Source organism: Amphiura filiformis, chromosome 14 (genome assembly GCF_039555335.1).
Source record: "Amphiura filiformis chromosome 14, Afil_fr2py, whole genome shotgun sequence".
NCBI classification, from domain to species: domain Eukaryota; kingdom Metazoa; phylum Echinodermata; class Ophiuroidea; order Amphilepidida; family Amphiuridae; genus Amphiura; species Amphiura filiformis.
Genome location: NC_092641.1, coordinates 6,063,695 through 6,135,783, shown reverse-complemented (window position 1 = coordinate 6,135,783; position 72,089 = coordinate 6,063,695). Strand labels below are relative to the sequence as shown.

General features: G+C 36.6%; 2 protein-coding genes across 2 annotated transcripts; one reads left to right on the top strand and one right to left on the bottom strand.

Annotated features, from left to right (window-relative positions):
- Nucleotides 1-22,959: 22,959 nt before the first annotated feature.
- LOC140169142 (tetratricopeptide repeat protein 12-like) lies at nucleotides 22,960-71,466 on the bottom strand. The gene is made up of 18 exons (XM_072192400.1): nucleotides 71,126-71,466; nucleotides 65,958-66,109; nucleotides 65,180-65,207; nucleotides 64,070-64,269; nucleotides 62,263-62,455; nucleotides 43,976-44,164; nucleotides 42,994-43,063; nucleotides 41,200-41,297; nucleotides 39,565-39,733; nucleotides 34,356-34,448; nucleotides 33,614-33,677; nucleotides 32,142-32,276; nucleotides 31,990-32,109; nucleotides 30,703-30,876; nucleotides 29,469-29,573; nucleotides 28,483-28,585; nucleotides 27,536-27,755; nucleotides 22,960-26,329 (listed from the first exon to the last, which is right to left on the bottom strand). Exons 1-18 carry the CDS (start codon nucleotides 71,184-71,186, stop codon nucleotides 26,260-26,262), a joined length of 2,244 nt encoding a protein of 747 aa, XP_072048501.1. The 5' UTR covers nucleotides 71,187-71,466; the 3' UTR covers nucleotides 22,960-26,259.
- LOC140170463 (uncharacterized) lies at nucleotides 49,581-55,786 on the top strand. Its single transcript, XM_072193825.1, has 2 exons — nucleotides 49,581-49,865; nucleotides 53,663-55,786. Exons 1-2 carry the CDS (start codon nucleotides 49,581-49,583, stop codon nucleotides 55,355-55,357), a joined length of 1,980 nt encoding a protein of 659 aa, XP_072049926.1. The 3' UTR covers nucleotides 55,358-55,786.
- Nucleotides 71,467-72,089: the final 623 nt, after the last annotated feature.

The window sequence follows — 72,089 nt, the reverse complement described above, 5'->3', positions numbered from 1 at the left end:
CCACTTGAAGATTTAGCCAAAGCAAACAAAGACCAGCGCTATTAAGAATTCTATAGACATCTAAGGTAGAAGCTTCTTATCATCTTCAACAATACGATTATTGATTGGTTTAAAAGGTGTTTGACTACCAAATGAGATACTTGTCGAACCAACTTGAGGTACCGATGAATACGACCTTCATACACAATTTACTCTGTAACTCAGAAGTCAGAATACAATTTAGGATATTTACGGCTCATTCGTGCTGTACGGTCATATATATTATTCAGGTTCGGTTGTTTGTTTGTTTGTTTGTTTAAACGTTCGCTCCGTTTGGAGACACACTTGGGTCCTGATGGGACCATGCTCAAACACAAATGCTCAATTCGGTGAATGACCTTCATGCACATGTGGTTTTCACATTAGACAGAATATGTGTTAAGTCACACACACTGCATAATGTGATATCATCTGGGATTTAGTTTCCTGCAATGTGATATCCATGGTGATAGGTATTATATACTTTAACCACCAATCAAATAGCCCTTTGCGGATTCGTCAATATTACTATATCCATATAATTATTACCTTATATATCTATGAACATTAAAAACAATTAATGTCTGGCGTACATATGTACTTCATTCTAAAGATCTAATCTTTTGTGGTTTCTATTTTTGCGGAATTAACCTGAAATTGTTTTTGCTATTTCAGTTTTTAAATTTGATGTATAGATTCTGAGTTTTATATCGTAATAAGGGGGGGGGGGAGTAATTACTATTTGGTTGGCATTTATAATCTAAAGCCGCATAGTAGTGCACGCAATGTTTATCTAAATATTTAAAAATGTTTCAAAACTTACCAGATGTGACAAAGTTGACAAATGCTTTCCTCTATATCTTTTCACCATTTTCAAATATGGTCTCATCTCGTAGGAAGATTACTTTTGTTCTCGGGAAGGAAATGCGAGACCATGGTTCCAGTAAATTGGTTAATTTTCGTTAAATGACAAGTGTAAATTTCGTAAACATTTATGTGTTTTGGTTTATAAGATACGCTGACAACATTTTAAAATTGACTGTCAGGTACACACGGCTTACCTATCGAAGCACAAAAATATTTCAGAGGATTTTTGGAAAATCCATACTTTAGTGATATGTAGTTGGACAAATTCATTTACTTGGATAATACACTGACGGACACATTAACATGACTAAAGAGCTATCGGCAAATTATTTATGGATACTAAATTTCTCAGACTGATAATAAATGATCGTTTTGTGGGTTGGGTGATGCTTGTGCCCATAAAAAAAACCCGCAGTGATTTATAGTGCGATACGCACAGACATAACGCCTAGACGTTGATCCATAAGCTTCAGCACACTTTACAGGTTGTCGCTGACCACTATACGGCCCCATATGATTCCATAAACCCCTAATCAACAACACAGGGACTTGCAGCTAAAACGTGCCTACCCTAGCTTCCACAATTGACCGTCGCTGCCTGGATCAGCTCCCCAAGTTTCGTACGGATTACAACGAGACATGAGCAGTATGTTCCTTGTCCAGGGGATTTTCAAACTGACCCAATTTTTAACACGAGAGCGTACTAACCAACGCCAGGGTTCGAACCCACAACCTCTCGCACTATAGTCGAACGCCTTATAGATTGAGCTAACTTGACTGACAATAGTTCTAATTAACTAGATTAGTAATTGATGTTAGGATTTACTAACCAGGTTTTTTTTCTTGACGATTGAAACGACTTTCCTAAATGGAAACAATTTTTAAAAAGGCGAAAAGAAGAAAGCTTCTGTGGCGCCTCTATTACGTTTTGAAACGTTAGATATTGATGTTTTTGTGAATATGAAAACTATTAAAAATAAATGAAACAAACACTCAAAAGGGTTCAATAAAAGCCAGAAATGGTTCTACAAAGGGTTAAAGACATAATGAATAGATTTTTAAAATGAATTTGGTCAGCTATTGTCAAACCTGGATTGTCAAATTGGATTCAATCAATTACCAGTATGTCATAATTATGACTTTAAATCCCCCATAGAACACCAAAGTAAAGCAGCGGCTAAGATATGAATTGCATTTTCTGTCATTTTACCTCATTAGTTTGGTTTAAAATGAAAATAAAAATTTTTTACTAACAATGTTTTATAATATTTGGCAAAAATAACCAAATAAAAATTTGACAGAAATCGTATATCAAGGGTTTAAAGAACCCTTCAACTATACTAGAGGGCTTCTTTCATTAAGGGTTCCATAATATGACAAAAATGGTTATTTGGGGGCCTTTTAGAACATCCTTTATTTCTGAAAGCGTGTGTGATGTGATGATAAAAGGACCGATCATATGCTTATCCATTACTGACGGCATAATTAAACCATTTTGTATTTTAATACGACAATGGCTGTTTGTATCATCAATATAAGAGATAATATCACATGAAAAAAGGAAACATGTTATTTATCAATATGTTGTGAATCATTCAATGACTGTAGCAAGTCATTAAACCATTTATCAGTCTGTACATGAGATGCTGTGCGATTACCTTACAATACACATGGATATCAGAGCATGGATATAGAATGTCATATTTAATAGAAGTGTATTTAAACTGAGCCCCTCCTCAGACTCACCCACCCCAATATTTCAGTCCCGTTGTATCTGAAATATCAAAGTGTGTATCGTGTTGGAAAACGTTTCCAACACCTAACCTGCTCAGAGAGTGCTCAGAGAGCATTGCGATATGTAGCTTTAGTGGACAAACAACTGAGGAAGAAAAAACTCCACCGAGGAAAAAGACACATTCAGAAAGAAAAATAATCTCCACCGAGGATAAAAAAAAACATTGAGAAAAAAAAAACTCCACCGAAAAAAAGACACATTGAGAAAGAGAAAAACACCACCGAGAAATGTCGATTATTTTCTCAATGTTTTTTAAGGTTTTGTCCACTATGGCACGCCAAAGAGGACAATATCCTATTTGTTCTGGATGAGTTTTTTTTTTTTTTTTTTTGCGATAATATTTTTTATTACTTGAAGAGCCTTTTTTTTTTTGTCAGTGCTTATTTTTTTTCTCGGTGGAGTTTTTTTTTCTTTCTCAATGTCTTTTTTTTTCTCGGTGGAATTTTTTCTTTCTCAAATTTTTTTTTCTCGATGGAGTTTTACTTTCTCAATGAGCTTTTCTTCTCGGTGGAGTTTTTATCTTTCTCAATGTGGTGTTTTTTTTCTCAATTGGTTTTTTCGAGGTTTTGTCCACACTTGCGTGTCATAATCAAAACATGGCGTCATATGCAACCATTTGAGCGCTTAATGATGTTTGTTTGCTGAGAAAACTTTGTTTTAGAGAACAACTTTATTCTGTCGGTCGGACATCCGGGCTATCTGTAGTCTCGGGCCCAATCTGCATGTGGCTCACGGTTTGTTGTGAACAACAGAAACCGGCTGTGAAGGAGGCTACATAGCGATGTTGATGGAGTGGCATTCAATTTCGGGAAAAACGACACTCGACCATGGAATTTAATTTTAAGTTTGTCAGTATATAAACGGTAAATCAAGTAAGTTTCTTTCACTCTGAAGACTTAGAAACAGTTGTTTGATTCCAATGACTATTTGCGATCGAAATTTACATAACACCAATGACAGAAATCATCAACAAAAATCGAATCAGGGACTTGTTTTCACTCGAACATCATCAACCGGAAGTGACGTGTCACGGACCGACAGAATACATTTTATACGTATCCTTATTGTTTGTTTATCCAGACAGGTTATAAATAATCTTCATTTGTCTGTATTATAGAAAGCAAAAGATGTCGGCTGTACAATAATCATGATATGCAGAGGAGACTAATTAATTTATTTATTTAGGTATTATAAGTGTTAATTGTATTGTGCTAGTTTTGAAAATCAATAATACATCTTTGGCTAAAAATATCAATAAACGTTTTTATGTCGGGTTGTATTTTTAAAAGGATATGATGATTTATCTAAAACATTTAATTAATCCCCTTCGTACATGTTGTGTACTTTGTACACATGAACTTCTATTGCACCCTGTGTTACTGCAAACAGACACCAAGCGTACGATTGTGTATTCATATGCTATCATCCTCCTATGCAAAGCGCCCTCGCCTAGCTGATTGTCACTTTTCACAATCTAAGAGGGCACCACCCTCTACAGCACGTTACCTGAAGACAGGTATTTTCCCTTTTTAATTTAATATGAAATAACATTGTGGACAAGCTACATTCTAGTCAGGGGTTAGTGTAAGACCTGTAGAGCACATGAAACCCTATTCTTGATCTAATGCTTCAAAAATGTTTGGTGTAGATATATTGTGTTCAGTTTTATATTTATATTAAAGTAATTTTTAACTCTTTTGTTAATATATACCGTGTGCAATAGGTTCGTTCCACCCCTACCCCAAGCATTTATAATGTATTCAAAATTAAACTTACATAATACATTTTAGGATATATTTTTTTATTTTGATATTTGTTATTTTGCTACATTAGTAGAGATGTTTAACCAATTTATTTGAAGTCATGGTATCCTTGGTGGTCAATCACATGATCACCTTCAAATCACGCTTTCCCAAGATACTGTTCACTAATGGCACAAGAAGTTCCATATTCTTGTCTAGGCTTGGTCATACATTCTGGACTCTTTCTGCAATTTGTGTTATGATTTTGCAACAAGAAGTTCCACAAAAACCTTTCTTTTAGAATAGACCACAATTTCCCTATAAGGTTAAGACATTTCGTCCTCCATTCTCTATCAATTTCTCTTTCCTGGACAAGCCACTGTCGGGTTTTCTTGAACGCCATCTTTAAATTCTCTGAGGTTTGTGGTCCTTTAAATTCCTCAAAACAGACATTTGTTCACACTACAAGAAATGCAAAATGCCTGGAGAATTTTTACACCATGTTTGCCTTAAGAACATTCATAGCAAGTAATCCTGAGGGCAAAAGCTGATGGGCGTTTATAATTTGCTTTGGATATATTTTTTGACAATACCACTCTGTAGGCCTAATATTGCAGATAATTATAATCAGGAGTAACTGGTCGGTGGTGGGCCCGAAAATGGATCGTATAGGGTAGAGTAACCTAATTGTTCTCAGAAATCAAGTGTATCAAGTGTTATGTCTTTTTCTGTCTCTTCAAAGACAACAGCTGTTTTTTAGCATTTCATACCAAATTAATGACAGTTAAGAGCCTACAGATACGGACGTATGAAGACAAAGGTTTAAAGTTTGTTGCTTTACACATGTCACCACATGTTTTACTGTCATTACTTAGTCATAATGCGTACTGTATCCAAAAAAACATTAAAAATTTTATCACTTAGTCACAATGTGTACAATTGTACACAGGCTCTAATTTGCATTATTGATAATGATTTGTTTTAGGTTTTCGCAAATCACTATCCAAAATAGTTATGATAAGCATAAAAGTGTTTTTTTTGATTGAGCCATCTTCCTTGTGTCCGAAGGGGTTCTCATAACGTTAATTTTAAAGTGTTGACAAAATATTTTGCAAAGTGTTTCCCCACAAATATTTTATTAGGAAATAAATATTGACAACATTTATAAAAATTGTTTTTTTGTAGTGTTTTTTTCATACAAACGTTTTTAAAATCGTTTTTATGACCTTTATTTAACCAGTTATTTACAAAGTTATAAAACAAATCCAATAAATAGGTGATAACATACCTGACGTTTCGTGCTGTAACACAGCACTTCCTCAAATTGAATGACCAGCTTTGTCCTTTCTCGTCAAAGTGATGCTTCCTATTGGTAGCTGACGTGGATGGCGGTGTTCGTAACTGGCCATATACGACGGGCGGTCAAAAATTTCGTAGAACAAGGTATTGTAGAACACGGTATTGAATTTGGTCTCATTTGAAAGCTTGTTCCTTTAAAACGTTAACGCCAAAATATTAGATTTTTGCATCACTGTTTATGTGGGCTGGACACTCTTCAGAGGTCATCATGGACATTTCTCCCGATGGTGATAAAAACTCAAATGAAATTTAACAATGTACAGTGGCAGTAATGTGTTGAAGTCCTTGATATTCAACAGCAACGAAACGGTCCCAAGAGTTCAAGGAAGGAATGAGCGTCCTTGAAGATCATAAGGTCCAAAAGACTTGCTGACGTCACCACAAATGATATACGTGCTGCTATTGTGGCATCGACAATAAATAAAGAACCAAACAAGAAAGATGAGATAAAAAATATGACTTCTCTGATTAAAGTGTTTTCAACATTAATCTATTAACATAAGGGTATTCCTGGGCGTCTTCTATATGGAGTCCAAGAATCTTCATGCACAAATTTGATACCAGTTGACATAATCAGGTCCACACCTGGACGTACATATACTTAGAATGAGGACCGAGACAAGTTTAATCTATATTTGTCTTAAGGTGATCAGATATATATACATTAATCACTGGAATTATTAGTCCATTTAGTGGAAGCACCTGGATTTCCTACCCATAAGATATCTTAAGGTGATCAGATATATATACATTAATCACTGGAATTATTAGTCCATTTAGTGGAAGCACCTGGATTTCCTACCCATAAGATACATCACTCGGTCACCATAGTGGAAGGTCTTCATCGCTGTTTTCTGAGATTCAGGGAGTTTTGATAACAGTTCATTTGCCAAATGAAAGTACGATCATAGGTATACAATATTGATAGCAAAATTGAGGCAAGTCATCAAGTGAAGAAGGTTGGTGGTAGGAATGGGGTTGTTCTCGAATTGTGTCCTGTACCCTTTTCACGACAGAGGGGTCAGTTAACTAACTCAGCCATATTGTGGTCCAGCCATGGCCTCTAGTTAGTGGAATCAATTTTGGAATTTTAAGTCCTACCTTCATATAGGTTTGGTGGTGATCAATGCTAGTGAGCCTTCACTGAAGAGTGGCTCATAGAGCAGTCGGACGACCTCCATTTTGTTCCATCAGAAGGTTTCAAGAAAAATTGCGACGGGGGTATTAAGGTATGCAGTGACCATGTCCAAGAGTGAGATAGAAAGAATTTAGCTAGTCCTCTTTCAAGTACCTTGTTCTACTAACTTATTGACCGCATCAGGGGCGGATTTAGAGGGGGCGCACCCGGCGCGCGCCCCTCTATTTTTTGCAGAGCGGCGCCTGACTATGTGTATTTTTGCAGAGCGGCGCCTGACTTTGTCGGCGCCCCCTCTATTGAAAATTCCTGGATCCGCCCCTGGGTTTTAATGTCTCTTATTTTGGCTTCGATCCATCCAACCACGTAGTTGTCCTCAGCGATATGGTCCGTATAGAGCAGCGTGGCGGGACGGCCAGACGAGGACCATGAGGACGAGAACCTAATGTGTTTAAATATCGAGGGTTGTAGAACCAGAAAGCCGTAACTCACTACGACAAGCTCTCTCAAAATGAGCATAAAGTTGGGTCCTTGGTCTCAAATCAATATTTCCTCCACAATATGTGACGTGTCATGTCAAAAGGAGACACTTTTGGGCAGGTTATCAATTTTGAGCTTTTTACATAACTTAAATATAGAGATATTTTGCTCCACAGCGCCTTTTTCCCCAATAAAATCGGACATTCCTAAGCAAAGATATTGAGTTCGTAAGTTGTGGTATTATAAAATTGGAAATTGAGATATCGGCCTGTAAAAATATTATTGACAATGTTGAGAGTAGGAATTACCTTGAAAATGTCTCAAAAATACAAGATGCCAGTTATATTCCGGTCTGAAACTATCAGACAATATTTTTAATATTAATAACATCACAAATTCGCAATAAACCCAAATTGTGAAAAAATCACCCACAGGCAAATTTTTGGCTATTTCTCCATTTACGATCCTGCCCAAAAGTGTCTCCTTTTGACATGACACGTCACATATGTTTTGTTTACTATTGAATTTTGTCATGATTAATGGACTGTATCTTCTATAGTGCCTTGTGGACATACATGCTCATTTTGTGGGAACAGGTGATTGTGAGTTGAGGCTTTCTGGCTCTCAACTGTAGCTCTCAACCCTCGATATATACCTGATTAACTGTAATTTTGAATATAAAGGTCAAATGACCGGGGTGACACCATGCTGTTCCAAAATTAAAGCACGAAAAGGTTTTGAGGTGAGACCGTGGATAAGTTGTGGGTACAGAGCCCCACCTTTAGAACATCTTTTAAAACCAGATGTACATATATTAAAATTCTTCAGTTCTTTCAACAATGTTCGTTTATTTAGTTCCAGACTACCACATACATCCAGTCACATCCCTATCCTATACTCTAGCACCCTGTTACTTCTCCCGTCAATCAAGATACTGCGGCAAACAGAACGCCCTCCCCTGATAACGTCCATGAAAGAAATGTATAAGAATGTTAAAAAGTGTAAAGGATTGTATAAAGGGCGGGAACCTGGTTTGGATTCCAGAGGAAGTGTGCCTGTACGACACACAGTAATCAGACAAGGAATAGCTCAGATGGCGCGCCAAATAAGTTTGCAGTTCTCGGTTTGAGAGTTTGATAGTAGTCCTTGATATTGCTGAATAGAATAGATTAATACTGATATTTTTCTAATGTACGATGTTATTCAAATAGACGTTCCACGTAAACTAGAGGAATAATTATGTGAAATGGCTATCAATTGATCAATCAAGTTTTCAGTTTTCAATCATCAATCAATAATAAACCGATGAATCATGGACTAATTACTTACTAATCTAGCAAACAGATAAATAAGTCAGTAAATAAACAAATAAATAAATAAATAAATAGGCATAAATAAATACATAACGCAGAATGCAGTTAGAATTTCAGTTACAAAATTCCAAACATTTATTTTATAATTTATGATTTTCTGCTGTACACACAAAGGAGCTGTGCTTTTAATATCCGCGCCTAATCAATAATGGATATTTCACTCCATTGTCAAACTACTGTGTGCCCTGTCGGATTATGTATTGACCAGCTGCTAAACCAATCAGTCTTTTATCTGTATGCTTTATAACAGATTAAGAGTTTCCAATCAAGTCTATACCAAGGTCAGACATTGGGCGGCTTGCTGATAGGTACAAAGAGATTTCTCAAGCAGGTGCCAATCACAGCACATGTTTGATAATGGCCAACCAACGTATCCATATTAGTATAGTATATATAGGCGTAGATATGAAGACACTCTCGCTAGTCGTGCCCTTTTTGAGATATTGATACGGCGCCAAAGACTACAGCTTTTCCAAACGCAGCTACGAACCGTGTAAACAGAGGTAAATTATAATCTTGTTACAATGTTTCTACTTGTTTCATAACTTTCATATCTGTTATTTCTGTATCATTTCTGGTCACAATGGTCACCTTGATATTCGAAATCGACCCTCACTTTGGCTAAAATGGGCTATTCCAGAAAATAGGTATAGAGGAGTCAATTTTCAATCAATCTCGATTTGCAGGTTTGCTTCCTGAAAACTACTGGAATTCCAGTTACTAATGTTACTGGAAAAAGCTTTAAAATTAAATAAAATGTATTAAAAAAAATCACGGAATCGTCCGAAATGGGCTCTCAAATTGAGGACTTCTGTTTAACTATCTTTCTGCTGGATATTCTTGGGCACTTTAAAAGTCTGGATCCTCCAACAATCACGACTGGACAAAAAGTCCAGTAATTCGAATGCACACCAGTGACACTATCTCTCCACATTTCATGCATTTGCAGGATCTGTGCTCTCCATAACCTCTTGTTCTGCATCGCAGTTCCCGGGTCAGATGCTTCCAGTGTAGTGTCCTGCTTGAGGACATCTACATAAAATAAAAAATACATACATACCTCGTAAATTAGTACATTGCATATGCACTTGCTCAATTAGTATTTTGTGCAAATTTTATTTTTAATTTGAAGGGTTCCTTTTAGTGGACCTTTTCATTTTACATGTAAACTCTTTGGAGATGAAGAATGGATTTGAAAAGGCTGAAAAGAGCGCTATAAGGTCAATTTAGACCAGTTAAGGCACTCAAAAGATCATAAAACCCCATAAAATAATAGTGCATTAGCGTTAATCCGGCTTGAAATGTGTGGGGTACACCCGCCAAAAATGTTAAAAAGTGGCTGAAAAGAAAAAAAAGTGGGTCATTTTGCCGAAAGGTGGGGGGACACGTCCATGATTGACGCCCATGTAATAGTGAAACAAAATTTGCATCAAATTAATAAGTATGAATATAATTAAATATTTCTTGAAAAGTGGGATATAACCAAAACAAACAAGTATTCCTGAAAAAAATTGGTGTCAGTTCCAATTTACAATGTAACTATTATTTTAATGTAATGTTAAAGAGAAGTTTTGCACTGCAGCACTGACAAGAACATTTAGTGGTAGTTCATTTTATCATTAAATAGGCCTAATTATACACTTAGATAGGCGTGCGTGTTTTGGCGCAACGTCAGCCTTCTATTCTTCAAATTTTTTCACAGGAGGAAGATGGCGAATTTCATCATTCGATATCAGCAAAGTATCAGGCCCTTGCAACTCCTATACCAGCGCAATACAAAAAGATTTTTGTTTAATTAACACTGGACATGCTGGATGTTTTTATAAAAATATTGTATGTGATGAAGAAGGGGCTGGTGGTTTATTTGTGTAAAGGTCAAAATAGGATTCGGATAGGGTCAGGACTCTGTTTTGTCATCTTCCTTCTGTGGGTCTTTGAACCTGCTCATTGTCTGGTGTTTTTTTTTTTTTTTTTTTTTTGTAATTTTGATTTTGAAATGGAGCCTTCATCTTTGGTTCGAGTTGTATTTTTTCCTGAATGTATTTTAATGCTTTCTCTCCCCCACCAGCTCCAAGTACTGATAAAATACACAAAAACTGAAAAAGAAAGAAGAAAAAAAAAGATGTGGACACCATCAGTTCCCCCCGTGTATTATCCGCCGGCGCCATTATCACATGACTGTAGCAAAAATGCTGCTGCCACCAGATATAGGCTAAGTAAAACAGCGTATTACTATCAAGACTTATGTCGATATTATCAAGACAGAGATAAGTGTCTGACGTCATCTGTTGATGATGACTTGCAAAACTCGGCGGTAAACCGGGCCATGATTTTAAGCTTATTGTTAATTTTGCACCTTCAAACATACAAACCATCTCAAAAGTTAGGTCTTTATAGTAGGAAACCTTTTTGGGCGAAAGCACCATGTCAACAATGCCTAGAAAAGTTGCTTTTTGCCTTGTAAAAGTACGTAATTTTTCGGCACTTCCTGGTCAGCATGGAAGCAGGTGGATTCGGCCAAATCAATTCGTCCACAGTTGACTTGGCCATATGCCAATTCATGCATTTGGCCCCAAGCTAAGTCAGCCACAAACCAATTCGATATTGACCAAAAGGGATAAACGATTTAATATGTTAATGAATATATGTGACCGTCCATCTCCATACAGCTGTAAAGTCGGCTCGCGGTCAATTTTGTTTTATTTCGTGTTTAGAAAATATATCATAAGCTTTAAAATGAAAAATCATTTGACTCCAAACGATATCCAGAAGTAAAAAAAAAGAGGGTTAAGTGCACAACGTACAAAAAAGTGACTATATCTCATTAACCGATGGTCCTACAGATATGCGACCACTGACTTTTTTTCCCTTATGACCAGAGGAAAAATTCGACATATGGCACGACTCGAGGATATTTGGTTAAAAAGATAGAGGGTTAAGTGCACAAAATTTTTAAAAAAAGTGACTATATCTCATTAACCAATGATCCTACAGATATGCGACCACTGACTTTTCTGTTCCTATGACCAAAAATTTGACATATGGCACGATTCTCTAGGATATTTGGTTAAAAATTTTAAAAAAAAGTGAATATATCTTATTAACCAATGATCCTACAGATATGCGACCACTGACTTTTTTGTTCCTTATGACCAAGGGAAAAGTTTGACATATCTCACGACTCTGTAGGAAATGATGTACATCATCATCATCATACATCATCATTTTATTTTCATTCAAATCAACATACAAAATATAAAAGACACAACATTTGAATGAGGAGATGCTCAAAAGGCCCAAAGGCCTGAAGCGAGCACCCCCTTACACTGCCTTAAGTTACAACATACAATTACACAAAGTTAACAAATAAAAGAAAAAAGAAAGAGGAGAAGAACATGCAAAGAAAGACTCCAATATAAATATTTATAACATTTCATATAGATATTCCACAGTCCACACAAGAAATTGATAGTTGGAGTGGAGATGGGGTGGGGGGGATGGATGAGGTCATTAAATAATCCCTAAATATTAGATGTAATTTTTTATTAGACTTTTCTTTATTTGTAACTTAAAGTGTTTTACTGATTTTGCCATCTCTATATATTTATCGGTAATATTCCATTTCCTAGGACCGGAAGCCCGTGTTGTGAGGGCCACAAACTGCGGCTACGTACAGATACGCGAACGCTGACTTGTTTTGTTCTTTATGACCAGAGGAAAAGTTCGACATCGCACGACTCTTTAGGATATTTGGTTTAAAAGATAGATGGTTATTGCACAAAGTACAACGAATTGGTTTGTGACCGAATGCAAGACATCAATTCATCTAAATATACAGATTTGGTAAAACAACGGTTATGGAGAAAATCACGAAAAAGTTAAATTTGGCCAACTTTTTTTGTACATCAATATACAGGGTTCGAATTGGCATGTGGGCGATTTGGTTTGGGGCTGAATTGACGAATAGTATCGATATCGATATTGATATTTTTACAGAGCACGTGATATTTCGATATGATGATTAGAATTGTCACGTGATCGTCAAACCTGTACCAGGGGGATGACACTCACCTCATTTGCATGGCAAAATTACCCGTCTCCTCTGCAGCCAATTTGTTTTCGCTCCATCGAAATCAAGCTGGTCACGGAGGAGACTACCTTCCTTTGTGTTTGTTCATTTGTGTATGGAGAGCCCTTCTTGGAGTCCGTTTGGACTTAGGCTACGCTCTCAGCTAGAGTCCGACGCTGTATTGTACTAGAAACACCTTCTCTGTGAATTCGCTAGAGCAAGGAAAATAAAAACTGGTTTCATTACTATCTGTTTTTGAGCTTTTTTGCATGTCTGCGACCATGGTGTTACCACAACTGTCTTTGCGTCATTAAGCCGTTTCTCATCAAAATGTCCGTTTTCTCATCCAAAACTTCCTTTAGTGTATTAAGTTAGCTTAGGCCTATTGATCCTAAATTTGCTGGTAGGGTAAAAACTCGTTTTAGGGGTGTTTAAAAAGTCATGCGTTTAGGCCTACACTATCATACTTGAGTGCCCCCCCACCCCCGGTGAAATTTGGGACTCATTTGGTCACCGTCCTAAGCGTCCTTGCCCACACGAGTCGCCCAGGAGTAGGCCCTACTCGGCATTATTAATTATTAGTGCTTAGCCCCTAAATACAGTCGCGTATCGTGTTGTCAATTATCGTTACTTGTGTCCATGGATGTGACCCTATGTATAAGTAGTCTTCATAGAATTCACACAGTCTATGCCATGTCATTTAACGGAAACAAAGAGGATAATAATGTTGAGGGCGCCCACAAAATCTTACACCGTCTTACACAATGTTCCAAGGCAAAGTTCAGTTTAATATTTACTCATCGTACAAATACAGACGTTTTATTATGTTATGATGTTGTCTGGATGGGTGGACAGTTGTCACACTGTGGAAAAACAACAACCGGGAATCCGCATTCATTTACAAATAACTTATTATTATTCTGTGCAGCAAGCTCCAATCCCATATCTTCACAATCTGGGCCCTAATACAATCCTCCAAGATGACAACACCCCCCCCCGAGCCATGGTAGTCAACGACTACCTACAGATTATGGGTGTAGAGAGAATGGAATGGCCTGCCATCAGCCCAGACCAGATGGCAATAAATCTTAAATATTATGTCTAAAACGGACTAATTTATTTGTGTTATCGTATGCGACCCGCACCCGCTAGAGTGCCGCGGTACAAACACACTCTTCTAGTGCTAGTGTAGTAGGCTATAATCTTCCGGACGCTTTTCCGGTTCTCCGCAGCAAATTTCGGTTATCCGCTGTGATTTTTAGCTTTGGGAATATTTACGTTATACCCTACACAGCGTATCCCGTTCGTACCCTTTATAATTATCTTAGTTACGACGAGGCATATGGTTCTCAGTTTGGAGAGTATAATTTCGTTAGTTGTACCCAGCTTTGTTAAAGGCGTTCTTCTTCTTCTCGTCGTTTTCTGCAACGGTTGACGCGGCGGAAAATTGTAACCGCTGAGAAAAATCTTTTCCGGAAGACATCAGACTTAATACTCTTTTTACACGTTATGAGTTTCGGTTGAGGTGCAGAGCACAATTACAAGTGTCAGTTAAGAAACGAAGTGGTTGAAGATGACGTCCCGCTTGTAGTGGACTTTGAACTCTTAGTCCACATCACTGAATAGGGCCAGGTACTCATCTGCATAGTACATTAAATGCTCGTTTTAATTAAAAATCGTAAACGAGTGGTTGCTGAGTGGATGCACTGTGTACGGTCTTGCATGCGCAGAGGGAAGTTGTCATACGCGGAGCGCATATCAGTTATGGTACGACATCTGTTCTCTGCGCATGACATACACATACAGTGCATCCACTCCGCACCTTCCGCACGTAAATGTCCGGGCACGCAACGTCCCCCAACTCAGCTTGCTTGAAATTTCTTCACCAAATTATTACTACGATCTACGACGAAGAGATCTCTTTCATCTGCAGACAACGTAACCCCGTACGGAATTCCGTTATTGTCTAGCTTCAGCAGACAATCTGTCACCCTAAACTGTCCATCTCTTAATATATACATAAACACTGCTTTAGGATTGCCTTGATTAGAGATGATCACCTGATTGCGTTTGCTGCAGCAGATATACCACGGTATCCATTCCACACCAGGAGGAGGCTCGATTGTCTTCACCGTTTGCCCTAATTGACTTAACACATGTACAGTGTTATTGTCGAATGTTACTGCGAGTTCGTCATTTGGCATCACTGCTAACCGACGTGGGGAATGTGGTGTTTCGAACATAGACAAGGCACCACCGTCAGGTTGATGGATCGATATGGTCTTTCCATCATGCATTCCGACTATGACCCTTCCACAAGAATCTACATCTACTGTAGTTGGACGGGATGGTTTATTTTGGAAATCGAATGTTGGGAAGGAGAACAGTCGCCTTGTACCAAACCATTTGCTGGAGTAGACCTTAATCTCATTGTTACCAGTGACGATGTACTGATTTTCAGCGTTTGTAGTGATATCATTCGCGTTGCAATAAGAACCTTTCTGAATGCATTTCACATCGCCGCTTTTAGAGAACACAGTCATTGGTGATTTACGGCTTGTCACTGCAATGTCGCCATTCGCATTGATCGTGATCGCTTTTGGCCGTTCCGCCGATGACGACGTTTTGAAATGCCCGGATGCCTTCCAGCGTCGTAGCCCCGTCATTTCTTTGAATGATCTTTGTTTAGTGGCTCCAGAATCCGGTTGGAATGCTAGATTATAGGCACCAAAGTTGTTACTATCTAGCTCTCCAGCGGCAGGGATTGGATCAGGAGACTTATCGAAACTTCCTACACTTTCATACGTGTGCGTATTATCGGCTTCATCAGCAGCAGGGGATGGTGAAGGTGGACACGTTGACGTAATATCCTCTTCTGATTCCAAATCAATTAAATCTTCTGTGTCCTTTTGTCCACACGTTAGACGACCTACTGAGGTGATCTCACACATATCTGCTTCAAAACCGATGTGACCCAGAATTGGATCAGCGGCAACGGGCTTTACTGCCTCTTGTGACGCAGCTGTCATCAGACTGTACGCTGAAATGATATCATAGTCCGAACCGTAATCAATTACACTCCTACCATGTTCATACGCTACTTGAAGACTTGCTAATGATCTTTCCAATTCGCGAGTGGTTTCTGCAACTTCTTCTGATCTTTTTTCCAACACATTGTTTACTTCAGCTTTGTGCTTTTCGAATGCTGCTTCTAGCTGAATAATGTAGTGATCCTTAAGCTGATCCAAATCTTCATATACAGCTTGAATCGATTGGTGCAACTCATTTTTAATCCCTTCGGTTTTCCAGATAGCAGTGTTATACTTCCCTTGGAGATCGTCAAAGTTTTCGATGAAAGTTTTGAGACCGATAGATTGTTTATTCTTGGCATCTTCCAGTCTGATGAATTTGTGTCCGTGATGGGTTGGATCCAATGCGCAACAATCAGGGCAGATGGCTACATCACATGTTTCGCAGTAGAATCTCTTGACTTCGCCGTTGTGTTGAGCGCAATATTTCTCCGTGTTTGTACTTTTAGCCTGGAGATAAACAAGAAAGACAAAAACGTTTAAAATATTTGGAGCGACTGTCCCCGCGACTGTCAACTTCAAAATGCCTCTCATCTTTTCAGTATCTTTGAGTGTATTGTTGAGAAATAGAAATTGGTTAATATGAACAAATGTAAACACCTTGAGAATGCGTCTAATGTGTTCAAAATATTGTACATTATTTTGAAGACATCCGACGCGTTCTGACTTTTTATCGTCTTCTTTGTAAGCATTTATTTAGACATAATTATGTAATGTTTTCTTGTAGAAACAGAATCTCTTTAACCCAAAAAGACTCAGATAAAGTCAAAATATTATAAATAACTTGCTTTGATTGCTAGGTTTAATCATAGAAGTCACCATTAGGAGATTGTCCCATTGAATATGTCAAACGAACCCATGCAGAACGCGTCCGAGGTGTTCTGGGAAATTTGCAGGGGTAAATGCATTTTATGAGTTCGAGTTCGAGTTGCAGTTACAGTTACAATTTAGAGTTCGATTTAGAGTTAGAGGTGCATTTTAGAGTTAGAGTTACATTTTAAAGTTCGATTTTGAGTTCGAGTTATAAGTTGGAGCTGGAGTTGCATATCTAAATCAAACTCTAAAATGTAACTCTAACTTTATCTCTAACTCCAACTCTAACTCCATTTTACAGATACGTACTTGTTTATCCGTATCCACAACGTCGCGTAGATTAGTCACAATAAAATGAACAGGAAAACCTTGTATTCCATCTTCTGGAATTGGAAACACCTTCTTACACATAGGACATATAACTATACTCATATCTTCGCTGCAAGTCGTGGCCCAGTTTAACAAACACTGGCAACAGAAGGCGTGAAGGCATGGTAATCCACGCGGATCTCTGAATTTGTTGAAGCAGATGCCACATTCAAGGAAGTTCTTGTGTATATTTCGTGCCAGAGTACTCGCTTCAGCCATTGTAATATTATCTTTTTCTAAACAATGTCGATTTGGTCAAAGGTTAACACATTTGCTTCGCAGCTCCACATGAGGAGTTTATGACGCAGTTGTAAATAAAATTAATGTTCTTTGTAACACTAAACACCATTTCCGAATTTAGCTTGTTCCATTATGTGCTGATGGTGAACTCAAGATGAATCTGGAAAATTCTAACGTTTAAAGTTCAAATCAATTCAATAGTTTCGCTTTTTACATCATAACTCAAAAGATATAGTGTCAATGCAAAGTCAAATCGCATAATAATGATATCACACAATAAAACACTAATGCAAAGCACCGGTTCAGAGTTCTCGTCGCTAGGGAGTTTGAAACCTTTACGCATGCGTTTAAAGCTGGTTTATACGGGGGTTCTTCGAATCGAAAAAATGTGCGCGGGGATGTGCCATGCAGACTTTCGAATGCCGACTTTCTATATACCCTACTTTTTGCCTAGACTAATTCTGTACTTTCAACCGTCGGCACTTTTGCCCAAATGCGCACAATTGTACGCATTGGTCTTGACTGAAAACCCACCCATCTACATGTATATACCAAAATCGCTGAAAAGGTACCCCAAAACTGTGGAACATCCCGTACATCTTCAACCAGGGAGAACCCCCTCCGGACGGTATCGCTTGCTTATTGGGCAATGTCCAAATATTCGTCGCTGGCGACTTATAGATGTAAACTCAGCTTTGTAATGATAATTGTTTGATTAGTCGTGCGCGAAGGCGGTTTCGAAATTCTAGTGGTCTGATCAAAGGTCGTTTTCGGAATTATACTCATAAGCAAATAATTTCACACGATTGTCCTTATCAAATTGTTGCTTAAATTATTTTATCTGGTCCACTGTTCACTAATTCTTGCAAAATTAGGCATGAGTATCCTCCTATCAGAATCACAGCGTGTTACTACACGGATTGGTTCAAATGAACATCAATTGAATAACCTTTCTCGTCTTAAATTTAGTCATCAAAGCCTGGACATACAGAGGAAATATCATCAAGCCAACGCCAAGGGATGGTACATTTTATTCCTATGAGTATGATTTGATCCCCGAATGCAATTTCGCTATATATTACATTTTGTGGTCTGAATAGTATTGTTTTGTTAATGAATCATGCATGCTTATTATCCGCATTTGTATAATAATGGCGCAAGTATCATTTCCCAGAAACCAATTGTCTATTTGTTTGTCTCTGAAATAAGTGCATTTTACCACAAAGTATTGTCGGGGAGTATTGTACATCAAGTTTTAGGCTAATTGAAGTGGAATTTACAGGGTTAATTAAAGAAGCCCAAATATATTCTGAGCATTTGGATACCTCTAATGTGTCAATAACCCCAAATTGTTGTCGCTGTGATCCTTTGAACGAAAAAGAAAAACAATGTATATATTCCAAAGCTGCAATCAAATGCCCACGCAACATGTCGTCTCTTCAAAGGGTCACCATAGCATCCATATTAGGGCCTTAGGGCTATTGACACAAATGAGGTATCAAAATACGCAGAACAAAATTTGGCTTCTTTTTGCTATACTTCATTCTGAAAATCATAATTTAGAATTAATTCAGTAATCATGCTTAATACCCCTTAGTTCTAATTTATTATTTAAGTTTTAGGTATCTGCGTCGATCTCTTTCCATTTCTCTTTTCTATGTCCCAGGTGCTGTATTTGATAGTTCTTGCCATCCACTTCTCAGATGACAATGATTCAAACAGCTCTCATTTGTAAACATCAAGTTTAGACAGAGAGATCCATGCAGAGCTGGCATATTCCATCTTGGATCGGATCATAGTCTTCTATATCATTGCTTTCATGACGAAGGAGACCGAGACGTTGGGTGGCTGTTCTTGTCATCTCGTTCACTACAGGAGTCCATGACAAGTCTTTGTTTACAGTAAGAACAAGCATGTCATCAACACTGTCTGCCTCTTCCAAAGTTGTTCCGAAAAATGGAGGCTAGAGTGACTATATGATGCATCTTTGCGGTTGGAAATAGTGATGGCCTTGCACTTCGCGGCTCCAAACAGAACATTCCATGTGTTTGCCCATGTCTCTATTGCCTTGAGGTCTACATCAAATGATATTGCAGCGCCAATTCTATTTGATGGATGACATCAGGGTTATATCATCTGCATATAGGATGGATGGATTTGAAAGTCCGGAAGTGATGTCGTCAATAAAGATAATAAACAGAAGTGGTCCAAGGATGGAGCCTTGTGGGACACCAGCATTTATAGGTTTGTCAGTTGATGAAATTCCGTTCAGTGAGACTCCCACTGAAACCCAGAGCAAATAACTTAGGACAATAGGACATGATGCCATACACTGACAAAAGCCTTATTGATATCCAGGAAGGCAACTCTGCTTTCTTCTCTGTCATTGATGGAGTTTGATAGCCGCTGGGAGACATTATGTTAGGGCATCGGAAGTGGAATGGTCAGCCCTGAAGCCAAATTGTTGCTTGGATATTAGCTGATGTGAGTCTAGCTGGCGCCACATAGCTTCATATATCAGTCTCTCCATGACTTTGGACAGTGTTGAGAGTAAGGATATAGGGCGATAGTTGCTGGGAGAATGTATGTCCCCTTTCTTCTGGCATGAGATGACATTAGCAATCGTCCACTCATGCTCCATGCTGTATCCTCTCGCTATTGGCAAGCCATTCTTATTTTCTTATAGTACACTATGCAGCCACCCCATCCACTTTTGTTAATCCTGTCTCTTCCCATGCTAGAATACTCAATAGCCAGCTGGGGAAATGTATGGACTATCTTCAGGGATTGAAGATTTCAGCTTAGATTCAGTAATGAGGAAGAGATCAGGCTTGGACTTCGTCGGAGCAGAGCAGATCGTCCTTTAGCTGTCCTTTGTTAGTTGATGAAATATAAAAATTCAGTATGGTATTGTACATCATGACTCAAAATCGTGAACTTTAGAAAAAGGGCACCAATATATCTGGATCCTATTAACTCTAATGCTTAAAACCATCATCCCGCCAATTAGAATCCTAAAGCCTTTTTCTTATAAGATTTTGGGTATCTGCACCTCTTTCCTTTCACCAATTCGCCAGAACCAACAATTTTAGGGGTATTGACACGTAATAACGGGATTCTTTTGGCTATTTGGGGACACAAATAAAAGTATTCTTTTGGCTATTTGGGGACACAAATAAAGGTATTCTTTTGGATATTTGGGGACACAAATAAAGCGATTCTTTGCTATTATAATTTGGGTACACAAATAAAAGAATTCTTTTGGCTATTTGGGGACACAAATTACGGGATTCTTTTGGCTATTTGGGGACACAAATAGAGGGATTCTTTTGGCTATTTGGGACACAAATAAGGGGGTTCTTTTGGCTATTTGGAGACACAATTATACAAATAAGGGGGTTCTTTTGGCTATTTGGGGACACGAATAAGGGGATTCTTTTGGCTATTTCAGTTCGCAAATTTTATAATCAGTAACGTGGTCTTCAATCAAAGGTATGCCCAGAAAATTGAAATTGAAGTTTCATAAAATAAAAATCCATCATAAATCTATTAGTTTCAAGTAGTGTATATCTTATGACTCAAAATCGTATATGCCCCAATCTGGATCCCAACTGTAACGCTTAAAACTCAACAAGAAACTTTCACAATTCAGACCATAATCCCGCCAAAAATATAATACAATAGTCTGGTTCTATTTTGGAAATTATGTGCTTATTTAAGCATCAAGCGGCAAGTTCGCGCAAAAGCTGGCAACCAAATTATTTTGTTTAATTCGGGTATGCTGAATTCAAAATATAATGTTGTCTGCCAAGCGATAGTGGAACTCCGAGACCCTACAAAAGACCCCCAAACCCCCCTACATGCTCATCTAGGGGCCAAAAATTGAAAATGCTCCAAATTCACTAAAAAGTATGTCAAATTCGTTTGGGTCTAAGGATCACAAAAATGTAAGAAATATAGTTACCATGGTTACCAAGTTATGAGGCTCAAAAGGTCCAGGTCAGTTTGCTTGTTATACAGGGATGAAAAATTAAAGTTGCTCCGATTTTCGTAAAAATGGATGCAAAGTTTTCCTAAAGTTCAAGGGTAGTATTAGTATATAGTATATCTTATTCACACACAAATTCAGGAAAAGGGATTCAGGAAAAGAATAGTTTTACTATCTGCGATGTCAAGTTTAGAAGATAGATTATAAATGAATACAAATTTCATTGAATCCCATGGAATCCTACATATCTTTTGACTCTTTGCTGTGTAACATGCTAACTAGACATCGCAGATAGTGCAAACTATTCTTTTTCTGAAACCTCTTAGCTAGATTGATTTGCCTCAACTTTTATGAAAATTTGAGCAACTTTGACTTTTGACCCATACACAACAAGCAAACCGACCTGTGACCTTTGTGCCCCATAACTTCTTAACGATAGGTCTTATACATACAAATATTACATTTTTGGAATCCGTGGGGCCAGACGCATAATTGACATGTTTGAAAGTGTTAATTAATTTTTGCCCCTATGCGATCCTATGGGGTCATTTGGGGATCTTTTTGAGGGTCACGGTCTCAAAATATTGCTTGGACGACAACAGATTCGAGTTCAGCATATCCAAATTAACAAAAATAAAGCTGGTTGCCAACTTTTACGCAAACTTGCCGCTAGGAACGCGATTTTTCCAAAATAGAACCAATCTACCAGGCTTTAGGTATCTGCATCTAGTCTTTCATTCAAAGGGTTGCCATGACAACAATCATTGGGGTATTGACACAGATGAGGTGCCATAATGTACAGAATACAATGTGGCTTCTTTTAGTCGGGTTCATAATATGATCTATAGGTTTGAGTTGAGGTCCTCAGTTTACCAAATATTTTTGATATTTACCTGAACCACCTTGTACCTTCAAAAATGCAAAGAGACAAAACTTCAGATTTAAAGTTGTGTTAGGTTCGGTTTTAGGTTACCGTTAGGTTTAAATACAGGTAAGGGTTAGGATTAAGGCTATGGTAGGAATAAGAAATTAGGGCTAGGATTAGGTTTGGGGATGATGACCACTATTATGAAGTTGCTCCAACATTTGAAAATCTCACCAGATAATCCTGTGGAAGCTTTGGGCGAGAGCCAAACAGTGCCACAGAAACCTCGAACATTGAATTTCTAGTTCTAAATGGCTTGAAAATTCTTTTTTTTTTTTTTTTTTTCAAAGTAGCAAACTCAGTGATAAATGAAAGTTGCTGTTCAAATTGAAAAATACGGGTCTTTGGGTGACAGATTAAATGGAAAATAAGGGGTCTTCGGGTGGGGGTGTGTTCGTAAGCAAATATGGTGTCTTTGTGCGACAGCTACGCTGAAAAAGGTGGTCTTAACAGCCCTACATACGCGTCACCTCCAAAGTGGGAGTGCCCCCCAGGTATGGAACTGGTTTACCAACAATATTTTAAAACAGATGATAATGAATCCACAAACACAAATTTAGAATTGAAACCAACAATTCTGGTTTATTTTCACAATTTAAGACCACCCATCCAAAGGTGGTATACTTAACAAAAAAATATACACTGGGACCCTTTTGGGGATCCGTTATATATTTGGAAAAAGAAATATGTTTTACTTCATCTTAAAGGTGCATTTCGTGATTTTAACATCTTTTTTTTTTCAGTATGGGTCAATATATCCCAAGACAAAAGTGGAATAGGGTGTAGATCACAAAATGCCCCTTAAAGTGGACGGAATACAATAAACACATCACAAAAAATAACTGCCCCTTTCTTGGGAAATAATAATAAAAATTATTATGTGCCTTAAGTTTCAAACTAAATTAACAAAAAGAAGCCATGTAATGTTCTTCAAATTTTGATTCCTCATTTTATATCAATAGCCACAAAAATTGTTGCCATTGTGACCCTTTGAATGAAAATGATGCCGATTCAAAAGTTATACTCAAGCAAATGTATCATTATTTTCCCTACATCACTGATGATCAGGCACTTGCGATTGGACAACCTAAGCAGCATTTCTAATGCATTAAGAGCAACTTTGGAATCTGCTTTCTTCACATAGTTGCCATGGTAGCATTCAAGGGGCTATTGAGAAAATATGGTGTCAGAATGTACAAAGCATAATTGTTTTTTTGTTTTTTTTGCCATTTCGCTATTCCAGTTGAAATCCATACACCCCTATGGAGACATGACCTTAATTTTTCACACAGGGAGTGTAGATTTCAAATGGAGTCACCCATTAGGTAACCCAATTTGAAATCCACAATCACTGAATGGAAGATTATAGTCATCCATGATGGGGTGTGTATGGATTACAACTCAAATAGCCCATTTCAGTTCATAAATTTGATGCACATATTATTTTCCGAGTTATTGTCTTAAATAAAAATGAGTAAATACTGTGATGTGTTTATTTTACAACTGAACGTCTGACAACATTAAATCAATCATTTACATATGACAATAATGATGTGGAATGTTTAACATAATCATTTGACAGTCAAGTCCAAAGTCTGGCTGTTTAAAACTTATAAACAAGTGTACCAATCAAATGGCCTACATTTTCATTTCATCAAAAGCTTCAAAGCATATATTTTTCATAGAAGCAGAACGAAATGAAGGAAACAAAAACTAGACAACTTAAATAAATTCGATCAAATAATATGTTTGAAAATAGGATCTTGTTTGAAATGATTTTCATTCATTTTTCGTGGGGAATAAAAAAACAGAAATAGAATAGTTTTTGAAACTGGCTCACACATGCTTCACATAATTTGTGTTAATTTTTCTTCGAATATGAAAGAGAGGAAAACAATAAATAGAACCGTTAATACATTTCTTTTTGTGCAATTCCAAGAAAAATGAAGATGATAGACTCCCATTTTAAGTGGTGTTTCACCACTACACAAGTGGCTTCATCAGACTGGCAACACATCACATCTGACTTTGTCCTTTTATGGGCGACAGGAACCGAATAAATAGAACCTTTTCTTTCTCATCATTTCTCTTCAACATGAACTTGTTTTAACCTGTACCAAATTTATCCAACTTCAGGTATCAGTGTTTTGCGGTTCTTTCATTATCTTCACCCAGCCAGTGTATCACTGGCAAAGTAAACCACGGTTAACCTAATTTAATGTATATGTAAATAACCAAACTAAACTTTGTACATCACACATAATCTTTCAATACTTGGCTAATATAGATTTATGAACCATGTTCATCCAACAACTAGATGACAGGCAGGCCCAATATCTTATTGTGGATACCATTTCCTTGAGGGGAAAACAGTAATAAATCCCCCAAAGAGCTCCACAGTTAAACAGTAAACATAGTTACTTTATTTTACATTATTATTTCAGCTTTTAATAGATAGAAAACATTCCTGTCACTAATCACTAATATTAAAGTATATTTTTGTGAAAGAATAACAAAAGTACAATTTTACAGGAATCATAAACCATAATATATGATTTCTGTAATGTATGATTTCTGTAATATATGATTCTTTATCTGATTAAAATCAAATGTGGCCTAGATTATCCAAAATTAAGTAAAGTAAACCCTGTTTATGCGGTAATCATTTAATAGTTAACCAATCCCAACCTGGATAATCTTTCATGCAGCTATTTAAGATACCAAATATATCCTAGTTCCTTAACTTCGGATTCATTCATGCTTTAAGGGGCTACTACACCCCTCAATAAATTTGTGTCTATTTTGCATTTTTTGAAAAACTAATAACACACTGGTAACAAAAGTTATGTATATTATAGGGGCAAGGAATCCAATCACTCCACTGGAATTTCAGTGACCCAAGACAAGCGGTTCATGATAAGAAATAAGGTACCCCTAGGATGTACCTCATTTCCTATCATATATACTGAACCGCTTGTCATGAATCACTGAAATTTCAGTGTAGTATTCCTTGCCCCATATACATAACTTTTGTTACCAGTGTGTTATTATTTTTTGAGAAAAATGTGAAAGTAGTCACAAATTTACCACAGGGGTGTAGTACCCCCTTAACCCTGTTATTGTCATATTAATAACAAAGTAAACCTTGCTTAACCTTGGTTAACCAAACCTACCCAAAGTAAACCAATGTGAATCCCATAATCTATAAATAGATAACCAATCTTAACCTGGGTTATTTGACATGGTTCATGCAGCTATTTAAGATACCATTGCCTCCTAGTATCTAAAACTTCTGATTCCTTCATGCTTTCACCCTGTTCAGTGTCATATAAATGACAAAGTACACCTAGTTAACCAAACTTAACCCAAGTTAACAAAAGTAAATCCCATGAATCCTGTGATGTGATCTGCTATTTGACATATTTCATGCAGCTACTTAAGATATACCAATGCCATAATTGAAGACAGAGATAAAAAGACTAGTTTGCGTCTGACGTCACTGTCAATCAAATTCCCTATGATCCTTGATTGGTTAATAGCGCGTAAGGAAGGTCGATTTATCTGGTGCCAAATGGAGAAAAGGAATAGCACAAAATGGCCCAAAACTACGTACTTTAATAAGGCAAAAACAACTTTTCTAGGCATTGTTGACATGGTGCCTTCGCGAAAGAAAGTTTCCTACTATAAAGACCTAACTTTTGAGGTTTGTATGTTTGAAGGTGCAAAATTAACAATAAGGCGCCCGCTTTTATCGCCGCGTTCATCAACTCACATCATCACGACACTTGTAAACAAACCATGATTGAGTTTGATTGACAGATGACGTCAGACGCAAACTAGTCTTTTTATCTCTGCCTTCCAGTATACTTCCATAACTTCTGAATCCTTCATGATTTCACCCTGTTGTTGTCATACTAATGACAAAGTAAACCTAGTAAAACCAAACTTAACCTAAGTTAACAAGAGTAAACCAGCATAAATCCTATGGTGTTATCTGTTATTTGACATGTTTCATGCAGCTATTTAAGATACCAATGCCTCCTAGTTCATGAACTTCTTTAAGATGCCTGCAAAGGAAAGGACAAGAACAAATTGTGAGAACACAGCACACTTAACGGGGAAATAAGTGTATCCCCTCCTCAAATTTCATAGTCTGAATAAAAGTTTGGATTTGTTTGCATTCTTTGGCGAAAGCCTGATCTTCCTGGGAGGCATTCATATATGAAAATGACATATGAGTGCCTTTAGCAAATATAGGGGTCTTTTGTAGACTATGCCATAGTCGAATTTTGATAAATAAAAATATGTTATTATTAATCATCATGAACGCATTCCGTCATTGAACTCAAAATTATACTGATGTCTATTAAAATTAAAGTGTTCGATAGTTTATATAATTAGTGACAATAAAAGTTATTGAATGCAACATATCAAATAATGGCTCACTTCAATACTGAACAATTCAGATTTTTGAATCTACCAGTTTATTGATCTCGAAAGCCCGAGTAAAAAATCTGACTATGTACTTCGAATTTTAAGCAGGGCTTTACCCTGGGACTTTGTTCTCTAAAACACACTGTCAATCATACTTGTTTATCAATCCAATATTAACCGCAAGCACAACAGTCAAAGTACATGACGTGCTAAACGTACGTCCATGCACTAAGTGAGATTGTTGTCTACGATGCAGTTAATGGTAATGGCATGTGCCAAGAGGATTTAAACCATAGCCAGATCTGGGCGACCAACCACAAGCCAGATCCATTTAAAGATGCATTCCCGGGATACGTTACATCATGGCCAATTGTAGTTAGGCCAGAAATTGGCCTAACTTTACATAGAGATCCGTGTTAAGAATTTTAACCGCAATCCAAAGTAAGTAGTCCACTTGGGAAGCTAACAAACAGAGGGAGTACGGTGACTGAAAATATCAGATGTGAAAATCTATCAATTGCACACAATTAATACAAATCAGCATTTTATGCTTAAATGTAATAGCCAGAGTATGCAAAATGGGCAAGTGGACAACAGAGAAGTCTAGGGTCTTTTGGTGACAGGCCTTAAAGAGATACCCTAGAGAAGGGCCTTTGGTAACCACATTTACACATTGCACATTGGCAAAAAAGAGTGAAGAAACTCTGATAAAGGTTGAATACGGAATGTGATACTTTCCTTATAATCTGCCTATTATATGGACTTTTCCATTTGAAGCTCAGGCTGACCTCATCAGGAATTAAAATGAATTAAAAACCCATCATGTATTCTAAACTTACCTTGGATCACTGGATGCAAGCTTAGCCAATGTAATAGCACAGTTCTGTTTGATGGTGCTGTTTGTTGTATCAGTTTTTGCTAGTAATGTTCTGATGACTCCAGAGCCAACAAGACTACTGCTTACACCAGGTACTTGACTACAGTATCCAATACACAAGGCAATGTTGGCAATGATTACATCATCGCTACCTGAGAGTAGACTGCATAATGTTCTCAGTTCTGAAAAGAAATGTTGGGAACATCTATAAGTACAAACAGATAACCACATGTGAAGGTTTGGTATGAGTACAATAGATCTCTTAACAGAGATCTACCCCCCCCCCCTTCTCTGGTGAAAAAAATTGAGGTGAACAATTCAAAATTTTATGTGTGCCAGCAATCAGCGAGGGGAAGAACTACACTACATGTTGCCAAAATCTGCGATGTGCTTTCCCTTTCACTTGTTTCCATTCAAAAGAATCCAAATTTTGGAACTTATAAGGACTAATATTGCTATACAAATGTGAAATGTGCGTTGCTAGTGGCATGTAATGTCGTAACACAATAGCAATCCAGTCAAAATTACTAATGAAATTGAAAAAAGAAAATTCTGCCACAACTTTTTGGTATCCACCACCCTACTCAAACGTTTTAAGATTCTTGAGCGTCCCATGGTAAAAATTATGATCAACAAATCGATAACTGCAGTCAGCAAAAATATTTTGTGTTAGTACATCCGCATGTTTGTGCCCCCTTTTCGAAAATCAATGTGTATACAGACCATAGTCATATTTTTGCAAAGTAAAATCACTCTCTTTTATGCTTTTTGTTTCAGTAAAAATAGGGACAATCCCTATTAAATAGGGGCAGTTGGCAGGTATGTGATTGCACCACCACCGGCAGTTTAAACCTCCAACATTCCTATTATGAGTCTGAGCCCGAGGCGTAACCTACATGCAGTAAATACCTTTATCTGTCTGAAAGACTTCTCTCCTGGCATCCTCTTTAGATTGTGTTAGAACTGTCAATGTCTTTGTAGCATAACGCTTGGTTGTATCATCAGTGGTACTCTGAAGATGGATGGCCAGACAGATATATAGGAAGATTGCACAACAGATAGACAGGCATGAAGAAGGCACAACAAATAGATGAAAACAAACACAACAGAGACATTAACTTATTGTTTCAGATCAAATTTTATTTCTTTGTTTTAATTCAAAGGACACCGATTCTTATTTAGTAGTTCTGTGAAGATACTTGTTTATTCTTAAAGTTTATCCTAGTGTTGTAAAAGTAAACACATACATCTTTTGCAGGGATGTAAACGGGCACCATATGAATTTCCTGAAAATCCATCTGGTCCTTGTATAGTTGGCCGATTGCTTGTGCGTATTGAACATTTAGGGGAATAGGCTTTGGGGTATCACCCCCTCCTAAAACGGTTTTTTTTTTTTTTTTATGATGAATTATAATCATCCAATTCCAGAAATGCAAAAAAAAAAATAATAATAATAATAATTTTTTTTTTTTTTAAATTCCAGATTTTTTTGTGCCAAATTTCCGAATTTCCGAAGATTAACATCTGCGCTTTTGCAGTAAATGTCTAAGGGAACTCAAACACTATGCTCACATGGAAGGTTTTCAAAAGTAGTGGTGGATTCAGAAGAGAGGAATTTCACTTTTAAAATGTACAAAACAATTCTCTTATAAACATATCTACGCACAGTTTCGATACACCTGAGTACACAAATTTGTCCAAGCAAAGTTATCCTAGCAATGCCTTGTCTCTACACAGTCTGTGTTTACACTATACGGTTGAGTGCATAGCATCATAAGAGCCGTGTAAGCTTCTAGCTGGTGACTAGTGGAAAATACGGCATCTGTGATTGGCTTTTGAATGTTCCCTTCATCCAATCAGAAAAGTTTTTTCTAAATTAGTACTTGGCGCAATACCTGTAGTATTTCTATTAGGTCTTTAGGAAGATGTCGATCACATAAATCTGCCATTTCATCTTCTGATAAATGTGGCAACACTCTGCTAAGCAGTCCTGTAGCTCTCTGTATCAAAGATAAAAAAGAAAATGGGAAAAATATGAAAGATGGTTTACCTGCTACACCTTATTAGTTGTACATGTATGCTCAAAAGTTTTTACAAAACAAAATATCAGATTGTCCAATTAGTTCCCCTCCATATCCCTATAACGGCGAGTAGTCCAAATTTAGCCCATGATATCCTTATATGGAAGTCCATCACCAAAACATTTTAATTCCAAGTTTTAAGTTTACTCTCCATAAATCGGCAAATGGTCTACTTTGAAAAAATAGCAAAATTGGGCCCCAATTGCCAACATTTTATATAAATAAATAACCCAAATCATGAACTTTCTATGAAATGTGGCTAAAATATAAATATAAAGCTCCAAAAATTACAGAGGGGTTAAAGTAAAGGTCTGCTTTTGGCCAGAAGATTTCTCTTTAAAGATCTGCATTTGGAAAATCTGCACCCGTAGAAAAATTCTGGCTACGAGTCTGCAAAAAATAAATACCAAAAGTGATATGTCTGTGTGATACAGAAAACAAAATGTGTATCAAAAAGTACAATTAAACAGAGGAGTACGGTAAGAAAACATTGAGGCAATTTTAAGTACATAATGTTTAATTCAACATTATCCAAAGTCCTAACAATAAATTTGAAGTACACCCCTAGTTCAAAATTTCTACCAATGTTAGCTAAATATATTTTTGATGCATCAAAATGTTCATCTTCATGCATGTTTGGAAGCTTGGCTAGGACAATGGCATAACAGTAAAGGGCTCTGACATTGTCATTCTTGTGTTAAAATACAGGTAAAATAACTGCATCAAAATACCCATTCTTGATTTTGGAGAAAATTTTGGGAAATCTAAACTTCCCAATTTATTGTTTGCATACGGTTGGACTAATGCGGCAAATACATGATCAATTTTATTGATCAATATTGCGGATCCTAGAGGCATGAATGGATACAAAATTTACCATTGTGCACTAATAATGTTCGTGTGTACAGTGCACAATGGTAGATTTTGTATCCACTCTTGTATCTCTTTGATCAATCAAATTGAATGTGTATGGGCCGCATTAGACATAATTTATACCTTATTCCTCCCTAAATAAGAAACCAAAATAAATCACTTGTTTACAACTCACCCCTTTAATTTCATCATCCTGGCATTGCAGCAATGTTATCGTTTTCTTGCAAATCTCAGGAGCTAGAGATTTGAGAGTATCACTTGTTTCCAAGGCAACGTTGATGAGTAGACCAAGTAATGGATGTAAGACTTCATGACTATATGGCTGGGTTACATTGTCACTGTATCTTGTCTGAAAAAGTAAATAAAACCAGATCTAGATTAAAAATAGTTCCAGTTGAGATTGGATAAAGAAAAAAAAGGAAGGTTTTTATTTCAAACTCTAATCGTGACCCGCAGGTCAAATTGCTAGAATTGTACATTAAAGACACCTAAACAGACACAATGCAATTTGCAGGCAGCAGCTTAATCAGCGCCAATATTGCAACATTGAAACAAACAACTATACAAACATCCAATCCAACCCAACCACATCCCCCCAAGTAGGCAATGAGGATAAAGTGCCTTGCCCAAGGACACAACACGTTGGCACGAGCGGGGCTCGAACTCACAACCTATGTATTATGAGTCGGGCGCCTTATCCACTCGACCACACGTGCTCCCACGTCTCCCAGAATCTCCTTTCTCTTACATGTACATGTACACAAAAGGCGAAGACACCAGGGATGGGGGAAGACTCAAGTATATCAAATATTGTGAACATGTCTGACCAATTTTTTCACAAAAACAGCCTTTCGACAAGTTGTGGGCTGAAACTGAACCTTTCTTTCACTAAATTTGCGAACTAATTGAAAACTGTATCAACAAGTGAAGCATTATCAGAACAACTATAGTAAGCCCCTTTCTTCACAATGTGCTATTCCAGTTGAAATCCATACACCCCTATAGACGACATAACCATAATCGTCCACACAGGGAGTGTGAAATTCAAATGGGTTACCTGATTGGGTGGTGACTCCATTTGAAATATACATCCCCCGTGTGGGACATATCTTCCATAGGGAGTGGATGGATTTCAACTGGAATAACCCAATAAGCATTTTATTGCAGAACACTGGTTACAAACATGTACTTGCCTGGTCTGAAAGGACAAAAAACACCCTAAGTTTTATGGTAGCTGAGAGAGAAGAATGGCACTCTTTTACACTGGACACCATGCACACCATGTTAATGAGTAAAATAGGTGGGGCTCTGTGATCCCTTAATGAAGCATCCCAGAATTCATGTCTATTGCACATTTCCTTTCTGATTGTCACATCATGTGCCATATTCCCCATGAAAGAAAGGCATGATGGGAAGGCTCCTGATTGCACCTTATCACTCATTATCATACAGTAATGCTTACCATGACACTTAATGATGCATCCCAGAATTCATGTCTGTTGCACATTTCCCTTCTGATTGTCACATCATGTGTCATATTCCCCATGAAAGAAATGCATGATGGGAAGGCTCCTGAGTGCACCTTATCACTCATTATCATACAGTAATGCTTACCATGACACTTAATGATGCATCCCAAAATTCATGTCTGTTGCACATTTCCCTTCTGATTGTCACATCATGTGCCATATTCCCCATGAAAGAAAGGCATGATGGGAAGACTCCTGATTGCACCTTGTCACAGTTATGCTATGGAGAAAAAGATCATTCCTATCATTGATTTCATCTACAATGTATCAAATAGTCACCTGATTGGTAGAAATGCACCATGTGCCCAGTAATCACCATATTTCCGGCATAGCAAACCTTTGACATATTCGGTCGGTCTGTCAGCATGACGTCACTCACAATATATCGCTTCATCACATTGATTGGGTTTGCCGGGATTATATCTCGCACCCTCTGACATGAAGGAGACACTTACTGTTACACTTTCATAAAGCATGTCTAAATACCTCTTGGTGAAACAATTCTAAACATTTGATTTCTTATCATGGGAATAAACTGCCAATAATTACACAAGAAAGGGAAATTCCTATTTTCTATGCTGAGAAAATTGTCTGGAACTGAAAGATCCTGTGCAAACCAATAGAGATTTTGTAACGGTGTCTCCTTTGACAGACGTGAGCAATGAGTAAGAGCAATAGACAGAACCCCCCCAACCAAGAGCATAGTGGATGGATATTGTCTCGAAAGCGCTCAATGTCCTCTTTACAAACATGTGAAAAACTCATTTTCGACCAGGGTCGACATGTGACTCATTCCCCTTGATCATGTCACATTTGGTCTGAGAGTTAAAATGGCATTTTGTGATCCATAGCATCACTCCCCCCACTTTTTCTCAAAAAATGTTGAGATTTTTATACCACAGGATTCCTCTGGCTACATAATGTTTATGTGCAATAAATTTCTTGCAGATTTAGTTGTTCAACAGTAAAATCGTGAAATTTGAATTCCGTTGTGGTATTAGTACACCAGAACAAAATTACAACACATTGTCTATGGAGCAGTGTAATACACATAATCACGCTAACTCGCTAACGGAAAATTGGAATCAACTGAGCATTTTCAAGCATGTTTCGTGGATATCTACTGAAAAATGTCATAAAAGAGGATGCTAGGATCACTAAATACTCCTTTTAAGGACCACCTCTTCATACAGCACACACATACTTTTAGAAACTAGCTAATGAAGTCAATTTGAAAGACTTTTTTTGCATTCTACTGGGTTATTCCATTTAAAATCCACACTACCCCTGTGGTAGATCTTGGAAATATCTTCCACAGGGAGAGCATGAATTTAGAATGAACACATTTGGCAGCTCCATTTGTATGTATATCATACACCCTTTGAGAAAAATTCAACTTGATAATTGAATATTCCACAAGAGAGAGGGTGAATTTCAAATAGAGCTGCTAATGTGTTCATTCCATTTGAAATTTATACTCCCCCTGTGGAAGATCTTTCCAAAATCTTCCACAGGGGGAGTGTGGATTTCAAATAGATTAGCCCATTGAACACCTACCATGAGATTTTCAAAGGCTGGAAGAACTTCTTCTGAAACCCTACTGCTGAAGTGACCTACAAACCTGAAAATAAGTAAGGACATTAACCTAAATTTAATAAACTTTATCAAGTTGGTTTATGGTTACAAGGATGGAGAGTAGATCTTTTTGTGATGTGTCCACAGAATTAAAACCAGAGAACCAGGACTCGACCGCCATCTTGATACAGGCATGGAGCAAAAATTGGGGGTATTCGGTTTCCCTCGGAATGCGCTCGAGGCATTCGTTGTCATGCAAGCGTGACATGGATGATGGGCGCATTTGAGAGACGCACTTGATGCGACCTGCACGCGAGTACCAATACGCTTCAAATGAGACGCAGAATTGTTTTTGTTTGTCTCCGCGCACCGTCGGCAAGGACCCGGATACCCCCAATTTTCTCCCAATAGCTGACGGCGCAATTGTACGTGGCGGTATAGGGAGTCCCGGTTCTCCTTCTCTAATTCTGTGGATGTGTCAAACTGCAGGAACAGCAGTACATAGATTGTGGGAGATGTTAAACAGAAGCTCCATACAATTAATTCAAATTTCTTCCTCGCCTGTTTCATTGATTCAACTGGATATCGGTCAAGGAATCAAGATATTAAGATTATTTGCTGGCTTTTATTTTTCAATCTTTGAAAAATGGTAAACTACAAACTAATCTCTGCTAATAATCTCTTGCGAATTGACCCTTAAACAAAACCTTATTGGGATACTTACTTTTTCTCCAGAGCCAGGTTGTTCAATATCTTGGCAGCATCCTCTGACCCTGTCTTGGAGTTCTGTACAAATGTCATAAGACCAACAAGGAGCCTGGAAGGGGAAAAATGAGCAATTAAAAAAATATATATATCCCCAAAATACAAATCCTGACATTAATTATAACCCTAAAATTAACCTTTAACTTAATCCTGACCCATATCTCATTAAGCACGCAGAAATTTTTATGTCAAATATATATCAAAAGTATATCAAAAATATGTTAAATGGCATGTTGATACAAATTTGATATATCAAAACTATGTCAAATAGATTTTGACATATATTTGATTGTATCAAATATGTGTCAAAAAAATTGAAGTATGTCAAAACTATGTCAAATTTAACTTAGATTCTCAAATGAAAAATATGAGGGTCAAATTTGTGTCAAAATTGTGTCAAATCTGTGTCAAATTTGACTTTAAAAATTTTTTGTATGTCAAATTTGTGTTAAATTTTACTTAGTCATTTTCCTGATAATTTAAGTGTGTCAAAATTATGTCAAATCCAACTCAGAAAAAATTTTTGTATGTCAAATTGGTGTCAAATTTTACTTAGTCATTTTCATGATAATTTCATTGTGTCAAATTTGTGTCAAATTTTACTTAGCCGTTTTCTTGATAATTTCATTGTGTCAAAATTGTGTCAATCCAACTTATACATTTTACTGACCAAATGCATGTACATTGTAAAATGAAACATTGTTTTATCTTTTTTTTAGCATCATTGAATTTTTAGAATATTAATCAAACATCATGATCGGTAGAGAATATGAATTTAAATGACCGCATATTCACTGTTTATCATGGTTTATTGAAACTACATATCAAGACATAAGATCAAGATCTGACATGATATAAGGCTTTGTATAATGTGAAAAGAAACTGAACAAAAAGTTGTTGTTCAACGATGGTTTAATATAAAATAATTCACTGACGTTTCGCATAAAACGCCAGTGAATTATTTTATATTAAAACATCGCTGAACAACACCTTTTTGTTCAGTTTCTTTTCACTTTTTACCATGCGATGTAACGTGGGACTCTTAACGTTTTTTTGTATAATGTGACCCAGTGTGTGCACAATGCTTCTGGTGTGTCCAGGCCGGGGGGCACTCAACTTTAGAAGTGACAGTATGTGCGCCGGTGTCAATAGGCCCCTCTTTTGAAGTTGACTATACCCGATGACTCATTTTTTCAAAAAGTCATACCTTTCTTTTTAGGTGCGGCTACCCAATGACCCCTTTTTTAGTTGCGACTACCCAATGACCCCCTTTTTCTAGAATGGTATCACCAAAATGCCACAACATAATGCAGCAACTTTCAAATTCTCTTATTTCAGCAAATTTGTATTGAAATTTGGAAAATTTTGAACAAGAAATAGGATTTTGTTCCATTTTTGAGGCAGCCAGATCAAAGTAATTACGATTTTTGGTCATTGCAATTTTGTTCCAGTATTTCGAGTCAGATGGAGCAAACTTGTTCCCCCTCCCTCCTGCCCCTGGTCAGTATGCTTCTGGTGTGTCCAGGTCGGGGGCACTCAACTTTAGAAGTGACAGTATTATGTGCCTGTCAATAGGCCCCTCTTTTGAAGTCTACTATACCCGATGAAAAAAAAAAAAAAAAAAAAGTCATACCCGATGACCCCTCTTTTTGACTTCCCAATGACCCCCTTTTTCTAGAATGGTATCACCAAAATGCCACAAAATAATGCAGCAACTTTTAAATTCTTTTATTTCAGCAAATTTGTATTGAAATTTTGACAATTTTGAACAAGAAATAGAATTTTGCTCAATTTTTTTGAACATTTTCTACCCAATAACCCCTTATTTGATATCTATACCCAATGACCCCCCCCCCAATATTTTGTACCGATAGGCCCCTACTTCGTGATGCCAGTAGGCACATACCTTCACTTATAAAATTGCCCCCGACGGTCAGGCAGGGACCGTGTTGGGACCAGCTCCAGAAAGTCTCATGAATTAAGTTGCTTTGAGGCATCATCGGAAGAGCTGGCCTAGTAGGCCTACTCATTATGATTTGCATAATTTTTAAGGATGGAATTACTAGTTTATAGCTATATAAGCTCGAGATGAAAAACGGATCATTCCTAAGAGCCGTCTTGCGGAGTGATGTGCTATCAGAATTTTTACAATCTCGTGGTGAAAATTTATATGACCGCCCCCCCCCTTCTGCCCACGCAGACTCAATCCATTGTTTGAAATAAGGGTTGAAGTGTGCAGAAACGTTTATAGTAAACTTGGAAAGGGAGCGGAACATGGACAACATTTTGCGCTCTTCATGATAAATATTTTAACTAACTCCTATTTTTGGTGTAAATAAATTATGACCCCCTCCCATTTTGGCATAAACATTATGACCCCCCCCCCAGTATTTTCACGACCCCACCCCACCCCCATTCGGTAAAAAATGACAGCCCCTATATATTACTAACAGGACATCTAATGCACTGGGCTAATGCAGCTAACCATCCCCTTTAAAAGGGAATTTCTTGTTTCGGTGCTCCTACATAAAGGAGGAACTTCCTATCAGAAGAAGAAAAAGAAAATGGCAGCTTGTGGTGGTGGATTTGAATTTTAACGGTTCAATTTTCGTTTTAAAAGCTTAAAGCCAGTCTGTCATGCCAACAGAGGAATGCATCAATATCATCTAGTCATGAACATTATATACAATGTGTGATTCTGTGAACAGGCTTGAGCTATTATAATATTATAGTATAATCGAATCTTATGACTGCTGCAGTGTGACATGAATCATGAATGCATGGTGGGACAATGGAGTAAGCTTTTAGTTTTGGCTGTTCATGCTGCTACTGAGTACCAATCAAGACTAAACTGCATCATCGCATGCTGTATGTACTGGATAAAGCACATGGTAAGTATACAGTCAACATTTTTGAAAATTAAAAAATGTATTTTAAGCTTACCTACTTCTACTACACATGACTACATGTATCACTGTAGTCTGTACCATATAGGTGCATGAAAGGCAAAATCAAATTGGTCATCAAACCATATCATTTTATATATCAAATTAATGCCCTTGAGTAAAGAAAGCCAAAACTGAAAACCGTTTTGTCATAGCATTTTCCATAACAAAGTTACGTCATCTTGTCAAAATTGACTTTCATCCAAAACATTCAGCCAATATTTGATGAATCAATTGCAAAATAAAACGGCGTAGCGTAGTCTCGTGTTAGAGCAGCTTTTCTATATGGAACTGCGCTATAAAAATCCCTCTAAAACTCCATGTGCGATTATATCTAATCTAATCACAATTTAATAAATTATATTTCGGTCAATTGAAGTATTACGGTACGGTAACGTACGCACCGTACATATTTATGCAGGTTTCCTTGAAAAATCTTTTCTTTTAATTTTTTATACCCGTGCTGTATGTAAAATTCGTATTGTATTTTTGGACCAATTTGGCTGCATGCCTGCATGAGTATAGCAAATGTGTTAACTAAGGTTTGCCTATCATACCTTTAATAGAAATAGTTATGGTACTTGAGAACTTGGCATGCTCGAGAGCTTCGAAAATGTATTTTGGGTCAACCTGGGAGAAGGCCTACTCTTGATGATCCTGAATTTCTTGATTACACCAAATTTTTTTTTCAGTTGTTTCAGAAAACTACCAAATGTGTAAGCTTATTTAATTTGTAACTTTATGTATAATTTGCTTTCAGATGCTGCTGAAAAAGGATCCAAATGCGGCAGGAATAGCAATCATCAATGGCAACTCATCAAGAAGAAAATGCTGTACCAGTCTTGAATGCAAAATGAGGAGTTCAGAATTCAGATTTTACAAAGAAGAATGTGAAAAAAGAACCTTGCTAATTTTGACTCGGACTGTTAAAGATCATGCAGATCTGGATCATGCACATAAAACTTAACTTTAAAGACCATTTTTCTGATTCATGATTTCAAATGGATCCGTCAAAACTTCGCATTGTGGCGACTAATTATGTGTCGTACTAATTATTGTTTAGAATACATGAGTGGCAAACTTAAGACTATTTTTCTCACTATTGGCTCCCAAAAAAGTCAGATTGCTCTTTCCGACCGATCAACAACTTTATGTGAAATAATTTGTATTACATGTGTTTGTTTTTACATACCGTATTTGAGAGGTAGTCGGGTAAATAATAGTATATCAATAAATATTGGGCGTAAAGCATCCAATTCTGTCATTATTATGTTTTCATTATCAATATTTTCAGTGACTTTTGGTTTTCATTGGGCAACTGGGACAAAACTTTAAAGCTTAATGGAAAATTAAGCCCTTCCGTGCCCCTCACCTTTGTGGTGCAGCCATGTGATCATATTCTGGCATACTTTTGACATAACCAAGAACTATGTCAAATATGTATCAAATTTATTTTGACACAAATTTGACATATCAAAAGTATGTCAAATATGATCCTGTTTGACACAATTTCGCACAAATCTGAATATTTGGTGGCATTTTTTTGCCCTCAAGTGGGATTTCCAATAACATTTGGCACTGACTGGAAGCTGTGCATGCACCTGGGCAACAGGGTAGAAAAGGATTCCAGGCCTGAGCTGGCTCACCTCGACGGCAGCTCCACCACTGCATTCACATCAGTGTGTCAAATATGATCACGATTTGATACAATTTTAACATAACCAAGTACTATGTCAAATATGTATCAAATATATTTTGACACATATTTGACATATCAAAAGTATGTCAAATATGATCCTGTTTGACATAATTTTGACACAAAATAATATTTGACATGATTTTGACACAAATGTGATTTGACACACTTTTGACATAGAACTATGTCAAAATATGTCAAATTTTTGATACAAATTTGACATATGTCAAATTTATGTCAAATTTGTGTCAAATAAATGTCCCAATTCTTATCGTTTTTGTTTGACATGATTTTGACATACGTCAAAATTGTGTCAAATTTCGGTCAGGGATATGGCACTGAGTTTTCTTTGGTTTACATATCATAATGTTCAAGTTCAAGATATTGGAAATAATCCTTCAGTTACATAAAAAAACCTATGTGTTACTGGTGCAAACATGTGCTACAGATTGCTGACTACTGCCCTTAGTCAAAGCATATTGACCAACAACTAATTCAGCAGAATTATTTTATATAGCTTTGATTACCTGATATTATCAAATTGTGATACCATAGCAGCTCTCCCAACAGCATTCTGCGATATCAACAGCATCAGTCGTATGCAGCTTATCTGGACAGTAGTGGGAGCATTCCCTAACACAGTCAGGAGGGCATCAGGGAAACCATGGATACGCACCATACACTTGTTATTCTCATCTGAAACAAAGACATAAGAAAATGAAATTTTATACATGTTTAATTAGAGAATAAAGGTACGTATTGGTTTTAGCCACTGGAGTGCATCTATCGTCTCATATAACACGGGCAACATCATTATTTTAAGTCAATTTTGCCTCGTTGTTTTACGCCAAAAATAAAGATGTTGCCCGTGTTATATGAGACGATAGATGCACGACAGCGGCTAAAAACAATACCTTTATTCTCATTCTTTTAACACTTCAATTCAAATAGAATTTCAAGTTCAAATTCAAGTATTACCAATTTTAATCAAATTAAATCCTACATTTTACAAGGAATTACCTAGGGCTTAAAATCGATCAGTCCTGTTGTTGCTTTGCGCCTCCGATTGGTTCAAATAGCGAGTACTGGCGATCGCGTTGACGCCTTTTACAGCGCTGACCGTGTGATATCGTGTCATATCACACGGGTAAGAGCCAATAAGATTGCAGGAACGTTCTCAAGTGTTTAAGAATTATAATTATAATTTATTGTTTACAGAAAGAACTTTCTATCAATGTGAAGTGCAGTGTTGGAAATAATTATGCTGTGTTCAAAAAAGTTCAATTTCATAACTTCATTTCTGTAAATAACATTTTAATTATATCTCTATGATTAAATATTGCAGTGTCATCTATGACCTACCAATGAGGGCTGACTTATATTAACACCTTTTGAGATTTTTGTAGATGACCTCAAAACCAAAACAAGATATGCATGTTGTACTTGCAGCACAGGATGGAAGTTAACACAATAGAAACTTCACAAAAGGTGAAAATCTGCAAGCCCTTGTTCTTAGGTATATATAGCATTCTTAAACACTTGAGAAAGTCCCTACAATCTTATTGGTTCTTAGCCGTGTGATATGACATGATATAACACGGTTCAGCACATGTGCGTCGACGCAATACTTGTATTCATTATGTGAACCAATCGGAGGTGCATAGCAACAACAAGACTGACCGATTCTAAGCCCTAGGTAATTCCTTAGGATTTCATTTCATTAAAATTTGGATCACTTGATATTTTTATTTGAAATGAAGTTTTTACGAATAAGAATAAATTTTGTTTTTAGCTGCTTTGGTGCATTATTACATGAACTTGGAAGGAAATGATTTGAACATATCCAAATGCAATGTAATAGAGTGCTAACAAGTTCAACACATTCCCATATCAAGTTAGTGTTTTAAAACAAGAATAACGGTGCAGCCGGTCACTGTGCGAGAGGTCAAGCTTTCATCAGACATGGCTGTGACTTCATCACATCCTCATATGATTTTGTCAAAATGCCAATTAGCTACTGGTCTGTAAGTTAAAATAATGTTACTTATGAATTCTCTTGAATTAGCAAACAGCCACACAGGGATCAGAGCTAGACGACAGCATATCAATGATTTAACAATTGCATGCCATTTGGTGAATCTTTACAGTACTATGTCACTTACCATTATCTCTAATGACATTTTGTAATGTCTCTAGGCAGGTACACACAAGATCAATTGTGTCCTCAGCACAGCCTGGTATTAGCACTCTCTTGAAACACCTAATAGAATCAACAAAGACAAACAGATTTTGAATACAAAATCACTTTCCTTTTTCTTTTCAAATATTAAGAGGTTCGAAAAAAATTGTCCAGGCGCAGGATTTGAACAAGTTCCTTATTGATCGGAGAAGCTATCTTACCCTTCCCAGAAGCTTCTGCAACATAATGTATCACTCATTACAGCAAATGACACGTCTATACTTTGCACTTTGTTTTCATTTTGAGAATAGACTAGCTAAACATAGGTCGATAGTCACGAAATACACAGATTTTGCCAGATCTGGATGCAAGAGCTTTGGCAGCCAGCCATGTAGGGAGTGTTTTACACACCCAAATTTGTAAATACACACCCAGTTTTTGCCCACATGGCCTATTACTTTGTACACAAATCTTAAATTTACACACCCAGTTTTTTGAATTTACACACCCAAACCTTCAAATCCTGCCTAAGACCCTGTCTGGATGTGTTCTGTTCATTGAGGTACTTTATGCCACTATCAACCCATGTTGCACTATAGGCAGCAAATAAGTACACAAATTTCAGATGAAACAAATGCATTGTGGGAAGTGTAAAACATCTTCTCTACTTCTTGATTGTGCAACCATCTTGCCATTTTGAAACTAGACAATTTTTTTTTTTTAATATTTATTAAACTCTTTGTGAACTGTTCTCACTATAAGCCCAAATAGACTTGACAAACTTCAAAATGCAGCTGGTAAAATCATACTGGGGCTCCCACGCATATATCCCACCGAAGTACTTCTGAACGACCTGAAAAATAAACTGGATTGCCGCCGTAATTTCTATCAAAATATAATGGTGTACAAAAGTCTTTGTAACCTACTCCCATCTCCCCTGTGCAATATATTCCACACAGTTGCTTCTAGTCATAACCAGCTGACTAGAGCAGGGTCACAAGGTAATCTGGTCATCCCACCTATAGTAAGAATTCCAATTGAATGAATGCAGCTTTCAACAGCTGTACTCGATCCAACCGCAATCGTCTATCACATATTTCAAACTACAACGCGAACGCAACGTTGGCATGGTTGGCTTCACTTCCGTGTTACTTATGCACAGTCGCACACGCTGGCGTACAATCACGCAGTGTACGCAAACAAATTGTCACGCTATTTAAAGCTGCGTTCATTCAATTGGATTTCCCACTATAGTAAGAGCGAGTCGGCTAAGCGAAAATTTACATCCAGAGGCATGGTCTCTTTTAATTCATTGCCAACCCAGGTTAAAGTTCCATTACCTCCTACACTAGGCCGTTTCAAAGCGATGTGCAATTTAATTATTTAGGTTGTTGCATGATGGTTGGCTGCAGTGCGGACTCTGTCTACGGGCTGTCTTAAAAGCCTGCTGACATTGCCGCACTGCAGCCGGCCAGCACAGATGCGCTTCCTTGGTGTGTTCATATATGATGTATTTGTTAAATCCATGATATGTAATTCTTTTGTATGTATTTCATTTGTTTTTTGATGTATTTTGTTTGACCCCTGGGCCAGACTGGAAATCAGTGTGGACCACTGAGTTTGTTCCCCAGGCAAAATAAGATCTAATAAAATAAAATATACAATTAGAAAGTTTGAAAAATTAGACAAGCAAAATCTTCTGCAGAGGAGTTTGGAAATCAAAATGGAAGAGCCTAATGTGCATTGTGAATCTAATTTCACAACAAATCTAACTCACCCAGTGATGGCAGCGTTGTCAGTAAAGAGCTTGAATCCACCATGTGTTCTGAACAGTGTACGAGATGTATCTGAAATAGAACAAAATGTAAAATTGGCAAGAATATGTGTGTGACCCCTCTAGGGTTCACAGCTACAAAGTTGCATTTTTAAGGTATTCATTAAGGGATCTCGAATGAGCGTTTTGAGCGTTTCGACAGTATTTTTTGTGGGACATGAGAGCTCATCAGACATATCGAATTGCATTCTGAATACGAAGAATGTCTTTCTGATATCAAATAATTTTCATTTTTTGAAATTCACGATATAATACAAGTTTTATGACAAATTATAAAAATTTGATATTTTTCACATTTTTGATATATAACAGTCCTCGAAGTATATTTTATAAATGTAGCTGGGAGGAAAAGTCGACGATCAATTGAAAATTTTGACCTTTCATATTGAAGATATGGATTTTGTTCCCAAAAAGACCTAGTTTTTTTTGGTGTTTTGGGAAAAAAAATCCATATCTTCAACACGAAAGATCAAAATTTCCAATTGATCGTCGGCTTTTCATCCCATCTACATACACTTTAAGTATAAATCATCAGATTTATAAAGTTTACTTCGAGTACTGTTAGATATCAAAAATATCAATTTTTAATCATTTGCCATAAAATGTGTATTACATTGCGAATTTCAAAAAATCTAAATTATTTGATATCAGAAGGATTCTTCGTATTCAGAATGCAATTCGATATGTCTGATGTGCTCCAATTTCCCACAATAAATATTGTCCAAACGTTCATACCCCATCCGTTAAGGTATTTAAAAAAGTTGTCAACCATGGATGTCCCCGGTTGGAAGGTGTCCTCTGGATGTCCCCGGTTAGAAGGTGTCCCCAAGTTGATTGTCCCAGAAGTTGGTGATTACAAGCATACAGTGGGTGATTACATACATACTGCGCATTTATAAAGTCAAAGAGTTAACTTGACACTCACCATCCTTAATCATAGTTCCAAGTATCTTCATTCCTCCATCATAATAAATAACTGGCTGGTCCCCTGTGTTGAGTTTATCTAGCACCTGTACTACACTGCTAGCCTGCACATCTCCAGATTGGAACACCTGGGCCGCATGAGACTCCGCCTGTGCAGCTACTCGGGCTTGGTTTGCATTAGATATATATTCTGTATAAAGGGGAAAGGACACCAATCACTGGTAAAAGAGATATAAACTGACATAATATTTTCTCTGTGCAAAGATATACAGCTACTGTCAGTAGATAGCAAATACCTCTCAGTGCTGTCTTCAGTAGATAGCAAATACCTCTCAGTGCTGTCTTCAGTAGATAGCAAATACCTCTCAGTGCTGTCTTCAGTAGATAAATACAATTTTAATTACCTGTTAATTCTATAATGAAAATCTTACATAAAAACATTAAAAAGTTCAGGCCTTGCCGTCTAGATTTCAAAGGCGAGTGGTCAATCGCTCGCTACCTTGATGCCAGGCGAGCTAGAAGAGTAATCGAATCACTCGTTAGTGGTCGAATCACTCACTAGCGGTCGAATCACTCGCTAGTAGTTGAATCACTCTCTAGGTCTGAAAGAGCAATCAGTATGACACACTTACGCACTGCTGACACGCTCTCTTTCAGAAATCAAGACTAATTTATTACGATAAATTGAATACATTGGAAGTGCTAAAACTTGAATGTAATTTAGATTCAATTTGGGTGATTCACAGCGAGCGATATTTATTGTCTATGGTGAGTGGAAATCGCTCGCTAGAAATTGAGTTTGGCGAGCGGTGGCGAGCGGTGGCGAGCGAGAGCGATCGCTCGCCTAAAACGGCAAGGCCTGAAGTTAACACCTAGGTTTCATTATCATTGAGGTATAGGACTTTTTATTTTTTTGGACAAGAGCAGGTAGGTCAACTACTTGATTATATTTCTACATGTTCATACTACAGATTTAACATTTAATATGGAATATTTTTCGCAAAATTCCAAGACTGGTTTGGACGGAGTCTGTATAGACAGCACGGGCTAAATATTAATTGGGGTGTGTCGGGGGGATGGTGTAAAATAATTGTTTGATAGAAAATGTGTTTTCCATATGTTTACATTTTGGTGCTCATAATGTAGCGAATTTGCCTAAAATGGCGGATTTAGGGAGGCTGAATTTGAGCTTTGTGGGGGACACAATTTAAGACTTTATGTAACATGGTTCTGTTATTATCAAATTTATAGAGGTTTGGGGTGATATTTCTTAAACTTGTCAGCAACTGGCGTTCATCACAGCTGAAATAGGCTTACAATGTACCAAATTTTTGAACAGGGGAGGAGCTTAAAATGGGGCTCGTAGAAGCTGTACATACCGGACCGATACTCAGAAAGTTTGAATGGCCCCCTGGGGTCAAATGGTATAAACTTTCGGTACAAAAACAACTGTGTGGCTTCCTGGTTGTCCAATGAACTCACACTGTTTCTTTGTGTACAGTAAGTTTATAACATTTGGTCCCAGGGGACCATTCAAACTTTCTGAGTGCGTATCACTTTTAAGAGCCATATTTTTTAAAGCTCCTCCGACTTTAAAAACTGGTAGATCACAGGTGAATTTTAGTTCTGACGAACACTTATTGGTATTCAGGTTCAGTAAAATCGCTTCAAACCTCAATGAATTTGATAATATCAGAATAATGTTGCTCAAAATCATTTTTACCCCCACAAAAATAAAATTTTTGGGTACGGTATTCAATTCTTTTGGATTGAGACTTTTTATAATAACTACCGGTACAAGTAGTAGGTGTAGGTGTGCACAGTACAGTGCTATCTTCAGTAGAGAGCAATTAAGTATATAATCTACTCTCTTCAGTATATTTTAGGTGTGCACAGTACAGTGCTATCTTCAGTAGATAGCAAGTATAAGGTATCCCATAAAAAGTTAACATGTAGAAATTCTGTGATGGTGCAACAAGACAATGTCAATTTTTCAAATATTATTTATCCTTCTTGTAATTGTTTGTGAAGTTTCAACTCTGTATCTTAAAAGCAACTTAACTTATGAGCATTGGGTATAAAGAGTGTACAGGGCAGTAGGCCTACTATCTTCAGTAGATAGCAAGTATATGTACTATCCTCTCTTCAGTATATTTTAGGTGTGTACAGTGCAGCGCTATCTTCAGTAGATAGCAAGTATATACTCTACTCTCTTCAGTATATTTTAGGTGTGTACAGTGCAGCGCTATCTTCAGTAGATAGCAAGTATATACTCTACTCTCTTCAGTATATTTTAGGTGTGTACAGTGCAGCGCTATCTTCAGTAGATAGCAAGTATTTTAATACTATCATCAGTAGATAGCTAGTAGATATATGTGTGTATCGGTATTATCGTCAGTAGATAGCAAGTGTGTATAGATCTTCAGTAGATTAGGTTATATTTATCAGTAGAGAGCAAGTGTCTTCAGTCGACTGACAGCAATTGTTTAAGTACCACCTTTAAGGTAGGAGCATCGGATAATAGGCCCATGCAGGAAAATAGCCACTATATCAAATCAGAATTATGTATCCATATCAAATATATAACTAATTTAAGATAAGTCTTTACTTCACTTATTTTTAATGTTTCATGAAAATTTAAACATTTCTTATGTTTTTCTTTATTTTTTGAAAATTCCCTAATTTTTTCTACAAATAATTATTGCTAGCCTAGAGGGAATGTGATATGGTTTCCATAGTTTGTGGGGTGGTTAATAAGGCTAATATCTAAATTCTCTCGCCAGATTTTTTTGATAAAGTGTTTATTTTTTGAGAAAAATCATTTTTTCTACTTTTAAATTAGGGAAATCTAGAAACACCCATAACTTAAAATAGAAACACTTTATTGAAAAAAGCTGGCGAGAAAAGTTTCTAAATTTAATAACCTTTCATTTGACACCTTGTTTGTTAAAATTGGCCCTATGGTTAGCTCAGACAATAATTATGAAATTGGGTCATTCAGTGTTTCTAGATTAAATCAAGAAAATTTGAGCAAGTACTAACATTACCTTCAAATATCCCCTTTATTACTGGCCAATATATAGGAAAAAAGTCGCTAACATTATTTAGTAACATTTTTGTAATAAAAAGATCCAAAAAGCAGTTCTATAAAGGGAATAGAAAGGAGAAAAAATAATATTTAAACATAGTATCCATTTTCAAACTTTAACCAATTTGAGTGAACGAGGCTTAGTGTCAAAACCACTTTATGTACAAAGTCAATGGGGTTTCCTAATGATTAAAAATGGCATAACTCAAAAAGCGCTTTGTTGGCAAAAATTAAAATTTGGCAGGCAAGTTTTTCTCACCCAACTACACATCCTGTATCATTTTAAACCAAATCTGTGCATGACACCGTAGCCGATGTTTCTACCTTATATGCATGTAGCAAATTGTGCATTAGTTAGAGAATAAGTACTTGCAGCAGACTGAACATGAAAATTGGGATCAATCCCAATGGGCTATTCATGTTCAAATCCATACACCCCTGTGCAAGATATTAAACCTTTATCTTCTACACAGGGAGCGCGAGTTTCACATGGGGTTACCTGAATGGGCGACTCCACTTGAATCTACACCTGTGTGGGACATTAAAGTAAATCTTAAAGTACAATATAACCGTGATCCCACGACTTACTGAACTAGACTCACAGTAAAACTTGTTAAGAATTGTTTCTTGGTTGACTGCATAATTATATATTTACACAGTCATAAACAATTTTTGACACAGTCATCGTCATGTGACATAATAATCGACTTCAGACAGACTGTCTGAAGAAGTTTTGTGGTACTTTATTGTTAACTATCCATGCCTTCCCATCATGCAATGCTGAAATTGTTCTAAATCACATTTATGGAACCTGGGCAGTGCTGTACGGTGCAAAAACTGATTGAGGAGCCAATGGCTCCTAACTTTATAAATTTAGGCGCCCAAATTTTGCTCCCAGATAAAAAATCTGAGGTGCCAACTGAACAGCCACGTGTGTTGAATGTTCATAGCTGCTGTACTCTGATCTACATATTCCCATTGAACGCTACATACTTCATACGCAGCATGTACAGTATAGGCCTTTATGTTTTCCAGGAAGTCCCCATTGAGACATCATGATAAATGCATATTCATAGCATACATTCGTACTCTTGAATGCTACATTACATGTACATACATGTTTTGTTTTTGGCGATTAAAAGCTTCAGCAGTTGGTCGCCATTGGCGCCAGGGATTGAATATTTAGTCGCCATCAACAAAAATCTAGTCGCCAATGCGCCTAAAATGGTCGCACCGTACAGCACTGACCTGGGGTCAATTTCACTAAACTTTTAACCATTCGTAACTCAAGTAATCGTTCGTACCAGGCAAGAGAATAGATTTCCATGAGAAAAATGTAAAATATGACAAAAATTTTATAAAACAGGCTTAAAAATAAATAAAAATATGGAAATTTGAATGACAAAAAGGTAGGAATTCCTGCTTGGGCAGGAGAACACCCAATATTAGGCGTAACTTTATGAAGGGTCCCTAAATCCATATTACTTACGACTGGGGTACCATTCGTAAGTTTAGTAAAATGGAACTTATGACTCGTTGTAAGTTAAATTCAAGACTTACATTACAAAGTTTAGGCAATAGAATCGAATTAGTTTGATCTTTCGATGAACCATCTATGCTTGGTCGATTCCTATTAGTTATGAAATAAATTGATAGACTATTGTTAATTGTGATAACATGTGAATCGTAGTATGTATTGATATTGACCAATAAAAATTCTGATTAATTAATAGTTCATTAATAACAAGTATCGAAGCAGCATCAACGATTGATCTAAATATCGAACAAATTTGGTTCTGATGCCTTAGTGAAATGGACCCCAGGCTTGTGTTATAAATAGAATAGTAACTGTTCATAGAACATCAACATCAATCAGTGTTTGAAATAAGCTCTTGTCCTTTTGTCCAAAAATCACTGCGGACAACTATTATGAGTATGTACTTGTCCGATAGACAACCAGATATTTTAACTCCAAAATGATAAATCGTGATTAATAAAAAATAATAAAATAAAACTGGGCATAAATTGTTAACTTGGTCATGTTTATATTATTGTCTTTTATATCATCGAGGCAGTTCTACAAATCACTGCTAGCACATCGCATGCTGTGATGCCTACTTGTACAGCTTTTAATTAACCATTTCCCTGAGTTAATCCAACGGCGTAGCGTGGGTCATCATATTGGGGGCACCGACCATGATAGGCGGGCACCAGGTCTGATTGGGAGGGACAAGCAATGTTTGGGCAATTTTCCTCATTATTACGGAGCTGATATCAATTATACATTGCAATCATTTATATCACCATACCCTAAAGAGCATTTTACTTTTAAAACCATGACATTTGATATTATGGGCTGGTTTACAGAGGAACTAAAATGATGCATTATGGGTAGGCATCATTCTTTGATGTTATTGTTTACCATGCAAAAAGTCCTTTCACCCGATCTGTACTTTAGCAGTGTATTCAGTTATATGTGTCAAATATATCTTCAGTAACATATAACTTCAGTTACAACATGGCTGAAGCCAGGCCCGCTTCCCTAGCATCAACAATAGGGAGAGACTTGCTTGAGTGTGTGATCTGTTCAGACCCTTTCAAAGATCCAAGAGCATTGCCATGTCTCCATCCATTCTGCTGTGAGTGTTTAGAAGGTTGGGCTAAATTCTGCAGTGATGATAATAGTATTGTGAGTTGTTCTCTCTGCAAAAAGATATACCGGATTCCAGAAGAAGGAATGAAAGGTTTTCCTGCCCATTTTCTTGTGACTAATTTGCAAGACACTGTGCATGAAGCAAAGCAGGTAGGTACCATGTAGTGTGTATTTCAACCAGTAATCTGAACCATTTGAACAGCTCTGATGTAATTTATTTTCTTTCAGGATACATACATGTATACATACAAGAGTCAATATAATCATCTTCAGCAGGCTGCAAGATCGATGACGTCCTATAAACGTAACTGATTTCGTTTAGGGGGGAGGGGGTAAAAATACTCGATTACGTTTGTACAAAAACATTGGTCTGAAAAAATGTGTCATTATTATTATTATGTCAAAATTTTCAACATTTTATTATTACGTTTCTGGCAGGGAGGGAGGGGTCGGCTGAGAAACGAAACCAGTTACGTTTAAAGGACATCATCGATCTTTTGGTTTGTTCCCTAAACTAGACAGATGATGATCAACTAACCTCTGGACTGATTGATTCCATCCAAGTTCAGTGTAATAATTCCATGGGTTAAGTCTGGATCAGAATCCTATCAATAATATGTCACTATACTCGGTTTCATTGAAGAACTGCAGTACCTTGCTTAAATTTACGCGAGCACCCTGTTAATGAGCGACATGCGGAACTTTGTTTGCGCCAACCAACGTTTTGATGCATAATCGACCAATCAGATTACCGCGTCTGTTATAATGATTGTCAGACAATTGAATCAGCCAATCAGAACCTCGCCTCCATGTTTATGCTGTGCATATGCTCTCAAAATGTAAACAAGTGCCGTTCTTCTTTGACAGAAACTGTAAGGACTATAAAACGTGCAGATACTACTCCCTATTCCAGAAAAATACAGCAGTTAATGTGTTTGGATTTTTAAAAAAATTAAACATAGATAAATCATAATCCTTTAGTTTAGTTCTAACTAGCAATGAAATACAAATTTTATATTTGGTAAATTTTTGGAAGGGCTAAAAACATGCATTTTAAAGCTGTTTTTGATATGCTATGATGATCAAGCCCAATTGTACAAAGATTAATTTCAAGTTATGCATTCTAATTTTTGAAAACAAGATTTTCGAATCCATTTCACAACCAATTATCTAAAATAACATAAAATACTAAAATTTAATATGAGGTAACTAACTCTTGGCCAATACTTAAGATGATGAATACATAGACAAGTCTTAAAATTTTTTTTTAACTACAAATGTAAGAAATGTCCTCTCCAGACGCCATGCATTTTCCCATTGAAGCTTTAGTGATGAATTTAACAATGTTATTGATGATCCCACGCTCTGATATTTTGGAATTGAATTTTGTAAATCATGAAGTTCTAAAAATCATTGTCTTTTTATGAATTTAAGGAGTCCTAATTTTGACCCTCTGTGAGACTGTAAGTGTACAATGTGAAATAGCCCACTAAGGTTATGCATTCTATTTTTTGGAAAACACATTTTCTTATATCTTTTATATTTGATCAAAATTAACATAAAAAATTAAATTTATTGGCAAACTCATAGCCTATACTCCAAATTTTGAATGCTTAGGCTTGTGCCAAGTCTTTGAATTTTGTGACTGGAATTGTTAAGAAAATAGCATGTTTTTGGCACATTTGCCCTCAAATTGCAACTATTAAATGTTTACTTTCATTGCCAGTTAGAACTAACTAAAAGGATTAGGATTCAGCTATGTTTCATTTGGCAAAAAATTAGAGCTGTATTTCCCTGGAATCTCATAAACTTTTTCTGATCGTTGTAAATATCATATCTGTCTCAGTGTTTTTAAATGTCTTGGGGCTGGTACCCCCCCCCCCCACCCTGTGCAATATTTTTACCAAGTGTATTGATGCTTATAGTAATTAAATACTCTCAGATCAACAACCTCTGGGAATCTGGTTATAAATAAGATGCGCACTAAGACTGGCAAGAGAACTTTCCTGTTCAGGGGGGCTGTAAGCTAAGGGCTGGAATGATCTTCCCTGAAACATCCCCTCCCTGTCAATGCAAATGTCTTCAAGAACATATCGCTCATTCTACAAAATCCGGTGCCAATCCACTAAAAAAATTGAAAAAATAAAAGTTGTTCAAAAAGACCTGCTTTTTGTGTTTTTTAAAAGTAAATGTATCACTACTTTCAGATGTAAAAAATTGCCAACACCACTTGCATATTTCTCTTTCAGGAAGTCATGCTGTTTTTTAACACTAAAACTCAATGTAATGTGAGCTACGTTACCGACTATAAAATGGGCTGGTTTTACTCAATCCAAGGTCATAAAAAGCAAATTAAAGATCACTTGAGTGAAATGTAAAACAGATTTCACCATTTCATAGAAGTTTTGAAGATGCTTAAATGAGTGTGTAACGTAGCTCAGAGTAACGTAGTCCACTGGTTTTTAATGTTTTTAATGTGATTTGCGAACGTTAGAACGTTATGTCGGTTAATTCTAATATAAATGGGGTTCGACCACTGGTAGCTTTCACATATTATTAGGAAGTACATGTAATACAAGTGCATACTATAGAATCCTGGTAACGTAGCTCACCAATCTTAACATGGTCGGTCGAAATTTCAATGTTTACAACATTTCTATGCCAAAAATGCTACAGCATCACGATTTTTACTGTGATTTTAAAAACCTATGAGTGTTTCCTTTCAAAAACCACAAATTACATTGACCTCTGTTTTACTTCTTTCCTCTGTTTAGCTCACAGCGTTTTGGTGGAAAGTGCAATTTATTTTAGAATTACACAAAGACATTTTAATCACTAAAAATAATGTTGATAAACAATATGATGGTGCGTTATCTAATTAAAAACAACAAATATGTAAAGAAATCGCATTTATTCAAAGAAAATATTCAGGGTTAGATGTGACACTTGAGCTGTGGAAACGCATTTTAGCGATTTTGAGCCTTTGCAAGGGTTAATCAGGCTGAAGAAAGCATTTAAAGTATGGAAAACTATATATGTCCGTATAGATCTCGTTGAGTTCTACCAGAAAAACAACATATTTGATGCCCTAAATGCTCGACAAAGTTTTTGTGGACCAAAGAATGGAAAAAAGGCTATTGGCACCGGATTTTGTAGAATGAGCGATATACTAACGTGCAATAATATCTCTTTTATACAGCATATTGTAAATGTAATAATCATATGTTATTTTAATTTCTTGTAGCTAGTATGTGTATAATTTATATATGGTATTAACTTTATGACTTTTAAATAAATAAATAAGTAAATAAATAAATAAATAAATAAATAAATAAATAAATAAATAAATAAATAAATAAATAAATAAATAAATAAATAAAAAATAAAAATAAATAAATAAATAAATAAATAAATAAATAAATAAATAAATAAATAAATAAATAAATAAATAAATAAATAAATAAATAAATAAATAATAAAAAATAAATAAATAAACAAATAAATAAACAAATAAATAAGAGACTAGTAACATTTACCAGAAATATTTACTATAATAACATTGATATTATATTTTCTTTTATTATCCCACTCCTACTATAACCTCTCCTGTCTTCTACTAATCTCTCTCCTTGTTCCTCTTTTTCATATTTTTCATCTTTTCTCTTTCTTTCTCTTCCTCTTCTTCTGTTTCTGCTTCTTCATCCTCTCGTACCTTTTTCTTTTTTTCTGTCTCTGATTCTGCTTTTCTTCCACTTCATCTCCTTTGCCTCCTCCTGTTTCTTCGGCTTCTGATTGTTTCTCCCTCTCTTCCTTATACATGATTCTGCTTCATCATTCATTCTTCCTCCTTCTTTAATCTTTACTTCTGCCCCTGATTCTACTTCTTCCTCTTCTTTCTTCTTCTCTTGCTTCTTTTTTCCATCTTCCTCTTCTTCTTTGTATCACAGAGGAAAGCAAATACTCCCTACTGTGAAAACCATGACCAGGAGAAGAGGTACTTCTGTGAGAATTGTGCCTGTACTGCCTGCTCAGATTGTGGTGTCCTTGATCCCGCTCATAGTGGCCATTCATTCATCCGCCTTAAGGAAGCATCAAGACGTCTGAGCAATTCCTTGGAAAACCTCGCTAGAAGAATGGGAAATATAGAAGAGCGGTACACAGCTTCAATCCAACAAATACAGCAGGTAAAGCAGAATCTTGGCAGAGCTACAGATGAACAGCTACAGGCTATAGAGGAAGCAAAGAATGAATTCATGCAACAAGTGGACAATCTAGTTGAAGCTTACCAACAAGATGTGTATCGCAAGAAAGAGGAAAATACAAAAGTAATTAAACAGATAGAGGAAAAGCTCCAGGTTCATCTAACCAGCCTAAGAAATTTAAATGAACAAGCAAGCAATGTGATCGAGTCTGGCTCTGATTCTGATATTATCTTGTGTTACCCATCATTGTCATCATCACTACAACAACTTGATGAATCTCAGCCTGCTGCAGTCGATAGCAAACTTGGTCTACTTGGTCAGGTCGAACTAGAGCAACATCAACCTAATTCAGTTGATTTGCCTACATTGGATCAGTTGCTGTGTGATAAGCTACATATCCCTGCTGCACCTACCCACATAACCAGCCACTTATTGACAAGACCAGCAGCAGCCGCAACCAAACATTTGCCATCGTTGACAGAATCACAATATATACCTTCCGTACCATCAAATCCGGTAAAGTCATATTCAGCAGCGCCTCATGTCAATGCAGCCACATCATCAAGACAGGGTCATGTTAAATCTCCTAGTAAGCCTAAAGCATCTCAAGGTCCAAGTTTCAGCTTATTTTCAAAGTTCCCATCTCTGCCTGGCTTCAAGTCCAGCACTGGTAAAAGGTGGAAAGAATGTGGCCAATTCAAAACTGCCCCACACATCCAGTGTCCAACAGGTATTGCCATTCATCCTAATGGGGATATAGCTATAACCAGCAGCTCTGAACCTGTGACGGTGTTCTCAAGGAATGGTGATTTCAAACATGTCATTGAAGGCCCTCCCTGTTTCATTCAAGATATTGCCATTACTCCAACTAACCAATACATCATACCTGGTAAGAATGAATTTCACATATATGACAGTCAATGTGTCCTAGTCAATACTATTCCCACTTATGATATCAACAATGAGCCATCCTTCCCTAGCTCAGTTACCGTAGATTCCGCAGGTAGAATCATAGTAGCACTATGTCAGAAGACAGTGTCCATTCATCACCCTAATGGGACTCTGATATCCAACTTTGCAACACCTTTATCTCCATGCTTTGTAACCTGTACACCAGATGATAAACTTATCATATCATTTGAAGACAACGGCCTGCAAGTAATGGATCAATCAGGTCAAAACGCTAGCATCATTCTACCCCCTCCTGGAATTCAATCATGGATACCAGAGTATGTGTTCTGTAGTAAACAAGGGGAACTGTTTGTAGGCAACTGGGGTAATCCTAAGGCGGTGTATAGATATATCTCTATTGATGGTGAATACAGGAACGTACCCTGTATTAGGATGGAAAAACAGCCATGGGGTATTGCTTTGTCTGCAGATGGAAAACAACTATTTGTGGTTGATTGGAGGTCAAATCTTGTCAGAGTATTTCAATAAGAATTTTGATTACCAGTGGCGTAGATTTCTTTTTGACATTGGGGGGATGGGGTTGAAAAAAATTCTTGAAGTTTTGTGAATCCAGCACCCTTTGGCAACAAATTTTATGGTGCAAATGCGCGCCAAGCGCGTGAAATTTTTTTGCCATATATAGTATGCGTTGTTAGTGCCAACTTTGCAGCCAGGCTGCAAAGTAAGGATTCTGAAGGGCACCCATTTCAAGGCAATTTTGAAAGGGCACATCTATTTTACAAGGCAATTACATGTTAAAGAATAGCAGCAATTAATAGGGCATCAAGGCAACTGGTAGGGGCACCGAATGCAATTGCCTTCAGTGCCTTCGGTTATTTTACAGTCTGTTTGCAAGATTAAGGCAGCACACGCTCATCAAAGGTTTACTACAAAATATTATATCTGACTGTTCATTGTTCAATGATTGTTCAATGATTGTTCAATGATTGTTCAATGATTGTTCAATCATTGTTCAATGATTGTTCAATCATTGTTCAATGATTGTTCAATGATAGTGTGTTTTATTGTAGTGCATGTAGCATCCTCAACACAGTGATGTTAGTGCATGCTCCAGTGAGTATGCATTAAATTTCATGCATGACTCAAAGAACTGGCACATTTACATGCCATCAAATTAAAAAAGCGGTGCATCTGTATAGTAACTGCGACAAACTACTGACATCACTATCTCGAGGAAGCCAAATGGACTATATATAATTAAAGACAGAGATAAGAACAATTTATCGCGTCTGATGTCACTGTCAATTACGATCCTTGATTGGTTTACACAGGTTAATCAGCGCAGAAAGGAAGACCGATCTATCTGGTGCTGATCGGAGAAAAGGAATAGCAGCAAATGGCGAAAAGCAGCTTTTCTAGGCATTGTGGACATGGTGCCTTCACCAAAGAAAGTTTCCTACTATAAATACCTAACTTTTGAGATGGTTTGCATGTCGAAAGGTGCAAAATTAACAATAAGGCGCCCGGTTATAAATCCGCGTTCAGCAAGCCATCATCACGACACTTGTAAACAAACCGTGCTCGAGTTTGATTGACAGGTGACGTCAGACGCGATAAATTGTCTTTATCTTTGTCTTTCATTATAGTTAAAAGTGTTTTTAAGCTGCAAAATAAAAATACAGTAAATTCTGACATTTTGCTACTGTTCTCTCTTTGCCAATAGGTACGTCACAGTGAAAATGCAAATACATGTAGGTTTTTTTTCTGCCTACCAATGACATGGAATTTATACTAAGTTGTTCTATGTAGGCAAACTACCAGTGCCATTCTAACATAGTATTTTACAATACACTGTACATGCACTGTATATTGCTTAATATAGTATTAAGAGTTTTAGAGATCACTTTGTATATAAAATTCTTAAATTGTCTTTTGTACACACTGTACATGTATGTAGGCCTATATAATATTGCTTTGATATTGTATTAAGAATTTTAGAGAATTTAGAGATCATTTTATACATTTGCTTTATAAAAAGTTACCTTTTTCAGAGTCATCATTGAGCAGCAGCCCATGCAACATAGCTTGCGACACCATCACGGCGTCTTCATTCAGCGTAGCGATGTTTTGTTAGCAAAGGTAACTTTTTAAGCAAATGTCAAAAATGTCAGAGTCCAATATCAGTATCCATGCTGCTATAAAATTCTAGACATAGATGTACATAATATTGTTTTTATATTGTATTAAGGGCTGGGGTATGAACGTTTGGACAGTATTTATTTTGGGACATTAGAGCACATCAGACATATCGAATTGCATTCTGAATACGAAGAATGCCATTCTGATATCAAATAATTTTGATTTTTGAAATTGCAATTTAATACACATTTTATGGCAAATCATTAAAAATTGATATTTTTGATATTTAACAGTACTTGAAGTAAACTTTATAAATCTGATGATTTATACTTAAAGTGTATGTAGGTGGGATGAAAAGCCGACGATCAATTGAAAATTTTGACCTTTCGTATTGAAGATATGGATTTTTTCCCAATAACACCAATAAAAATTAGGTCTTTTGGGAAAAAAATCCATATCTTCAATATGAAAGGTCAAAATTTTCAATTGACCGTCGGCTTTTCCTCCCTGCTACATACACTTTAAGAATATATCATTAGATTTATATAATTTACTTCAAGGACTGTTATATATCAAAAATTTGAAAAATATCAATTTTTTATAATTTGTCATAAAATTTGTATTATATTGTGATTTTCAAAAATGAAAATTATTTGATATCAGAAAGACATGCTTCAGTATTCAGAATGCAATTCGATAGGTCTGAGGTGCTCTCATGTCCCAAAAAAATACTGTCGAAACGCAATAAACGCTCATTTTAGATCCCTTAAGAGTTTTCGATATTACTTTGTATGTATAAAATAAATTCTTTGGTATGCATTAATACACTGTACATGTACCGTATTAATTCCAATAAGCGCCCAGGGCGCTTAACAAAGTCATTTTGGGTGGGCGCTTATTTTTTACTTTGTTTACCTAATTTTTTCGTAGGGCGTTTATTAGAGACAAATTTACGTATGTTATAGAAGGGTCCTGAGACATTCTAATAGCTTTTCTGATGCAGAAAATGTATTACAAGTTTACGCAGGACTTGTAGTCCTGCAGCAATTTCACTGTATCGACATCTATCTGTCACTTCAACATAAATGGCACTTGAGCAAATTGAAAATACCCTGGGTGGGCGCTTATTGGGGCATGGGCGCTTATTGGAACGAATACGGTATATTGCTTTAATATTGTAATTTTAGGGATCACTTTGTACGTATAAAATTTCTTTGTTCATGCATAATACACTGTACATGTACATGCATGTATAATATTGCTTTAATATTGTATTTAGATTTTTAGAGATCACTTTGTATATATAAAATTCTTTGGCATGCATTGTAATACACTGTACATGCATGTATCTAATATTGCTTTAATATTGTATTAAGATTTTTAGAGATCACTTTGTATGTATAAACTGCTTTGGTATCCATTGCAATACGTACACTGTACATGCATGTTTAATATTGCCTTTTGTTGTAAGAGTTTTAGATACCACTTTGTATGCATTTGCAATAAGGCACATAGGATATAACAGTGAAGGGCTTACCCTACAATGAAAGCCTAAATGAAAAAGAAAATCACTATTTGTGAGATAGGCAATTCAATACTAAATGCTAATTTATAATACAACATATACTGTAAAACACTTTCATTTCACAGCAACTTAATTTGGCGAATTGGCAAGAATTAAGGCCAACAAAAAAAAAAGGTTCGTCTCAAAGCTCGCGCGCACATTTGGAAAAAAATAAATGCAGAATTTTTTTATTTCAAATTTTTATTTTATTTTAGTTTTTCCAGAAAAATTCGCGAAAATCAGATTTTTTTCTCCAAATACCATGAAAAAAGTCGGAAAAAAAAAAAAAAAAAAAAAAAATCGCATTTCGCATTTGTTTTCAAACCACTCGTGAGCTTTGAGACAAACCGTTATTTTTTTTTTGCCTAACATGTCTGGTAACCTCCCTGTGTCGAGTTGTCATGTTTTACTGGGAGGAATATTCATCACCATGTGTTCATTCATTTGAAATTCTTGCTGTAATTCATTTAGGGGCGAGTTTCCCGACAGGAGTCTTATTAAGCCGTAGTCTTAAGGTGGCCTTGAGGCTACTAAGCCTAGTCCGCTCTCGAAGCCCGAGTCTTAACTCTAGCCGGATTTCTTCAACGCAAATTCAACCAAGTCTTAGTGGCCTTGTAGGCTTAACGCTTGACAACCTCGTCCCTTTCAACCAGCGACTTAATTGTATAGGCTGTTGGCGGTAGGATGTACATAAGCTGTGGTCCTCACGGTTTACCGTACTAACAAGGTTGCCGTCTCATTATTGCAATGTTCCCGGCGCAAAGACTAGCCTGGACCAGCGGTCTTGTGCTTGGGCTTATACCGTACACAACTTGATGCAAGAATATTGTGTCTGTTTTTGTGTCTTTTATGTATTATTTTATTTCCACTTGACTTTTTATGAGTCCAACTTGTATGAATGATACGTCTATGCTTAAATACTCGTGATTTTTTCTTTGCATCCCAAAATGGGTAAAACTGTAAGCCTAATGGAAAGGAATCTGTGATTCCCCTAAAAAGGAAAGCAACCAAAGTGCTATCTACTGCTGTTGGTATAATATTTATAATTATTTTAGTAGAAGATATAGCAATATTATATGCATCTTATCCGTAAATTCAGTTTTAATACTGCATGCATTATTGTTTCGTGTCAAATATTTACTATATCTTTACCAATTTTGTCCTTCTTCTATTGTATTAAGGGAAGGGGTATGAACGTTTGGACAGTATTTATTGTGGGACATTAGAGCACATCAGACATATCGAATTGCATTCTGAATACGAAGAATGTCCTTCTGATATCAAATAATTTTGATATTTTGAAATTCGCAATGTAATACACATTTTATGGCACATCATTAAAAATTGATATTTTTGATATTTAACTGTACTCGAAGTAATCTTTATAAATCTGATGATGTATACTTAAAGTGTGTGTAGGTGGGATGAAAAGCCGACGATCATTTGAAAATTTTGACCTTTCGTATTGAAGATATGGAATTTTTTTCCCAAAACACCAAAATAAATTAGGTCTTTTTGGGAAAAAAATCCATATCTTCAATATAAAAGGTCAAAATTTTCAATTGATCGTCGGCTTTTCCTCCCAGCTACATACACTTTAAGAATATATCATTAGATTTATAAAATTACTTCGAGGACTGTTATATATCAATATGTGAAAAATATCATATTTTAATAATTTGTCATAAAATTTGTATTATATCGTGAATTTCAAAAAAATGAAAATTATTTGATATCAGAAAGACATGCTTCAGTATTCAGAATGCAATTCGACACGATCAGAGGGGCTCTCATGTCCCACAAAAATACTGTCGAAACGCCATAAACGCTCATTCTAGATCCCTTAAATTGATGTCCAACCTGGTATAATATAGGCACTCCAAAACAATATTGTAATAGGCCTACTTATGAAAAGTACGAGTATCAAACTATTAAGGCTTGGATAGAGACAGGTGATGATGATGATGATGATGATGATGATGATGATGATGATGATGATGATGATGATGATGATGATGATGATGATGATGATGATGATGATGATGATGATGATGATGATGATGATGATGATGATGATGATGATGATGATGATGATGATGAATTTTTTTTAAATTATATTCGTTGTTAAAAAAACCCTCATTCAAAATGAGTAGGCCTAGGTCTTATGATAGCAACAGCTACTTAAAAAAATTCAACTAACTCAAATGAACACTAAAATAAAATGCTGAAATGTAAAACTAAATCGAACAATTACTTACCCACAGTGGCGTAACTAGACACTTTCATTTGGGGGTGGGGTGGGGGAAAGCGGGTGCAAACATAATAAATGAAGGGCAGGCATCGTTCATGCTGTTTGGGTTTGTAAGCGGTGGAGTGGATCAGAGGAGTTATGGGATCTGCTTGGAATGTGTCCCCGGAACATTGGCATAGATTTCTTTTTGACATGGGGGGAGGGGGGGGGGAGGAGGTGGGATTGAAAAAAAAATAATGGTACAAATGCCATATTTAAGCTATTAAAGCTGGTGACATAGATGCCAATGGTACAAAAGTGGGATAAATGCAATTTATTTAACCTTAAAAATTGAGTTTTTAAGGTTAAAATGACCAAATATGAGGTTAATTAATAACTCTCAGAAGTACAAGTAGGCCTAATTTACCTTTTTTTCAGGGGGGCAAGAGCTCCCGCTTCCCCCTAGTTACTGCCGACTTCTTACTCATGTTAATTGAAAGACCGTCAAAAATATGAAAGATAGACTTTGCGTTACAATTTAAATAAGTTGTAAATTGAAATAGACCAAGGCTTACGACCTAAGACCTGCTCTGAGGCAGGGCCAAGAAAAGCCACTGTAAGCCTGGCCTACCAGGCTTGCGTGAGACTACTGCTACAGAAGACTGATTTGAGAAATGCAAATTTTACTGAAGCCTGGGGCTAATCCTACAAGCCTGGCCCACGGGCTAACGGAAGCCTCGAGGCTATGGTAGCCGTGCTTCGGGAAATACGTTTTCAGTTAAGCCTGGTCTTACGACCTCTTAAGCCTTGAGGCTAGACAAGCCAATTGATAAGCCACCCGTCGAGAAATTCGCCCTTAGAGGCTTTTTAAGGGCTCTGGTAACAATGTTTGCACAGTATTTTTTGAGGGACATGAAAGCACATCAGACATATCAAATTGTATTCTGAATATGAGGAATGGCCATCTGATATCAAATAATTTTTGATATTGGTGACATAGTACAAATTTTATGGCAAATTATTAAAAATTGATATTTTTTTTTATTTTTCATATCTAACAGTCCTTGATGTAAAATTTATAAATCTAATGATATGTACTTTTAAAGTGTATGTAGCTGGGCGGAAAAGCTGACGTTCATTTGATAATTTTGACATTTTGTATTGAAGATACACATTTTTTCCGAAAAGACAAAAAATATTTCAGGTGTTTTGGTGAAAAAAATCTAGATCTTCAATACGAAAGATCAAAATTTTTAAATGAACGTCGGCTTTTCCTTTCAGCTACATACACTTTAAGTAAATATCATTAGCTTTATCAATTTTAAATTAAAATTGCATTAAAATTATATCGAGAAAATCAAAACAAATTATTTGATATCAGAAGGACATTCTTCATATTCAGAATGTAATTCGACATGTCTGATGTGCTCTCATGTCCCACAAAAATACTGTGCAAACATTGTTACCAGAGCCCTTAACAGCTAATAATATATAACATACCATTTACAATTTTCCCTTGTTTAGGATCAAATGTCAGTATCTCCTCATAACTGTTGATAGCCTCTTCATACTTCCCCTGTCCGACATATGCCTTTCCTTGGTGGATGTATGCTTTCACTGTCTTGGGTCCCAAGAACATTGCAGCTTCACAATCTTTTAAGGCGTTGTCATAGTCTCCAAGTCTGTTGTATGCCTGTATATTGGAGGTATATTGAAAACATATTAATAAATTCTTGTTTATTCAAGGGTTAATGCAGAGATTTTACATAAAACATTGGTCTAATTATATATGTGCCAGACAGAATTTCAGAGATCCATCACAGGCCAACAAATATGTAAAATTTTCTAAATTCATTTAAAAATGATTGATAAATTGAGAGATAATATAGAAACCATCACCAAAATATGAAGAAAACTAAAATGTTGAGTCCGGCTTTGGGATAATGTTCTAATAGATTCACACAACATTCCTTATATGCCTGGGCATACCAAACCAAGATATGTCTCTCGTGACATGGAAACGCAGCTTTTTCATTGAGGGATTAGTTACTATACCATTTTTTACACTGATGTGGCACAGACGTCAACGTATTGAGGCAGCTGTTTCGCTTAGGGCTCATATTGAAATTCCCTTACACAGGAAGGTGTGCGCCAACCTGCAGCTTTCCTGTGCTAGCCTTCTTTTGTTAAAATCCTGGGCAGGGTGTATCACTGATGCATATAATCCATCCCTTTTATGACCGAGCTTTCCTGAGGCGCACGCTTAGCGAGGGGAATCCTGCCTTCTATCTGTGTGAAAACGTGGTAGGGTATTTCAATATGAGCCCTTACACATCTTTGCGTGTCTTAAAGAGCATGCCTGTATATGCAGGCACTTTGAGTGAACGCTAGCAATTTCAATCTGCGCCAAATGAAATGCACACTGACATCACTGCCACATCAGGGTGGAAAATGCCAATGGTATAGACCACTTGACATCATTGTTTATCAACAAATGCGAGGGATTGGTCTAGCGATATGCTCGAACGAACCGCTTCATTTGGCAAAACAGGATAATATGTTTTTAATCCCGAAAAATTATTGCTGTGTTTTTCTGGAATAGGGAGCAGGGCTATAATAATTCTTACCTGTGCTCTATTAGTATACAACACCACCATATCTTTGAGATGATTCATCCCTTCTGTATAATGCTTACCTGTGCTCTATTAGTATACAACACCACCATATCTTTGAGATGATTCATCCCTTCTGTATAATGCTTACCTGTGCTCTATTAGTATACAACACCACCATATCTTTGAGATGATTCATCCCTTCTGTATAATGCTTACCTGTGCTCTATTAGTATACAACACCACCATATCTTTGAGATGATTCATCCCTTCTGTATAATGCTTACCTGTGCTCTATTAGTATACAACACCACCATATCTTTGAGATGATTCATCCCTTCTGTATAATGCTTACCTGTGCTCTATTAGTATACAACACCACCATATCTTTGAGATGATTCATCCCTTCTGTATAATGCTTACCTGTGCTCTATTAGTATACAACACCACCATATCTTTGAGATGATTCATCCCTTCTGTATAATGCTTACCTGTGCTCTATTAGTATACAACACTACCATATCTTTGAGATGATTCATCCCTTCTGTATAATGCTTACCTGTGCTCTATTAGTATACAACACTACCATATCTTTGAGATGATTCATCCCTTCTGTATAATGCTTACCTGTGCTCTATTAGTATACAACACTACCATATCTTTGAGATGATTCATCCCTTCTGTATAATGCTTACCTGTGCTCTATTAGTATACAACACTACCATATCTTTGAGATGATTCATCCCTTCTGTATAATGTTCTATAGCCATTTGATAATTCCCTGCTTTGAATTGATCATTGCCTTTCTCCTTCCAAACCATTGCCACTTTCCCTCGTTCCTTGCGTTTTCTAGCTCTATCTGCTGCATCAGCTTCAAGGGACCGCAAAAATCCAGCTGTGAAGAAGGCAAGAACCACAAGACCACAATTAAGCTATGGATTCTATAACTAATGCGTACAGTGCAAGCTCTTTTATCCAGTCCTCTCTTGTGACTTGTGGGCCATTTGATATTGACAAGGGGGTATCATAAGTCAACATGGACTTTCAAAAAGTACCCTAAAATGTTTAAGGCTAGCAATTATTTTAAACTGTTGCAATTTGGTAGTTCACAGTATCTTGCGAATGGTAGTGAGCTTTGGCAAAAATTGCATTGATCATTTCATAGCAAGTGTAAGGAAGAATTCAAATATCACAGAAATACTTTTGTAGGTCCTGTGGTTCTTGAGTTATGTTGTAAAGAGGGCTGAAACAACAACACTTTTGTAAAACATATATATACTCATAACAACAATTTATCAACCAAGTTTTCAAAGAATATGAGTTGTGGAATGAACTTTTGCAAAACTTCAAAGTGTTATTTTTCAATAATGTATTGATTTAGATAATGAAGATCTTTTTTTTTTGGCTGGTATGACCAACAATACATCATGTACCCTTAAGCATTTAACTGAAAATACACCCCTAAACGTGTGATTTCCATACATGTACCCTAAACAAGTATTGGCATTTGGCATGAGGCAAAAAAAAGTTGTTTGATTGTCCTCATCCGACGGACCCTAATCTGAAAAATTGTTTTGTTTTGTTTTTGTTTTACTGTGTAAAAGTACACTTCTAAATTCTAAATTTGACTTTCATTGCCAGTTAGAACTAACTACAGGATTAGGATTGAGCTATGTTTCATTTGGCAAAAATAGGATAATATTTTTTTAATCCAAAAAATATATTTTTCTGGAATGGGGAGTAGGTACAAATTCTAACGATTCTAATGAACTAATAAATGAACAAAGAAGCAACAAATACTGTACCTTGATCTTCAGGAATGTTGTCTGGAAGCTGAAGTGAAAGGACAGAATTGAACACTATTAGTATGTGCATAGCACAATTTTGTCCAAATAATGTGAATAATAATAATACAGAGATCCATCGATGACCAAAAAAACTGAAAATTTTTCTGAAATCGCTTAAAATGTTTTAAATCATTTGAGATCACATCCCCTATTGTGGAATTCCTTATGCACAGGCATAAAAAAATTACAGATTTGTCTCTTTTGATTGTCCATTGTATATAATGTTACCCAAATTACAAACAAAATCGCCATTCAAGGAGTTGATACAAGAAGGTCCCATCTGCAATAGCTGCCAGGTGTCATACATGAAACTCATGTGTACAATATAGAATGCAGAAACTGTCAAATATCTATATGGCAGCTAATCGCTATTGCAGATAGGGCCTTCTTGCATACTATTAAAGTTTGTTCCGCTTATACATGTAATTGGTGAAAATTATTCGCCTTTGGTTACTGCATGCATTAATTAAGTCCCAACTCAGGCTCGCGTAAATTCACATTTATAAGCGTGCGCCAGCCACCAGTCACTCATTACGCAATGCACAACTTGCGTAAGCACTGCGCCCAACTGCGTGCACACCATTCTATTAATATAAGGAGTTGTTATTGTTATGAGTCTTTTTTTTTCAACTTGTTTTTTAAAAGCCAAACAAACTTTACTAATCGCTCAATTTAATTCCAAAATGTTTGTGAAGCCAACTTCCTCAATGTTTCAGAACTAAGATTTCATATTCACCTTACTACCATGACTGCTAGTTGTGTTAATAAGTGTCCTATCATGTTTGGACTTCTCCTGTCCTCCAGTTTCCTTCAATAACTTGTTGGCTGTATCCAAAGATTCTTGCTGTTTGGTTTCATCACCTGAGTTGAATCCTTTGACAACTGATTCTGAAAAAAAAAAGCAAGATAAGCATTCAATGGGAGATTGGGAGTCTGAAATGGTACTTTATGTTAATTATCATGATTATAGGCTTGGCAAATAAATCTTTTTTTAAGGGGGCGCTGACTATTTATTGGATTATGAATTTTGAGGTGTATGTCCAAGTTGGATGCATTGCAAGATAACCAAAAAACAAACAATGGCATAGCTAAGGGTTGTGGAGCCTGGGAAGTTGCCTCCCTTTATTAGCTACAATGTGACAAGTACCCGTCATTTTCACCAAAACTACCTACAAATACATGTATCCAAATGTTGACCCTGAAAACACAAACCAGATCTCTGCACTTTTTAGGGGGGGTAAGTCAGTTCAAATAACTATTGCTATAGCCTTGATCTGATAGTATGGTCTTGTTTGAATTGATCGAGTTCACAGAACAAATTCACAGAACTATCAACTATCCAAGTATTATACTGATGCATATTCATACGTAGCAGTAAACGTAAATTGGAAGCAATTTAAGGCCAGAGTAATGGAAGACACATTCGTCCACGACCGAATTTGAGATTTTTTGATATTTATCAACACTAAGATGTATTCTTTCACTTGAAACTGATAAAATACAACTTGCTAATATTTATTCGTATTTTTGCTTGATTTATTTCACTCTTTTCAACTCTAAAAAGTCACATGGCTCAAGACAGCTTAGTAAATTGGCGGAAATAATGAGTCAGAAATGCGCGAATGCGAAAAGATTGTAATTACTGGCAGACGATTCGCGGCGTGTGACGTGGCGCAACTCTACGCCAGATATCCAACGCAGTCAAGGCGATTCGGTATGTTGTTAACGCCAGCAAATGTGGTGTAAACAAACAGTCAAAATGCCACTTAGATTTTTTAATTATTTTGAATTTTGGCGCACTGAAAGTAGAGATTATAGATTCATTGGTGCAAAAGATGCATATTTAGACCATGCACCAGATACAGCTTTTACAAGTGTGAAAGTCTTACCGCTTTTAAAATTTAAGGACGTTTTGTGCATAATTTTGACATTTTTTACTAAAACGTCGATTTCTCAGAGTTCACTTTTGACAATATTATGCGATTTTTGTGACAAGATAACTCGAAAAATATGCAAGCAAAGGGTAAACTTTTGCACTATCCTTTAGAGTACATCAAAGTCTAGGGAAGGTTTTTCATTTTTTCAAAATATTTGTTTTAAACAAAAATATACACCATTATGTGCAATTTTAGCTTAATAGAGTGACAAAATGGTTTTTTCACATGTTTTTCAATATTTCAAAAAAGAGACAAATTTCAAAAAAAAATAAAAAACCTTCCCTAAGTTCATGTCTCTTCTTCATGAAAAGCTAACTGAATTTTTTTTTACTCGAACAGATTTTTTTCTAAGTTGTCACAAAAAATTGGGGTAAAAAGTGAATTTTTGTGATTTTTTCAAAAACTTGAGATTTTTGAACAAATCTGACGTCACCATGGGATTCCTTGACTCATTTCCTTTCCAAAAATGTATAGTTTTATATACTTTGGACATACAATTCAGAAATAATGAAGCTCGAAAAGGTCCATGTTCTCTCCCATTACTCTGCCCTTAAGACTTCTTTGCTACTCAAATTTGGGAGCGCTTTCACCAGGTCAAAAGGTGTCTTCAGCCGATGTTATTGCTCTGAAGATTTGTTGTTGCTAGTGATGTTATTGGAACACCTCCGATGACGTAGATGACATCCACTATAGCAATATTACTTCCACTGAAGACGCAAGTTGACCCAGTGAAAGCGCTCCGGTGAGTAAAATTTGAGTAGCGTAGAAGTCTTGAATTGCTTCCTGGCCGTGCGTTTTGAGTTGGGCCAGTAAATAGGTGGAGATGTTACATGCGCGCGACATTTTAGGGTTCATCTTTTGAAAATTCTCAGTTAATATGCAGCCTATGTAGTTAAATTTGGTGTCAAATTAAAGCTTGTGATGAGACCAATACAGTAAACCTTTAAAAAGTTGTAAAAAGTTATTAACATTTGAATAATTTGCATCTAATTAGCATAATGTGCGGGGTGGAGGAGGATCAGGAGGAGGAGGATCAGGAGGAGCAAATTTAATAAAAGTGACCCCCAGGGGTCATATGATGCAAGAGGTCCATTTCTTTTTTCATATTTTTACAATTCACTTTAAAGTGCATACTATAACACCATACAATCATATTCCAGGTAATTTAATTTGCTTTGAGAACCAATTTTGCATATTTTATTTTCCGTTCGGGTTACACATTGAAGTCAATAGGAAAATGTGCCTTGAAAGAGGCTGGCGCAAAATCATTTTAATTTTATTGAACCCTATGATGTTATATGTATTTAAAGCTCTGACTGAGAGGAATTCTATTATGGAACTTTTAAAATATATGTGGGGTGAAGCTAACTTTTTTTTTTACTTTGTCAAATTTTACATTTTTTTCCTAAAATATTTGGTATTTTCAGTTTCATAACTCTTTAGTGTTACACCCTGTGTCATTTTAAAGTGCATTTTTGGATTCCTTGGTTCATTTGCAGCCAGAAAATGTATACTTTTATATATGCTAGGTATAATATGTGAAAGATATTCATATTCTAAATGAAAAAGATGCAATTTTCATGTCGCGAAAACACGTAACGCATTACGGTACCGGCCCAACTCAAAACGCATGGCCTCCTATCCAAGTATTATTTTTAGATTCTCTTTGGCATTAATTTTGCCTGTTCAAGGAACAAACTTCCTGTCCAAAATGACGAAGTGGACGGGTGGCTGGCTATATTTATCATTGACAAGGATACAGAATGGCACAGGTCTGCCCCCCCCCCCCCCTTCCAGAAAAACCATGAACATAGAATGAGGCCTAGGGGGCGTATCTATGAAGTATGATGAGCAATGTCGACTCCCCGCCGGTCGACTCAATGCGTCCAAACACTGACACTGACTGTACCGGCATGACCAGTGCAGTGTCGACACACTGCATTATAAATTATATTTTTTCCAGGCAACTTAATACTCCGTTGGTGAGCGACGGGCGATGGGTATTTCACCGAACGCAAGAAAAGGAGTCCTACCGGTATCTGATTGGCTAGAAATCGATCGCTAGATCGCTCAGTGGTGAAGTACAAACTCAAAATGTAGAGATGTATTCAATTCTATTTAAATCAATATTCTATTATTGAGGCAGATAAAGAAAGTTGCATATAGTGTTTCGATATGTGCATTGTATTATAGACTTGTGATTTAATATTCTATGTGGATCTGAGCTGAATGTTCCTTTTAATGATTGTAATTCTCAAACAGCACAATACGCAGAACGTATTGCAGCGTAAGCCACACTTACTCAAACAGTTGAATATATCGCATTTTTTTACGATTACACTGAAAATGCAGTAAAATATATCCACAGCAAAACAAAACCTGGGTTTTACCCAGTGCTGTACAGTGCGACTATTTTAGGCGCATTGGCGACTAGATTTTTTCTGATGGCGACTAAATATTCAATCCCTGGCACCAATGTGGCGACCAACTGTTGAAGCTTTTAATCGCCAGCAAATGCAAAACATGTACGGTACATGTAATTGCATTCAAGAGTACGAATGTATTAGAAACTATGAATATGCATTTATCATGATGTCTCAATGGGGACTTCCTGGGAAACATACAGGCCTACACTGTACATGCTGTGTATGAAGTATGTAGCGTTCAATGGAATATGTAGTACAGCAGCTATGAACATTCAACGCATGTGGCTGTTCAGTTGGCACCAGACAGGGTCTAATTCTGCATAAAACCGGGCAACTTTATTTCTATAGATCTGCTGCGCATTCAAATTGCATTGTATTGCATCGTAATTTCATTTGTGTCTATGCTAATTATGTTTACACAACATGAACTCACGTGTTTTCAAGCAAATTCGCCGATAATAGGTGATCAAAAGCGATCGGAATGTTACAAAAGTACAGATCGCATTCAGCTTACTTCATATGAGATGATCTTTGAAAAAATACGGCATAATTTGTCTTGGTGTTTGTGGAATGCCATGCAGTAAAATATTATACGTTGCAGCAATTCATGATTGACAACTAACAATCGGCGTGTCCTTCGTATCCTCCACTGTCAATTTCTTATCCACTCACTAATCCTCACAAAAGCTTTGTGTTGATTACGAACGGTGGAGGCAAATTGCAATAAGTACCATGAAATAATGAGTAGGGCGGGCTCCGAGGCGGGTTTCTTTTTCATCTTACGTAACAGTATTGTTCTCCAAAAAAACCCGGAAGCTTGTCGTTTGGAGCTCTAGCTGAAATACAGCAAGATAATGTAAGATAGTAAATGTAAACCTGTATTTTAGCTAGAGTATCTCGAGCTAGTTGGCACCTCAGATTTTTTACCTGGGAGCAAAATTTGGGTGCCTAAATTTATAAAGTTAGGAGCCATTGGCTCCTCAATCAGTTTTTGCACCGTACAGCACTGGTTTTACCTGCCAACAAATCAAATTTTCTTGTAAAAAAAATGTAATGGCAACATCATATGGGATGAAATGGGGTACTGAGCATGCGCAAATTGTAAAAACGTGTAGAATATCTGTGACTGTGCTGTGTTATCTCATCATATCGTGTAAATGGTATGCTTTAGCCTGAGTCGCTCGGCCTATCTCGAACAAAATCCCCATGAGTACAAAAATGAGTAGTTGTTGAAAAATGAGAGGACTCAATTTTTCACGAAGATTATCATGATTATTAATATTATAGGGATGATGATGCCGGCTGTATGGTGTCAGTTAGAGGCACAGGCATGGAATATTCCAATCTATAAGTATTATTAATCTATATTAAGTATTATATTTTATCATGCACTGCACAATGTCAATGAATCTGGCAATGCTTGCTAACAAAACATGGCTAGTGCAGAATTCAACAGCTATGGCATGCATTGACAAAAAAAAAGATTGATGCATGCAAATAATGTTCATTCCCTACGTCAGCTCTACAGTGTAAACCCTTACCGATCTCATCTACACGTTGTAAGAAATCATTTAAATCCAATTTATCATCACCGCTTGCCATTTTTACTGTCTATACCTGAGAAAAAAGTACTTTTATGTTTTTCTGGAGAGTTTTCTTCAGCGTCTTCTGCTTGACAACAAAACCGGAAGTTGATCAATTAACGAGGTCATTCAGGTCACTGATTTATCAACAACTTTTTTTCGACGACGAGTTTTTGTGTTTTGTTTTAAATTCTTTTTTTATTCATTCAGCAAATTAATTTCAATATTTTACACAAATTACATAATAGGAGGAATAATTGTAAACACATTTGAAAGCCTCGAAATGGTTAAATTGGTCAAGATGTGATGTTATGATTTTAAGCTTACCCGGATATTATTAAAACTTAAGTCTTATATACTCTTAAGCTTACCTGCCTGCCACCTTCATGAACTTTCACTTTTCCAACTCTACAAATTGCAGCCATGTCAGGCAGAGTAACAAGAACATCAGTGGCAAAGCAGAGAGAAGACTCAGATGAGATAGTCCAAACACAGGTTAAGAAGAAAGAGAGTCGCTGTGGAGGCAGTGAAACTAAAAAACAGAAATAAAGAAAGGTCGCACTCGCAACGAGAAAAATCATGTTGGCAAAAAATTGGTGCCTCGAAAGCGAAAACAGAAATCCTGTAAGCTCACAGCAAGTTCTGACTCAAATTCTAGTGACCTTGGTCCTAGCAAAACAGGTGCTTCAGTTGAGCATGAGAATGATGTCAACAAGAATAATGATGGACTTATTGTAGAAAACACAGCCGTGCCGGTGGCTAGCACAAGCAGTAGTCTGGGAGATATTCAAAGCAAAAACATGAATAAAGCAGTGACAGAGGAAAGAACGCTGGCAAAGGAGAAACAAGAAACTAGTAACCAGGTAAATTTTCTTGAGTACATGGTCTTACTTTAATAATAAATTTACAAATTTGAACTGCT

Bases quoted from the DNA above. Each gene is read 5' to 3' on its own strand.
- LOC140169142 (XM_072192400.1), bottom strand. From the start codon at position 71,186: ATGGCAAGCGGTGATGATAAATTGGATTTAAATGATTTCTTACAACGT. The intron at 44,165-62,262 runs GTATGTTATATA...CCCTTTATACAG, and splicing joins ACAAGGGAAAATTGTAAATG to AATATATATCTAATGCAAAC. The intron at 34,449-39,564 runs GTAATCAAAGCT...TTCCCCTTCCAG, and splicing joins TCACAATTTGATAATATCAG to GCTCCTTGTTGGTCTTATGA.
- LOC140170463 (XM_072193825.1), top strand. From the start codon at position 49,581: ATGGCTGAAGCCAGGCCCGCTTCCCTAGCATCAACAATAGGGAGAGAC. The intron at 49,866-53,662 runs GTAGGTACCATG...TTTGTATCACAG, and splicing joins CTGTGCATGAAGCAAAGCAG to AGGAAAGCAAATACTCCCTA.